This window comes from Apium graveolens, chromosome 5, assembly GCF_009905375.1.
Source record: "Apium graveolens cultivar Ventura chromosome 5, ASM990537v1, whole genome shotgun sequence".
Taxonomy (NCBI): Eukaryota; Viridiplantae; Streptophyta; class Magnoliopsida; order Apiales; family Apiaceae; genus Apium; species Apium graveolens.
This window is the reverse complement of record NC_133651.1, coordinates 169052859-169124947: the sequence shown is the minus strand read 5'-3', so window position 1 is coordinate 169124947 and position 72089 is coordinate 169052859.

The window sequence follows — 72089 nt, the reverse complement described above, 5'->3', positions numbered from 1 at the left end:
TCATTACACTTATGCAAATTGGTGAGTGGAGTGTGCTTTTACCACTATCTCCCTTCTCTTATTGAAAGTAAAAATGCATGCAAGGGTGTTTTGGTAAAGTGGCCTTGGTAGAAGTGGTTAGTGGGGTGTTTATTGACTCCAGTGCCCTTGAGTTGAATTAGAAGTGATTTGCATGCATGGGCAAAAGAGTAAAATGCAAATTAAATAAACAATTAGTTGCAAAGAATAATTTTTATAAATAAAATTAATAATTCGAAAATTATAAAAGTTGTACCATAAAATAACTTGGATTTTTAGAAATTTTATGAGATCACTTTTGAAATTTGTGAATGAAATAATTTTTAAAAGAAAATTTTCCAAGGTATAGAATATTCCTTATAAATCAAAAATAAAGGCAAATAATAAAACTCTTGCTTTAAAAAATTTTTAATCTACCTAAAGCAACTTATAATGCAACAAATTTCATTCACACAAACGTACAATCACTATATATATTTATAATTAGCTCTAATATTATACAAAGTTCGCAAATAATATTACACAAAATGTCGGTCGTAACATTAATTGTCGCTTCAATAGAGATTAACAAGCTATCTTATATGTTAGCTACACACATAAGATGAATAAGCACAACCAATACTAGAATATCAATCAATCACCACACACTAAGATATTGAAACAAATTAACTATAGAAATCCATAAGTAAATCTGTTCGGACCCCACGATAACGATTAGTTCATAATCGAACTCACCGTCACCATGGGTTCTAATGAAAGCATGATAATAACAATATAAGAGTCCTAGGGTTTAAAGACAAATCGAAAACAAGCATCCGATGTACAACTATATTAAAGAATATAAAAGTCTTCTTCTCCGTAGTCATCTTGTAGTCTCTAGGTATTCTTATTGCTCTCCCTGGTCTCCTTGTCGCAAAAAAATGTCTTTTTTATTGGTATATATAAGACCCTAGTGGACCTGGACCCTCAAAATCATCAAATTTTACTAAATTCAAGATTCTTGGGCAAAAAGGGCGGGGAGGTCGCGCTAAAATCAGCGCGGGTGCGCTGGTTTTTAGGCAGAAAGGCGGGGCGACCACGCCGGTTTTGGGGGCGGCCGGGCCTGGTTTCTGGATTTTTCAGCTAATTCTTCTTTTAGCCGTACCTTGAGTTCTGCTCGTCAGAATTAGGCGATTCAACTGCCCACACGAAGCTAACGAGATTCTCTAAAACTTGAGAATGGCCTAGGCTTCCAATTTTAACTCTTTTCAGCATATTTCCTTAAAAATCTCCTTTCTTCATTTAACTGATGCTTAAAATGCAATAACACAAATACATATAAAAAATACCAAAAACTTGAGTCGAAAACACCAACTTAAACTTGTAATGAAGCATTCCAAGTAGATATAAAATCCACTTATCACACCCCCAAACTTGAATTGATGTTTGTCCTCAAGCATAAACATACTCAAATCTATAAAATAAACCTAATGCATGAATGCAACTACGTGAATGCAACTAAATGATAATGTAATCAATCCCCTCAGAATAACCTTAACCAAATGAATAAGCCGATGCCTCTAAGAATGCAATGACTCAAAATAGAGCTCGAATAAATCCCACAAACCAACTCACAAACCAAAAACGTGCGATGTGTGGAATGCTTAACAGAAATACTCTCGATACTAGATTAATAATCATAACTTATCTATCATCAAAACAATCACAAGTTTATAACTAGAATAGACGTTAAACGTATAATGACTCACAACACCTTCATTTTACTAGAGTTATACAAGGATTCATGTTATTATTGAACACATAACACATAATAGAAATGCTTAGTTGATCGTTCAATGAATGAGGTCCCAAAAGACTTGTACAATTATACCCATGTAGCGAGCATTAGGTTAGTGGATCCCACACTATAAAATCCTTAGGTCACTAGGCACAAAGTCCCCTAGAACTTAATAACTCGAGTATTAAAGAGCTCACTCTTGATCAATTATGCATAAACACATACATTTTTTTTCTTTTTTTTCTTTTTTTCTTTTGCTTTTTTTCATTTTCTGAATGAGTGTGTTTCGCTCTATCTCATTCGACCCTAGACTACTCATAAAATATGAGCCCGCTACTAGCCATTTGACGTCTAGCCTTATTCACAACTTGTAATGAAATCTTGCTTATCTCCAGTTTTAAAAATCAGTGTTTTCACGTAATTACGAGAATAGAAAAAATTCTAAGTATAACAAAGTGATTAAATCTCAACAAATAAACAAGTATGATCATGATCTAGATCAAAAGAAATCCAATAAGACTTGGGAATTTTTTTCTGGGCATGCAAATCAATTCATTAAGTCTTAAACAACCCTCTATTCATCATCTCCACACTCAAATTAACATCAACTTATCAATCAAAAATAGCTCAACCTAAGGGATCATGTTATATGCATGCAAATGCAACTATATGAACTTCACAGAATAACACGAACAAAAATGCAAACAAATATGACCTAAATGAACAATCATGCAAAAATACGAGAAGGAAATACACTAAACATGCTACTTGAATCTATATGGACACAACATAAACTAATCCTTACATTATTACCCCTAAACTTAAAATTTTTAATGTCCTCATTGAAGGTAATAATAAGGATTCAAGGCATATCTAGTCATTGGGAGGATTACCCTCTTCGGGTGGAGGATCAGGTGGCCAATCAACCTCGACACCAGTGTCTCGGAAAAAAGTATCGAGAGCGTGTGTCAAATCTTTAACAAAACGTCAGTGGATTTAATGCATGGCCTTAATACGCCGAATCAACCTTCTATACTACGCATCACCAAGACCAAACCTATCAACTGTGTCTTGTGCACGAGAGGGACCCTCTGAAAGCACGGAAGGAACCGGCTAGTGACCCTTTAGATTATCATAGATATATTCCAGCCCCTTGTCATGGGTTGCACCTAAAAATGCATAACACAAATGATCTGGCAGTGGGTTGAGATCAAATGTGGGAGCTTCTTCAATAGATGGCTCGAGACGCTCCTGAGAAATTTTCAACTCTGCTAACCCAAGAGAATCGAATGGCATATCCAACTTCCTCTTCCACGGAGGTGCATTCAAAACCCGCAGTTGCTTAGCTCCTTCTTCATCTTCAATAAATGATTCCCCTATTAAAGCTCTCTCTAAGGTATTTGTCTTTGGCAATTGCTCAAGCTCTGAATTCACGACAGAGTCGACCCGCTCTACTTTAAAGCACCACTCTTTATCTGTGGGTAACTTTATTTCCTTGAACAAATTAAAAGTGACCTTCTAATCTTGAACCTTCATCGTAAGCTATCCTATTTGCACATCGATCATAGTATAGCCTGTAGCCAAGAATGGTCTTCCCAAGATGATGGGAATCTTCTCATCTTCCTCAAAGTCCATAATTACAAAATTAGCAGGGAAGATGAGTTTATCCACCTTAACCAAGACATCCTCCACTATACCTCATGGATAAGCGATGGAACGATCAGCTAGTTGCAATGACATGTATTTCAATTTCGGATCAGGTAGACCAAGCTTCTTGATGATAGACAAGGGCATCAGATTGATGCTAGCTCCGAAATCACACAAGCATTTATCGAAAGACAAATTTTCGATGGTGCAAGGAATAGTGAAGCTTCCAAGATATTTAAGCTTCGGAGGCAACTTCTATTGCAGAACAACACTGTATTCCACCTAAGAGCAACGGTCTCTAAGTCATCGAGCTTCACTTTCCGATAGAGAATTCTTTTAATAAACTTCCCATAGTTAGGCATCTATTCAAGAGCTTCAGTGAAATGTATCTTGATGTAAATTTCTTGAAAACTTCTAAGAACTCAGCAAATTGCTTGTCGAACTTTTACTTCTGAAGTCTTTTAGGATATGGCGGAGGTGGATAGACTTGTTTATCCCCTGTATTACCCTCGGGAGAATTATTTGCAACAACTCTCTTCTTCGGTTCCACCTCGGCATCCTTCTGCATAACTTTTTTAACTGCAATCTCATTTTATGGAATTGGCAAGGGTGTAGACGCCCCTGCATTCTGGATAGAATTTTCAGACTCTTCGTCTTGCTGAAATTGGGGGCTTGCGACCTTTCCAGACCTCAAGGTGATGGCTTTCACCTATGCTGTAACTTCCCTCTTGCCTGGATTGGGTTCTGTATCACTAGGAAGCGTTCTTGGTAGTCAATTCAATAAGACATTAGCAATTTGCCCTATTTGATTCTCTAGAGTCTTGATAGAAACAACCTGGCTTTGGAATATAAGAGCCTGGTTTTTGCACTTAAGCCTCAACTCCTCAAATTCAGATTTTTCATTCGAAGATTGACCTGCACCTCCATGAGTTTGTTGTTGAAGTTGGAGTTGTTGTCTTGGTGCAAATTATCGCTGAAAACCAGGAGGATTTATAACGACTCGTATATTTTTGTATTATTTTAAGATATAATTGTGGAATAATTAAATAAATAAAATATGTATATCGATTCTGTTAGCTATGTGTTGCTTTATTATTAATTATATGTGGTCTAGTGGTATTCGAGAATTATTCGTATAATTAATTACTGAGCTGTAATGTTTTGTTTTCACTATTAAAAGTGATTTATTGAGATTTATTTTCATAAATGTTTAAATTGTCTCTAAAATTATTTATATGGTTTTATAATTTCAATAATTATTTTTGGGAATTTATAAAATTTAGAAATCAATATTTCATCAATTTTTTAGCCCTAAATGATTTTCTGATTGTATTAAAGTGTAAATCCACTATTAATTCCAGAATTCTTCAAAAATTACGAAACTCGTATTTTATGAAGTTTATAATATTCTGAGAATTTTAAAATTATTCTTGAAATTTCTGGGTTAATTTCACCCGCGCGTTGATTGGTTTAATCGTAAATTGCGGGTATAAAGTGCAATTCAAAAATGAGTTGAAAATTATGAAAAATTTAGTTTAATAACTTTGAATTATTTATGATATTTTAAAACTATTTTGGTAATTTTCGGGTAAATTTTCACCCGCGAGTTATTCGTTTCAGTCGCAATGTTCGGGATAAAATCGGCTTGCACGGATGTTCGTATTAATCCAGTTGATACGTGTCGAATTTTCACAATTAGTTAGACACGTGTTGCACAGAGTTTGGCTGGAAAGAAAAAAATATATAAAATAAAAAAAACCCCACCCCCTTCCATGTTACCTCTCGATCTCTCCTCCCCTATGCTCTCATACTTCCTTAATCTTCCCCTTTTATTTCATGGATTCTCTGTTCTTTCTGTTTCCTTTTTAATCACCTTTCCCTCACGTGTTGTTTGTGATTCATTGCAGTACCTGTTTTGCGGTAATTTCCGGATATTGTCCTTGGTAGTTCCGATATATGCATATACATATATGTATGTATATGTGCATGCATGTTGTTTGGGTGTAAGTTTGTGTGTCTGTTGCGCCTGTTCTTTATATCTTCTATTTATTTCCGGCCGATTTCCTATTCTTTCCGTCCACACCCGCGCGTGTGTGCATGTGGTGATGGTTCCGTAATTTCTAATTTTTGTTGCAGTTTTCTAATGAAATTAATTGATATTGCGAAAGTAAATTTTATTTTTCGGTAAAATTCGATTTTGGAAACCCGAATTATTCGGGAACCGACAAATTTTGTCGCCGTCAACAATGACTTTCGATGAGTTGACGGTGGACCGTGATGATTATTTTGAGTCCTATAATTATAAAATAATATTTAATATTTAATTCGTATAATTATTTTAAAAACATAAATAGTCAGGTATAATTGTTAATGTTAAAAATTGGAAGTGCGAATTTCCGTAGTCGGATTGTGATTGATTGATTGTGATTGTTGGATTGTGAGACGTCGATTATGTTTTGACGGTAGTCCGATAAACAAAGGAGACGCTGCCCGATTTTCGGGACATAAATTCCAAAAATTCGGGAACGTATCATGTAAAATATCGGGAATATCAATCGAATGTATATAGCTATATAATTATAAATAAATATTGTACAAACCTACTTGCATATCATGATAAATAGTTAACAACCCTATTTTACGAAGCGTAACTGCGTCTTGTAATAAATTATTTTGTAAAATATAACTGACAACCTTGTTTTCTAAAGTAGCGAGTATATGTGTTTCCCGAAAATGATTATCAAGCCAAGTTTTGAGTACGTTACCCCTGATTGTTACGTGTATTTCAATAATAAGTACACTTACGAGTCGTATTATGATATTGTTTGGGTGAAATTGGTAGCGAGGATTTGTCAAGCGTACCTAGTCGTCTAACATAGAGTATTTCGACTCCCGTAGGTTCTAGTCGGAAAACCGAAAGTTGGCGTTGGACTAAGGATAACCTGGTGATCAGTCGACAAGCTTGATAAAGTTTCCATCGAATGACCTGAGTGTTGAGGTAGGATCCAGGGTAGTCTAATAGTAAGGCAATAAAGCCCAAGCGTCCAAGTCGGTCCAAGGTCAATCAGTAATAGTTGTAAAGCTCTGCAAGAAAAGTACCCCTGACCATACTTTTATGGTTCAGTATATATGAATAGCTGTTGTTTTATTCTCGTAATGGAACAAAACGTTTTAAGTTATGTATCCCCTGTATTTGGAAATGTTGTTTAAAAATATGTTTTGGGGAAAAGTAACTTCTAAAAGCACCTATCTCTAAAATATGATTAAAATAAAAGGAAGTTTTGAATAGTGTGTTGTGACCGAACGATTTTAAAAATGAGATAGGTAAAAGTGTTTTGAAAACTGGATAAGGGAATGTTTTGATCCACCTATGTCGTGGAATGTTTTGATCCACCTATGTCGTGGAATGTTTTGACCCACCTATGTCGTGGAATTCAGAAAGAGGTAAAAAGGGAATTCAGTTAATCTAGTGGAGATGAGTAGGCGTAAGAGGCTAATTCGGTTGGGCGTTCTAGTTTAACCGATTATTCCAGCGTGAGGGAAAGACGTAGCTAGTCTTCCCAGTTCCGGAACACATTCTTTATTCTGGACGGCCGTTTGTCGCTGTCCGGTGAGGATAGACTGATCAGCTATATTCACCTGTTGAACGTCTAATAGATTTGATTGATTAAATTTTGAAACTGTTTAACAAATCAACTCGTACGGATCAGATAATTTAAAAGTGAGATAACATGCTAAAATTGAACTCTGGTATTTATATGCAGCACACGATTGATGTTATGATTTTTACAGAGCATGTTAGTTTTGAATATCCAGTTTATGAATGTTTATCTAGCTTTTGTAAACGAGTTATGATGTTTGTTCCCTGTTTTATCATAGAATGCCTTACTTGTTATTAATCTAGTGGTAATGCTGAGCAATTGATTGCTCACCCTTGCAGAATGTTTTGTATATATGTATTGGAAATGTATAGGAGATCTCTCCGTGTAGTTAGAGCAGAGTTCAAGTTCTTTCCGTTCCAGGATCCTCTGAGATATTTGTGTGTGTCAGACCAGATATGGTCTATGTTAGGGCGAAAAAATGCACTAAATAAATCACGCAAGTATACGCATTCGCAAGTAGTATAGAATGATTTCTAGTTCGTTCCCACAGAGACTCTGATTAATTATATTTAATTAACACTTACTCACCAATGTATGATTACTCTTCAATGTCAAGACAATAACAATTTAGGTTGATTACCTAATATTAACTACAAGAATTAAACACTTAAATTATCAATATTAACACACATGAGATAATAACTTCATTACTACTTCATTCAATAGTTATTGTTATTACCCTTAGCATATAATGGTGATGATATTAATCAAACAACACGAAACTGATAAACGCCAACTTTCGGTGTACGAATACCATTCTACCAAGCATCCACAATTAAGATAGATTTTGAATAGGCATCAATTATGTTGAAACCCTAAATGTCTACAGAATTTGATAACATAACGATTTAAGCGCATGTTATTCATTATGATTACACAGGGAAAGTAAAACGGTTAGAGTTACCCACTAATCATGCATACAATACATGAACCTATGCTTACATGGCAAGTTCTAAATCTCAAGATTCACTATCGCTTCATAAGAGATTAACACGCTATCTTATATGTTCGCGACGCACATAAGACGAATAAGCACAACATATGCTAGATATCATACAATCACCACACACCAAGGTATTAAACAGTTAACTAAAGAAATCCATAATAAATTTGCTATGATTCCATGATCACGATTAGCCCATGATAGAACTCATCTTCACCATGGGTTCATATGAAAACATGATAATAACACAACGATATAAACTAATAAAAATACTTAATAAAAACAGAGTACGTCACAAGAGTATTAAGGTTCAAAGATTAAAGATAACTAGCATCCACTGTTACAATGAATTAAAAGAATCACAAGATAAATATATGCTTCCTCTTCTTTGTTATTGCGTGCTAAGACGGTCTTCTTAATCTTCTCTCCTTGTTACTTTTTCTTCAAAACATCTCCCAAGATTACTTATACAGGAGTCCACAAGAAACAGCAGTCACAGAAGCCCAATAAAACTTGAATTATAAAAATTCGATTCTAAATTTACGAACCCAGGCGGCCGCCTCCTCTTTCCAGGCGGGCGCCTGCTACCAGGCGGTCGCCTGCTCCTTCCAGGCGGGCGCCTGCAAGCTTACTGGAAAATTCCAATTTCTGCTTCTGTTTTTGTTGAATTCTTCGCACAACTCCCCGCAACTGATCCCAAGTACTTCCCTTAACTTATTTTAATGACATCTTCCTATCTAAGCAAGTTATACCCTGAAATGCAAAAACACTCGAAAATGCGTTAAATACACCAAATACTTGAGTTTAAGACACCAATTCAAGCCGTTATGAGATGCTCTAAGTGGTATAAAATGCCACTTATCACACCCCCAAACTTAAATCGATGCTTATCCTCAAGCAGCACAGACTCAAACTCAGAATAAAAACATGCATGAATGCAAACTATATGAAATGCAGTGATCCCCATCGCGATGACTAAACCAACCAACACAACATATCAACAAATGCAATTAGGCGACTAGAGATCAATCAAATCACGCAAGCTAACATACAACTACAAATGTGGTGTGTGCGAATACTTAACAAATATGCTTCGAAACTAGACCAATCATCATAACTTAATTATCCTCAAAGCAATCACAAGATTATACGAAGAATATATTCTAGACACAAAATGACTTATAACACTTCAAGATCATTGGAGTTTATTATGAAATCATGCTTTTATTTAACACAATAAATAAATGCTTATTTGATCGTGCAATGAGTGAGGTCCACAAAAGACTTATGCAATGGCATCCATTTAGCGAGCGTTAGGTTAGCGGATCCCAGACTATAAAAGCCTTAGGTCACTAGGCACAAAGTCCCCTAAGAACTTAATAACTCGAATACCAAAGAGCTCACTCGTGACCAATTATGCATTAAACCATATTTTTTTTCTATTTTTTTTCTTCTATTTTTTTTCAATTTCTGAGCAAGTGCGTTTCGCTCCATCTTGCTCAACCCTAGACTACTCGCACACAATACGAGCCGGCTACTAGCCATTTGACGTCTAGCCACACTAGAAATGAATTCCAATTTTTACTCCAATTTTATCTTTTCATGCCTTTTATCATTAAGAGCCCTTCATACATTCTAAGCATAAGCAATAGATTAACCTCGAAAACCATCAAATTATGACAACTATCTAGTCCCTAAGCATACTCTAAGACTTAGTGAAATTACAAGTGTTTCTAGCATGCATGCCAACCTAACAAAATTCAACATTACTCTAACGTTATCACTACACTCGCATCAATATCACATATCAATCAATAAAGTAACACAAAAGGGATCATGGTATATGCATGAGCTATATGACATGATAAATAAAGCTATAATATAAAATAAAATAAAACTATATAAGAAAAACTATATGGCAAAATATGCAACTATATGACCTAAACTAACATGAAATTGCAACTATATGACACACACAAATATGTTCCTTAACTACCACCCCCAAACTTAAAATCTTCACTGTCCCCAGTGAAGGTAATAGAAAGGAACACAGGGTATACCTACTCAGAAGAATCATCATCACCATCACCCTCAGAGGGTGGAGTGTCAGGAGGTGGATAAGCAGAATCCACACAAAAAATGGGCCACTGGATGTCAGCTCCAAGGCCTCTGAATGTAGTCCCAAGTGCTAGGGTGAGCTCCTGCGCAAACCTACTATGCGACTCATACATCGCATCCATCCTCCTGGAAAGCCTCATGTACTAGACATCATCCAATCCCGAACCATCTCCTCCCTGAGCTCTCGAAGAACCTGCCTCTCCCTGAGCCTGGCTAGACCTAGCCATGGTAGCCCCAACTGCTGGACGTCCTCCTGGGAGGTGATATCCCAAACCATGTGACTCGGGCTCTCTACCTGACCACTCCTGCATCGCATTTAGTGTCGATGAATCAATAAGAGCGGCCGACATCTGCAATTGCTCATAAGAAGGCCAATGGACTCCAACTGCCTTGCACATCTTTGTGATAATAGAGGCATACGGGATATTGTATTGCGACTTCCCCTCAAAAACTTAAAAATTCCTTGGTAGATGAACTCACCAAGGTCCACATAATACTGCTCATTCAGATTCCCCCATAATAACCTGGTTCTCTCAACTGTAACCTCATGTGCATGCGAAGAAGGAAGAATATTAGCACAAATAAATGCATTCGAAGCACGAGCATACCTGTTCATGGCGACAGCAGGGAAAGAACGATAATCGTTAGACCCCCTCTTAAACTTCCACACCGTGCCCGGCTGACAGAGAGTAGTAATAATCAAATCAGAGTCAAAATCCTCAGGGGCCTTTTTTATTTCAATTCTCCTCCCGGGGTTTCCTTTGTCGCTGCCCAATTACCAGGCGAATCGCCTCGGGCTGATATTCAACAGTAAGCCCACGAACAACAGAAAATCCACTCTTGTCGGCCTTGGCGTTCGCATAGAACTCACGAATAACACTCATCGGTACAGCCTTAGGTGACTCGCAGAAAGTAATCCATCCCTTCTCTGCAATCATCGATAACAACTCACCATCCCTCCCCGATGGAAAGAACCCCCTCTCCTTCATAATCGACTTCGTTAACAGCTTAGCATACTCTTCTTCATCAGACATGTTCAACAATCGGGGCCTCGCAGCAGTGCTCCTCGACGAATCAGTAGCAGTCGGATTGGTGCTGCTGCTACCCATAGTTCTCGATATCTTTGGTTCCATGAAAACTGAAAATAAGGGCTTAAGAGTTTGTGTTTGGTGTGTAGAAGAGAGTTTGAGAGTTGAAAGTATATGAGATGTGTAATATGAGGTTGTATGTATATATAGGGTAGACTTAGGTTTAGAAATTGATTAGGAGTGGGATTGTGGCTGATTTGTAGGAAGAAAATCTTGGGTAATGGGGATTGTGGTCTGTGGTTTTGTGTGTTTGTTGTTTTTCTATTTTTTTTAAAAGCTGAAACCCGATTTTTCAAAGTTGAGGTCCGCAGGCGGTCGCCTGGTACCAGCAGGCGGGCGCCTGCTAGCACGCGGCCTCCTGCTAGGTCTCTAGAAAAAAAAAATCTGCAACGTTTTTCTGATTTTTTTGGGTTTTTTTGGATAAAGTACTAATTTCTAAGGGTTCCTATGGTCTCATATCTTGGGTTGCCTCCCAAGAAGCGCTTCTTTTACGTCATTAGCTTGATGTAGAGTAATGCGATCAAGCTGACAATAAAACGGCACTAACCACTTCCCGGTTTGTCGTATCCCCATAATAATGCTTCAATCTCTGACCATTTACTTTGAATGCTTGGCCCAGATCGTTCTCAAAAATCTCCACCGCTCCATGTGGAAAGACAGTTTTGACGATAAATGGTCCAGACCACCTTGATTTCAACTTTCCAGGAAAAAGTCGGAGATGAGAGTTGAATAGAAGAACTTGTTTCCCCGGCACAAATGACTTAGGAGATAGCTTCCTGTCATGCCACTTTTTACTTTTTCCTTGTACATTTTGTTGTTTTCGTACGCTTGAAGTCGAAATTCATCAAGTTCATTTAACTGAAGCATTCGCTTCTTCCCAGCTGCATCTAGATCAAGGTTTAACTTCTTCAATGCCCAATAAGCCTTATGCTCAAGCTCCGCAGGTAAATGACATCCCTTACCATAGAAAAGTTGAAATGGGGACATCCCAAGTGGAGTCTTGTATGCTGTTCTATAAGCCCAAACAACTTCATCGAGCTTCAATGACCAATCTTTCCTTGATGGACAAATGACTTTCTCTAGAATGCACTTGATCTCTCTATTAGACACTTCAGCTTGACCATTACTTTGCGTATGATAGGCAGTAGCGATGCGATGATTCACATTGTAGCGTTGCATCATAGAAGTGAACTTACGATTGCAGAAATACGACCCTTCATCACTTATGATAACTCATGGTGTTCCAAACCTTGTGAATATCTGCTTATGAAGAAAACATAACACTACCTTTGCATCATTAGTCGGCAGAGCCTTGACTTCTACCCATTTCGAGACATAATCGACTACCAGCAGGATGTACTGATTATTGCAGGATGAGATAAATGGTCCCATAAAATTGATTCCCCAAACATCGAAGACCTCAACTTCAAGCATCACATTTAAAGGCATCTCATCCTTTCTGGTAAGATTCCCAACTCATTGGCAACGATCACACCTTAAAATGAACTAACGTGCATCCTTAAACGACGTAGGCCAGAAAAAACCTGCTTGAAGAATACGAGCTTCTATCTTTTCACCACCATAATGTCCACCATTAACTGTGGAATGACAGTCTCGTAATATCCCCTCCGTCTCAAAGAATGGGATACATCTACTGATGATCTGTTCAGCTCCTTGTCTAAACAAATATGGTTCATCCCACATGTACAACTTCACCTCATGCAGAAACTTCTTCTTTTGAGCCGTATTCATATTAGGAGGCATTATATTGCTAACAAGATAGTTCAAAATGTCTGCAAACCATGGCTCTTCCTCTTGAATTGCGAACAACTGCTCATCCGGAAAAGATTCGTTGATTAATGTCTTATCATGTGAAGTAGAATCATGATTCTCCAATCTAGAGAGATGGTCAGCTACTTGATTTTTAGTACCTTTTCGATCCTTGATCTCTAACTCAAATTCTTGTAGCAAGAGCACCCAACGAATAAGTGTAGGCTTCAAATCCTTCTTTGAGACCAAATAGCGGATAAAAGCGTGATCAGTGAATACTATCACCTTTGTCCCAAGTAGATAAGATCGAAATTTCTCAAAACCAAAAACTATAGCCAAGAGCTTCTTCTCAGTAGTGGTGTAGTTCAGTTGAGCTCCATTTACTGTCTTACTAGCATAGTAGACCACATGAAAGATATTAGACTTTCGCTGCCCCGGAACTGCTCCTACTGCATAATCACTTGCATCATATATCATCTCAAAAGGTCCTCTCCAATCAGGTGTCGTAATAACTGGTGCAGAGATCAAACTTTTCTTGAGAGTCTCGAATGCTTCCAAGAATTCATCATCAAATTTGAACGGCACATCTTTCTCGAGCAAGTTCCACAATGGCTTAAAAATCTTATAGAAGTCCTTGATGAAACACCGATAAAAACCCGCATGATCAAGAAAACTACAGATTCCTTTCACAGAAATAGGTGGCGGAAGATTTTCAATGACTCCCACCTTGGCTTTATCCACCTCAAGACCCTTACTAGAGACCTTATGCCCAAGAATGATGACTTGTTGCACCATAAAGTGACATTTTTCCCAATTGAGTACTAGATTGGTTTTCACACACCTTTTGAGCACCAAACGAAGGTTATTCAAACATTCATCATATGAATGTCCAAAGACGGAGAAGTCGTCCATAAACACTTCGACATTATTTCCAATCATATCAGAGAATATAGCCATCATGCATCTCTGAAAAGTGGAAGGTGCACCACATAAGCCAAAAGAAACTCTACGGAAAGCAAACCTGTCAAATGGACAAGTGAAAGTAGTCTTCTCTTGATCTTCTGGTGCAATACAAATCTGTTGTAGCCCGAATAGCCATCCAGAAGACAATAATACTCATGACCAACCAACCAATCAAGCATCTGATCAATAAATGAAAGAGGGGAGTGATCCTTTCTTGTGGGTTTATCCAACTTTCTGTAATCCATGCATACCCTCCAGCCTCTGACTGTTCGAGTGGGGATGAGCTCGTTCTTCTCATTTACTACCACAGTAATACCTCCTTTCTTAGGTACACATTGCACGGGGCTCACCCAATAACTGTCAGAAATAGGATATATAATTCCTGCATCTAGCCACTTTAGAATTTCTTTCTTCACCACTTCTTTCATAATAGGATTAAGCCTTCGTTGTTGCTCAACAGTCGGCTTGCTACCTTCTTCTAGCAGAATTTTATGCATGTAGTACGAAGGGCTGATCCCTTTTATATCTACTATAGTCCATCCGATGGCCGATTTGAATTCTCTCAAAATCTTTAAGAGCTTGTATGCAATAATAACAGGTAAAGTAGATGCATCACCTAAAAAAGCATACCTCAAGTGTTTAGGCAATGGTTTAAGCTCCAATGTAGGTGCTTCCTCAATAGATGGTTTGAGCTTTCCCTTAGCATTCTTGAGATCAGTATTAGCAAGAGTTTCAAATGGCAAGTCTAGCTTTCATTCCCAAGGAGAAGAATTTAGATATTGTAACTACTCATTGCCTTCCTCATCATCACTGTCAAATTCCCCCAATAAGGCTTTTTCTAAGGCATCAAACCTTAGCACATGATCAAGTTCTGAAATAACTGCAGAATCGACCAAATCCACCTTGAAGCACTCCTCATCTTCCGTAGGGAATTTCATTGCATTGAACACATTGAATGTCACATCCTGATCTTGCACCCTCATAGTAAGTTCACCCTTTTGCACATCTATCAATGTATGGCCTGTAGCTAAGAAAGGTCTTCCCAAGATTATGGGAATCTTCTTATCTTCCTCGAAATCCAGAATGACAAAGTTTGCAGGAAAGATGAGCTTGTCCACCTTAACTAGCACGTTCTCCACGATGCCTCATGGGTATGTAATAGAACGATCAGCCAATTGTAGAGACATGTAGGTGGGCTTCAGATCAGGCAAATTCAGCTTTTTGAAGATAGATAACGGCATCAGATTGATGCTTGCTCCCAAATCGCAAAGGCACTTGTCGAATGACAATTTGCCAATGGTGCAAGGAATGGTGAAGCTACCAGGATCCTTAAGCTTTGGAGGTAACTTTTGTTGTAACACGACACTGCACTCTTCCGTCAGAGCAACGGTATCAAGATCATCCAGTTTCACCTTCCTTGAAAGAATACCTTTCATAAATTTTTCATAACTAGGCATTTGCTCCAGAGCTTCCGCGAAAGGTATGTTGATGTGACATTTCTTGAACACCTCCAGAAACTTACCGAATTGCTTATCCAGCTTTTGTTTTTGAAAACTCTTAGGAGAAGGTGGTGGAGGATAGAGTTGTTTCTCCTCTATATTACCCCTAGGCAGAGTGTGTTCAACAGTAGTCTTCCTTGGTTCCCCCGCTTTCTCATTTTGCTTTTCTTCTTCATCTACAACTTCAGCTTCTCCATCTTATGCTTTTTCAGCATCATCAACTTTTCTAGACCTTAAGGTGACAACTTTGACTTGCTCATTAGCTTCCTTCCTGCCTGGCACTTTAGTATCGCTGTGAAGTGTGCCTGGTTGACGATTGAGCAAGGCATTGGCTATTTGTCTAATTTGATTTTCCAAGGTCTTGATAGAAACATCCTGACTTTTGCACAACAGCTTTAACTCTTCAAAATCAGCACTAGAAGGTGGAGCAGCACCTCCTTGTTGAGGATATGATTTCCTTTGAGCGTATTGCTGAGGTTGCTGGAATCCAGGTGGATTAAACTGTTTACTTGTAGCTTGCTGATATGGTTGCTGAACAACATTCTGATTATTGCTCCAGCTGAAATTGGGATGATTTGTTTTATTAGGATGATAGGTAGCTGGCACAGGCTGCTGCGGTCACTGATAATTGTTCACATACCGACATATTCATTAACAAGAGAACTTATTTTGATGACATCTTCCTATCTAAGCAAGTTATACCCTGAAATGCAAAAACACTCGAAAACACGTTAAATACACCAAATACTCGAGTTTAAGACACTAATTTAAGCCGTTATGAGATGCTTTAAGTGGTATAAAATGCCACTTATCAATCTATTGAGTTATTGTATTAAGTTAGTTATGTCAGGATTGTTTGTGATAAATTGGTTTTGTAATAGATGTAACCTAAGTGTTAGAAATATGTTGTGAACTTGATGATAAGTTAAACAAAACATCTTAGTAGATTTGACTTGGTGAATTTTGTAGCTCTCGACGGATGATCTAATATAGTCCCGATGGATGAACTTTATAGTCCCGACGGATGACAATTTGACATCCATCGAGAGTGTAGCTTATGTAACAAATAAGTACTGTAGCACATTTCTGCAAACAACATGTTTTATTCTAGTAGATTGTGTAGGGTTCTCTAAGTCATGTTGACTACTATATTGATATGCATAATAGGTTGACTAATTGTAACTATGAGATGTCTTGTAATTCTGTATAAGTGAAATAGATTCAAGTGACAGATAGACTCCCGACGGATGATCTACAAGGCTCCCGACGGATGATCAATATATTCCCGATGGATGGTCATATTCAAAATAGTTTTTGATAGTGACAACACAGTCACATGCATCGGGTGTTTGCAAAATGAATGTGGCAGCCTATTAAGAAGGATTTTGAGAACAAAAAAGCATTATCATTTTCATGCAAATGTGAAGATTCTCAAAGATGTTGGAATAGAGTAGTGAAACAGCATGAAGTTAGACTAGATACATTTTGTTTTATTATATTTTCTTACTATCATGTAACTTTGTGATATATAAACCAAGAGTAGCCAGTAGAACAATCAACTAAGCAAGCTTATTTTTTAGAGAAACATATCAAGCTGTATTCGGTAAAAATTTCCCTGTAGTTTTGTTTGTTCAACTTGTAAAGCAGCTGTGAGCTATTCAAAGCTTCACAGAGTTCTCAATCTTGTATACATATATCTCTGGTGGATACTTTCAAATCCACCAGAAAGGTTTAAAGCTTGTGTTTTATTACTTAATGTTTTGATTTCTATTATTCTTTCATTTTGCACTATTGTAAATTAAAAATTGTTATATATATTAAGTTAGAACAATTTTAAAATCTCAAAAAGTAGCCAGAATTACATTCAACCCCCCTTCTATAATTCTTGTTATATTTTTAGGGAATAACAATTAGTATCAGAGCAACCTCTTGAAGTACAAAGAGTGTAAAGATCACAACAATCAATAAGATGAACAAAAAGGATGTTGGAGTTAAAATTCCATTTCTGAACAAAGACAACTATCACCATTGGAAGGTGAAGATGCACCTACATCTTCTTTCTCAAGACGAAGCTTATGTGGATTGCATTGAAAGAGGTCCTCATGTCCCGATGAGAGCTGCTACAGGGAATGGACCATCAGTTCCAAAACCTAGGCATATATGGTCTGATCCAGACATTGAACAAGTCAGGAAAGATAAGAAGGCCATGAACATACTGTTCGATGGTGTTGATGGTGATATGTTTGATAACATCATTAACTGTAAAACAGCCAAAGAGGTTTGTGACACAATACAAATTATTTATGATGGTACTGAGCAAGTAAGGGAAAATAAGATGTAACTCTTGATTCAGTAATGTGAGCACTTTCACTGTGAAGAAAGTGAGTCACTTACTGATATTTTTAGTAGTATTCAGAAACTACTGAATGCTCTAAAACTGCATGGAAGAGTCTATCAGACAAAAGACTCTAACCTCAAGTTCCTTAGATCTCTCCCAAAGGAGTGGAAGCCAATGACAGTCTCATTGAGAAACTCACAAGATTACAAGGAGTTCACCTTGGAGAGACTATATGGCATCTTGAAAACCTATGAGCTTGAAATAGAGCAAGAGGTGAAGGTAGAAGTTGTTGAATCTACTTTAAAGGTCTGTGAAAGCAAGGGTAAAGGGATGGTAGCTGAAAATGAACATCAGTTGAGCCAAGATGGCATGTATGATATTGATGAGCATCTAGCATTTTTATCCAGGAGATTTTCCAAGCTCAAATTCAAGAAGAATTTTGGAGCAGCCAAGCCAAATAGATACATGCTTGATAAGTCAAAATTCAAGTGCTTCAAATGTGGCTTGACAGGTCATTTTGCTAGTGAGTGTAGAAAGTCTGATTCCAGCAAAAAGAAGTTTGAGCCTGTTGATTATAAGCAGAAATACTTTGAGTTACTCAAGCAAAAGGGAAGGGCTTTCATTACACAAAAAAATGACTGGGCTATGGTTTGGATGAAGATGAAGAAACAAGCTATGTCAATCTAGCCCTAATGGCCAAATCAGATAAAGCACAGACCAGTTCTTCAAGCAATCAGGTAAGCACCACTAACTTAGCACATTTATCTAAAGCTGAGTGTAATGATGCAATTAATGACATGTCTACAAAATTATATCACCTGCGTGTTACACTTAAGTCTCTCACTAAGAAAAATGCTAAAATTAAAGAAAACAATTTGTTTTTAAGTGAGAGGAATAATGTGCTAGAGTCTCAATTTATTGAATTTGAAAAATTGAGAATTTAGTGTAAAATTCCTAAGGATGAATTAACCGAGTCCTTGAAGAAAGAGGAGATTTTAAGAAAGCAACTTGAACGAGAACATGAAGTAATTAAAACATGGAAATCATCCAGAGATGTTCATGCTCAAATTACTAAAGTTCAAGGTATAGAATCCTTTTCTGATGTAGCCTGGAAAAAGAGCAAAGAGAAGCTTGACTCTAATCTGGTTGAAGGACTCTTTACAAATGTGGACTCAACGGATGATGAAAATCATCCATCGGATAATCAAAAGGATTATCCGTCGAGAGACAAGGAGCCACATATGTTGGCTGTGAGTAAACCAATTGGCAAAGCTAAGTTAGTTAAATTAAATGAGAAATATGGATTAGCCTCTAAAAACTTTGTTCCAGGAGAATCAAGTCAAGTTACAAAAGAAAAGAAAGTCAATGTTGGTCATATGTCTGTCAAGCAATTGAATGACAGGCTGGAAAAGATTGAGGTTAAAACAGAAGCTAAAAAGAAAAACAATAGAAATGGGAAGGTAGGGATTAACAAACTTAACAACTACATACTTGATAAATATGCACCAAGAAAAATCTGTGTTAAGTGTGGTAGTGTTAATCACTTGTCTGTTAATTGCAAGATTGCTATGTGTTAGTCCCTACCAATGCAACAAGAATTACAGAAGGGGGGTTAAATGGAATTCTTGAACCTTTTTAACAAATTATAAAAGGTTCTATCTTAATAATATATAAGTGTTTGATTTGCAAAGTGTGGAATGAGAAGTTAGTGAAATAAAAACACAAGTAATTAAAAACACAAGTCTTTACAAACTTTCTGGTGGATTTGAATGTATCCACCAGAGACATATATTATATCAAGAGAACTCTATGTAGCAAGATTAGCTCACAGCTGCTTACAAATATGAACAACTAAGTTTACAGGGAAATGCTAAGAATATAGCATACAATATTTCTCTGAGAATTTTCTTGCTTAGTGTTCTTGTAGTTCTATTTGCTACTTCTTGGTTTATATATCACCAAGATTAGAAAGTAATAAGACAAGATAATAAAACAAAAACCTATCAAGTCTAATAATATGCTGCTTCATTATTCTGTTCTAGCATCTTTGAATATCTTCATAATAGCATGGAAATGGAAATGCTTCTTTGTTCTCTAAAACCCAGTTGAATAGGCTTCCACATTCCTTTTGCATACACTCGACGCATGTGACTGTGTTGTCATTGTCAACTGATGTTTGAATTATTTATCCGTCGGGTACATGATCATCCGTCAGGTTGCCTTGTTGATCATCCGTCGAGTGGCATTGTTATTTATCCATCGGGTAGCTATCTGAAACTTGACTTCATTTCATTTATGCAGAATTACAAGACATCATCTATGTACAATTAATCAACCTGTTATGCATATCTAATTAAAGTCAACATGACTTGAGTGCTACTACATAAACTAAATAAGGTGTATGCAGAAATGTGCTACAGACTCATTATTACACAAGCTACTCACTCGATGGATAATTTATCATAATCCGTCGGGACTATATTGAGTCATTCGTCGGGACTATATTCCTTATCCGTCGAGTGCTACATTTTTCACTAAGTAAAATCTAGTAAGGCATTTTGTTAATAATATCATCAAGTTCACAACATATTCACAACAATCTCCCCCAATTTATGTCTACTGGAATTGTCGCCATAAATTAAGAGAAACTTGATGATAACAAAATACCCTAAAAATACAACTTTAAAAGTAAGTAGATAAAACTGTAAAGTGCTTCAAATAACAAAATGCACAAAGATTAGCTCACAGTCATTTTCAAGGTGCTCCACTAGCCTGAGCAGATTAATCTAATTCCTTGAAGGTCTGGATATCTTTCCAAGCTTTCTGTTATTTTCTTCTATCTGATTTTGGAGCTGTCTATGGAATTCCAGTTCATCAGATTCTGAGAGATTTAGCTTTTCTTGCATCTCCAAAAGAGTCTCATTGCTAGAGATGCTCAATTGGTCTTCTAATCTGAAAAATCTTGTAACTCCTTTGTCATCCATGAACTCCATCAGCCAGTAGGGCCTTAGATGCACTCTACTTCCTGTGTAAGGAATAGTTAGAGTCTTTCGGAGTGCATCTTTAGCTCTAATACTCCTCAGTTTTTCAATCTTCTTTAGAACCATTCTTCTTGCAGTTACATTGAAGCCAAAGTTCTTCTTGAAAGATGAATAAACTTTTATCAGCACAAATTGGCTTTCTTGAAGGATCTTGTGAAGTGGCCATTGAATCTTCTTTCCTCCCTTGTACTTGAAAACTCACCTTTCAAGTAAATTCCTATAGGCATCAATCCCTCTAACTTCTTCCAGTTCATCTAGATAGAGGTTTTGGTCAGAGAATTCCTTGATGTCACATAAGTACGAGTAATCTCCCTTGTTAACTTTAGATTGAGCTTTGACTAGAGATTTGGATTTGAGAGGTGACAGCTTCACTTTCTTGACTGCTCTTGAATTTGTTCTCTTTGGCTTGTTAAGGATTGGCAAATTGAATTCAGGAATTGGTAGACTCTCCCAGTCTATTGGTTCATCCTTAGGCACAATAGGTTCACCATGAATGTTCCTGTAAGGATCCACCACCTTAATGTCTTCAAATACCACTGAGGGTTTTGGTGCTTGAGTTATAGTTGGAGTGGATTCCATGAGAAACTGATCCTCCAATTCCTTACCAATAAAGTTCAATTTCCTTTTGGTTCTTTTGGCCAATTCCTTGTATCTTTGAGATTTCTTCTGTTGTGGTTCAACTTTCTTCTTTGGATCTTGAGATTCAGTGATTTCAGATGGTTGAGCAGGAATTTGTTGTGTTGGTTTCACAGCTTGTAGCTTGGCCAAGATAGAAGCTTGCTCTTTCTTTTGTTTAGCCTTTTTAGCATCTAGAGTAATTCTCTTTTTTAAAGCTGAATCTGCTGGATCCTTGTAAAAGGAAATGGATTTTGATAATAGTTTCTTCTCATGAGGTTTTGGTGTATCATATACCGTATCCAAAGGGTTCTTTAGAGATGATTTTGGATAGTTCACCCTTGGCTTTAAAAGTACTTCAGCCTTTGGAGATTTGATGCAGGATGGCTGTCCTCTTTCCGGATAGTTCATGCTCATTTCATTCAGAGAGATTTTCCTGACTTGAGAGTGATGAATGGTTGACTTTTCTGGCTTCTTTGCTAGCCCAAACTTCTTCTGAATGTCCTCATCAATCTTTTCCCAGTTGATTAGCTTCAACTGCTCATTTTCAGCTGCTCTTAAATTGGTTGCTGCTTCATTTATCAGATCAATGCTATCTTTGGCTGGTGGCTTGGTATAAGTAATTGAAGGCACAATTACTTTGCTAACTTCAATGTTGAGCACTTTTTGCTCCCCCTCACTCCTAAAATTCTCTTTCTCCCCCTTTCTGTTATCAGCAAGTTGAGTAGAGGAGGTTTGTGCAGCCACCAGTTTCTGAAGCAAGTCTGTCTATTGAGCTTGGTATAGATGAATTACTGTAAGAGATGATTCCATTTCTATCATTCTTGTATCTAACGCATCTATCTTTGTGGTAAGATCAAAATTTTTCCTGAGTTGTCTCTTAATGTCAAGCATTGTAGCTTCTGGAACTTTAGAGTCCATCTTGTCAGAAATGGCCTTTTTTATCTCATCAATATCACCTTTGATAGTGTTGACATCTTGAGCATGTTGAAAACCTTGAATTTGTTGTAGTTGTAGAGAAGCAAGATGTGCTTGAAGGAGCTTTTTGGTGTTTGCATTTGTGGTGGTTTGAAGAGCAGAATTTGTCTGATTGATAAGTTGGATCAGGGTTGTCTTGAAGTAGTGTTCATCATAGTGCTTTGAAAATGCCCAAGATGGTATGCCTGATCTTGAACTAGAGCCTACTTCTCCCCCTATGTCCAATGGCTCTTCTTAACTATCTCCACCTTCACCTCCAAATAATTCTTCTGAACCACCAGTCTCATAATCAACATTACCAGCTGTAGAGGGCAAAGCTGTGATGGCATCCTTAGCTCTTAGCATTGACTGTGTGGTGTGCACCAAGTTGAGCATCCTTTCTACATTGTCATTACCCTGTTCAGCTAGAAGTTGATATGCTGGAACAGGGTGAGTAAATGTCTCAGCATCAAGGGAGGTAGAATCTATAACAGCTTGAGGTTGCTGAGATAGTCCCTCCCTGTCTACATCCTGGACATTCATTAACTCACTTGCAATTGCATCCACCCTTATAGCTCCTGTACATGCATTTCTCTCATAATCTCTCTTCTGTTGCATCAAGGTCTCACCTTGGCTCCCCACCCTCACACCCTCACCTTCACCATCTAAGGTGGGACTCCACACACTCTCTTTTGCCAATCCTGAAGAACTGGATTACATATTTTCACTATTTTCCTCTCCTTTTTCCTGGGAGCAACCCAGACTCTCACTCATAACACTCTCTTCCCTCAATCCTAGGAGTGATTGTACTAATACTAAGTCTTCTGCACTTGAAATAATTGATGAAATTTGAAGCTGTGCAGAGACACTCGGTGAATAAGGGATATCCGTCGGGTTAGCAGTTTGACTATCCGACGGATAACTATTGTTAAGCTTATCCGTCGGGATACAATCACTACTCGACGGATGAACAATATCCATCGAGAGAGTAGGAATAAATGAGTTAGGAGTGGAAACTATTGTGGACTCTGTGCAGATTAATGAAAATTTTGGCACATATGTCTCAACAGTTCCTGAAAGAATTGGCAAGTGAGCCAACAAATCATCCAAAAGATGATGCTCACTTGCACTAGATTTTGGTTTCCCCAACAGAGTTAAAGAAGGGGAATCGGGAATTGATGTGTTGATCATATCCACATCCAGAGAGTTTATGGGAGAATTTGGTGTTTGGGGTGCTTCTATAACTAAATATTTTGGCAGTGACTCCACATTTATTGGAGCGACATCAAGCTGACTTTGAGAAGGTGCAGTGACTGTGTCTTTAGCACCAGTTTGCACAGTGTGTAAACCCTGTGCATCCCCAAGGGTTTTTGGTTTCTTCTTTCTGGTATAGGTTTGGGGTGAGCTTGTGTCCCTTACCCTTTTGGCATGTGCTCTTGGCTGAGAGCTTTGTTCAATAGTCACATCCTTTTGAGAGGATGCAACTAGCAATGAACTTATGTCCTTATTAAAATAGAATTCCTTACCTTTAATAGTGAGTGTGATGGTCTTATCAGTTGAGTTGTACACAGTAGTTGACCACATTTCTTCAACAACCTCATAGAAGATGGTGGGTGATTCTAGCATGGCATAGTTGAGTTTGCAATTCTTCACAAAATCCATTATTTTGTGGTAATCACCAGACTGTTGAATCCCCTTGTTCACTAGAGCCGTGAAGTTGTTCTTCTCATAAATGAATCCAGTTTGTGACATGATCTTGACGACTGGTGCCATTGTTAAAGAGTGGAAATTGCAGAGATAGAGATGATAATTGCTTTTGAGAAAGAGAGAATTTAGAGTAGATGATTTGAGAATGATAAAAGAAAATTAATAGAAATGAGTTAAGCTTTTATACTATCTCAAAAATAACTGTAAAAAAAAATAAAGTAAAATAAAGTAACCAATAAGAATTGCCCAAAATAGTCGTTTAAAAATAAACTATAAAAATTCCTTCAATTATCCGTCATGTTATATTTATAAACTATAAGTATACTTGATGGAGAATGTTCAGAGAATTAACGACTAAGATTCAGACAATTCGACGGATGAGAATAAATCAGTTATCCGTCGAGTCATAAAATATTCCAGAAAAGTAATTGATATTATTAATAAAATGTATACTGACGGATGATCAAACTCGATGGATACTGAACATCCGTCGAGATGTAAATTTTGACTTAACCAAAATTTCATCCAAGATTGTAAAACCAATTAAATTTCTGGCTGCAATTCAACTTACAAATTATCTGAAAAGATTTAAGAGTAATTTAGCATACTTAACTCACTTACCAACCTTGAAAAGGTGGATTCATCCAGTGGCTTGGTAAATATATCTGCAAGCTGCTTTTCACTTGGAACAAAATGTAGTTCCACAGTACCATTCATTACATGTTCCCTTATGCAGTGGTACTTGATGTCTATGTGCTTTGTTCTTGAATGTTGCACTGGATTTTCAGTGATGGCCATTACACTTGTGTTATCACAGAAAATGGGAATTCTTTCCACTTGCAGACCATAGTCTAGCAATTGGTTTTTCATCCACAAAATCTGTGCACAGCAACTTCCAGCAGCAATATATTCAGCTTCAGCTGTAGAGGTAGAAACTGAATTTTGCTTTTTACTGAACAAGGACACAAGCTTGTTTCCTAGAAATTGACAGGTTCCTGTTGTACTTTTTCTATCAATTCAACAACCTGCATAATCTTCATCTGAATAACCAGTTAGATCAAAACCAGAATCTCTAGGGTACCAAATGCCAAGTTTTGGTGTTCCCTTGAGATATCTGAAAATTCTCTTAATAGCTACTAAGTTAGATTCTCTAGGATCAGCCTGAAATCTAGCACACAAATATGTAGCAAACATTATATCTGGTCTACTAGTTGTTAAGTACAGAAGTGAACCAACCATGCCCCTATAACTTGAAATATCCACAGACTTTTCAGTAGTGTTTAATTCAAGCTTAGTTGCAGTGGCCATGTGAGTTTTTCCAGATGTACAATCCATTAGATCAAACTTCTTTAAAAGATCATAAATGTATTTAGTTTGACTAATGAATATTCCATCACTAACTTGCTTAACTTGTAGACCAAGAAAGTAAGTTAGTTCCCCATAATACTCATTTCATACTTACTTTGCATCAATTTGGCAAACTTTTTGCAAAGGTTATCATCTGTAGAGCCAAAAATAATGTCATCTACATAAATTTGAACAAGTATACTAGAGCCATTAACATTTCTAAAGAAAAGAGTTTTGTCTACAATACCTCTAGTGAAGTGATTCTCTAAAAGAAACTTTGACAAAGTGTCATATCAGGCTCTAGGTGCTTGCTTCAGTCCATAGAGTGCTTTCAAAAGATAGTAAACATATTCTGGAAAATTTGGATCTTCAAAACCAGGAGGCTGACTGACATAGAATTCCTCCTCCAAATCTTCATTCAAAAAGGCACTTTTGACATCCATTTGATAGACTTTGAAATTGGCATTGGCTGCATAGGCTAAGAAGATTCTGATGGCTTCAAGTCTTTCAACAGGAGCAAATGTTTCATCAAAATCTATTCCTTTTTGTTGACAATAGCCCTTAGCAACCAATCTAGCTTTATTCCTAACTACTATGCCATTTTCATCCATCTTGTTTCTGAATACCCATTTGGTGTCTATTGGATTCTTTCCGTTAGGCTTGGGCACCAGCTTCCATACCTTATTCCTCTCAAATTGGTTTAGCTCCTCCTGCATAGCTAAAATCCAATCAGGATCCAATAAAGCTTCTTCTACCTTCTTTGGTTCTTCCTAGGAAAGAAAGCTGCTATATAGACATTCTTCTTGAGCTGCTCTCCTTGTTTGAACTCTAGAAGATACATCACCAATGATGAGGTCAAAGGGGTGATCCTTTGTCCATTTCCTTTGTTGAGGTAGTTTAGCTCTAGATGAAGAGGCCTCATTGTTGTCTTGATGTGTGATTGAGTTTTGATTTTTAGAAACTCACCCTGAGTTAATAGATCTTTGATTTGAGAAAGGGGAGCTTTCTGTAAGTGATATATTCTGACTTCCAGCTTCTTTTGATGACCCGATGGATGGTGAATTTTGAGTACCGACGGATGAGGCTGGTTGTCTCCCGACGGATAAAGCAGATTATCTCCCGACGGATGAAGCATTTTGCAACTTGAAAGATGTTGAATTTTGTGCTTCATTAGTAGTGGATTTTTCTACATTATCCTTTGATACCATTTCTTGATCACTTTCATCATCACTGTCATCACTAACCATCTCCACATTGTCAAATTTGAGGCTCTCATGGTAATCTCCATCTTGCAGTCCTTCAATCTTTTTATCATCAAATACAACATGTATTGATTCCACAACAATATTGGTTCTTAGATTGTAGACTCTATATGCTTTACCAACAGCATAGCCAACAAAAATTCCTTCATCTGCTTTAGCATCAAACGTCCCATTCTGATCAGTTTGATTTCTCAAGATATAACATTTGCAGCAAAAGACATGAAGAAAATTTAGATTTGGCTTCTTGTTCTTGAAGAAATAATAGGGAGTCATGCATTTTGCTTGATTAACCAGAGAAATATTCTGAGTGTAGCATGCAGTATTTAAAGCTTCAGCCCAGAAATATGTTGGTAACTTAGACTCTTCAAGCATTGTCCTTGCAGTTTTAATAAGTGATATGTTCTTCCTTTCTACTACTCCATTTTGTTGTGGAGTTTTTGCTGCTGAAAACTCATGCAAAATCCCATTTTCTTCACAAAATGCTCTCATGACATAATTCTTGAACTCAGTTCCATTGTCACTCCTGATTCTTCTAACTTTGAAATCAGGATGATTATTGACTTGCCTTATGTGATTGATGATGATTTCACTAGCCTCATCTTTAGACTTTAGGAAATATGTCCAAGAGAACTTTGAGAAATCATCTACAATTACTAGGCAAATCTTTTTCTTGAGATGGACAACACATTGACTAGTCCAAACAAATCCATATTTAGCAGTTGCAAAGGTTCTTCAATTGTTGAATCAAGCTTCTTCCCGAATGATGCTTTGATCAGCTTTCCTTTTTGGAAGGCATCACACAATCCATCCTTAGAAAACTCCACTTGAGGAATGCCTCTAACCAGTTCTTTCTTTACAAGTTCATTCATGGTCTTGAAGTTTAATGGGATAGCTTCTTGTGCCATAGCCAACTTTCATCTTGACTTGCTTTACTGAGAAGACAAGTAACAGATTCTACATTTGATGAGTTGAAGTCAGCTAGGTACATATTTCCTTTTCTCACACCAGTGAGAACCACTTTGTTGCTTCTCTTGTTTATCACAACACAGGATTCTGAGTTGAAGGTTACTGAGTTGCCTTTATCACAAAGCTGGCTGATACTCAACAAATTGTTCTTGAGACCATCCACTAAGGCAACCTCCTCAATGATGACATTGTCTTTTGAAATCTAGCCATATCCCATAGTATAACCCTTGATGTCATCTCCAAAAGTAATATTTGGGCCAGCTCTCTCATTAAACTCTGTGAGCAGGGTAGAATCACCAGTCATGTGTCTTGAACAACCACTATCCAAGTACTATAGATTCTTTCTGTTTCCCTGTACACATCAAAATCAAATCAAGTTGATTTTGGTACCCAAGTTTCCTTGGGTCTTTCCTTGTTAGCTTTCTTTTTCTGTTTCTTAGGCTTTATCTCATTTGACTTGGGGATATCAGATTCATCCTTAGTCATTTAAGTTGAACCTTTGAAACCATTCATTATAACAGAATTTTCGTGCATATTTTGACTAACAGGAAATGGCATGCTATTAGTAAACATGTTATTCCAGCAAGGCATGCTAAATGGCATTTGTGGCATACTAAATGCAACATAATAAGGATTAGGTGCAAATGGCATATTAGCAAACTGTGCATTCATATTCTGTGTAGACATAACATTCATAGGCATAGAAGGCATGGTATTTATGTTGGGAAAATAAGGTGGCACATATATGGAAGTAGGCATGACAGTTTTGCAATTAACAGACCAATGATTTACACTACCACACTTGACACAGATTTTTCTAGGAGCATATATATCAGGTGTGTAGTTGTTATGCTTGTTAATTCCTACTTTACCATTTCTATTGTTTTTCTTTTTAGCCTCTGTTTTAACCTCAATCTTTTCCATTCTATCACTCAATTGCTTGACAGTCATATAACCAACATTAGCCTTTTTCTCCTTCTTCACTTGACTGGATTCTCCTGGAACAAAATTCTTGGAAACTGATCCATATTTCTCATTTAACTTGACAAGTTTGGCTTTACTCACAGGTTTGCTTTCAGTCAAGGGATGAGGATTTATATCACTCAACGGATAACCCTTTTTGTTATCCGACGGATGACGCACATCATCCGTCGAGTCTACATATGTTAGCTATCCTTCAACCAAATTGGATTCCAGCTTCTCCTTATTCTTCTTCCAGGCTGCATCATAAAAGGACTCAATACCTTGAACTTTGGTGATTTGTGCATGAACATCTCTAGATGTTTTCCATGCCTTAATCACCTCATGTTCTCGTTCAAGCTACTTCTTCAAGATATCTTCTTTCTTCAAGGACTCAGTTAAATCATCCTTAGCAATTTTACACTCAATTCTCAATTTTTTAAATTCAATGAACTGTGACTCTAGCACATTATTCCTCTCATTTAAAAACAAATTATTTTCTTTGATTTTAGCATTTTCCTTAGTAAGAGACTTAAGTGTAACACGCAAATGATATAATTCTGTAGACATGTCATTTATTGCATCATTACACTCAGCTTTAGATAAATGTGCTAGGTTAGTGGTGATTACCTGATTACTTGAAGAACTTGTCTCTGTTTCATCAGAATTGGCCATTAGGGCTAGATTGACATAGCTGACATCCTCATCCTCATCCAGACCATCTGCTGCCCCGTCATTTTCTTATGTAATGAAAGCCCTTTCCTTTTGTTTGATCAACTCAAAGTATTTCTGTTTATAATCCACAGGCTCAAACTTTTTCTTGCTGGAATCTGACTTTCTACATTCACTGGAAAGGTGCCCTGCCAAGCCACATTTAAAACATTTGAATTTTGATTTATCGACCATGTTTCCATTTGGCTTAGCTGCTCCAAAGTTCTTCTTGAACTTGAGCTTGGAAAATCTTCTGAAAGAAATGCTAGATGTTCATCAATATCTTCCATGTCATCTTGGCTCAAAGAATCTTCATTTTCTGCTACCAGCCCCTTGCCCTTATTTTCACAGACCTTTGAAGTTGATTCAACAGCTACCATCTTCATCTCTTTCTCTTTCTCTAACTCAGCAACTAGTGCAATGGATCCTCCTTTCTTCTTTCCTCTCTCCATCCTCTCATCTTGCTCTATTTCAAGCTCATAAGTTTTCAGGATGCCATACAGTCTCTCCAAAGTAAACTCCTTGTAATCTTGAGAGCTTCTCAATGAGACTGTCATAGGTTTTCACTCATTTGGAAGAGATCTAAGGAACTTAAGATTGGAGTCTTTTGTCTGATAGACTCTTCCATGCAACTTCAGAGCATTTAGTAGTTTTTGAAATCTACTAAAAATGTCAATGAGAGACTCACTAACTTCACTATGAAAGTGCTCATATTGCTGAATTAGCAGCTGCATCTTATTTTCCCGGACTTGTTCAGTGCCATCATAGATAATCTGTATTGTATCCCAAACTTCCTTGGCAGTTTTGCAGTTGATGATATTGTCAAACATATCACCATCAACTCTATTGAACAGGATATTCATGGCCTTCTTCTTTTTCCTGACTTGTTCAATATCAGGATCAGACCATTCATGCCTTGGCTTGGGGACATATGGCTCATTTCCAGTTGCAGCTCTTATTGGTACATGAGGGCCTCTTTCTATGCAATCTACATAGGCCTCATCTTGAGAAAGTAAATGAAGATGCATCTTTACCTTCCAATTATGGTAATTGTCTTTGTTCAGAAAAGGAATCTTGACTCCAACATCCTTCTTGTTCATCTTGCTATTTTGTTGTGATCTTTAAACTCTTTGTTTATCAAGAACTTGCTCTGATACCAATTGTTAGTCCCTACCAATGCAACAAGAATTACAAAAGGGGGGTTGAATGGAATTCGTGAACCTTTTTAACAAATTATAAAATGTTCTATCTTAATAATATATAAGTGTTTGATTTGCAAAGTGCGGAATGAGAAGTTAGTGAAATCAAAACACAAGTAATTAAAAACACAAGTCTTTTAAAACTTTCTAGTGGATTTGAATGTATCCACCAGAGATATATATTATATCAAGAGAACTCTGTGTAGCAAGATTAACTCACAGCTGCTTACAAATATGAACAACTAAGTTTACAGAAAAATGCTAAAAATATAGCTTACAAATGTTTCTCTAAGAATTTTCTTGCTTAGTGTTCTTGTAGTTCTATTTGCTACTTCTTGGTTTATATATCACCAAGATTACAAAGTAATAAGACAAGATAATAAAACAAAACCTATCAAGTCTAATACTATCCTGCTTCATTACTCTGTTCCAGCATCTTTGAATATCTTCATAATAGCATGGAAATGGCAATGCTTCTTTGTTCTCTAAAACCCAGTTGAATAGGCTTCCACATTCCTTTTGCATACACTCAACGCATGTGACTATGTTATCACTGTCAACTGATGTTTGAATTGATTATCCGTCGGGTACATGATCATCCGTCAAGTGGCATTGTTGTTTATCTGTCGGGTAGCTATCTGGCACTTGACTTCATTTCATTTATGCAGAATTACAAGACATCATCTATGTACAATTAATCAACCTATTCAGCATATCTAATTAAAGTCAACATGACTTGAGTGCTACTACAGAAACTAAACAAGGTGTATGCAGAAATGCGCTACAGACTCATTATTACACAAGCTACTCACTCGATGGATAATTGATCATCATTCTTCGGGACTATATTGAGTCATCCGTCGGGACTATATTCCTTATCCGTCGAGTGCTACATTTTTCACTAAGTAAAATCTACAAAGGCATTTTTTTAATGAAATCATCAAGTTCACAACATATTCACAACACTATGCCTACTCCCATTACTCCACCTTTTCCTTTTTCCAACATGATTGCCATGTCTGCAATGCCTATGAATGTTATGCCTGCTCAGAATATGAATGCACAATTTGCTAATATGCCATTTGCACCTAATCCTTATTATAGTGCATTTAGCATGCCACAAATGCCATTTATCATGCCTTACTGGAATAACATGTTTGCAAATAGCATGCCTTTTCATGTAAACGAAAATGTGCATTATAATTCTGTTTCAATGACTGGTTTCAAAAGTCCAACTCAAATGACTAAGGATGAATCTGAGATCCCCAAGTCAAATGAGGTCAAACCTAAGAAACTAAAGAAAAAGGCTAACAAGGCAGGACCCAAGGAAACTTGGGTACCAAAATCAACTTGATTTGGTTTTGATGTGTGCAGGGAAACAAAAAGAATCTTTGATATCTAGACAGTCGTTGCTCAAGGCATATGACTGAAGATTCTACCCTGCTCACGGAGTTCAAGGAATGAGTTGGCCCAAGTATTACTTTTGGAGATGACAGCAAGGGTTATACTGTGGGATATGGCTTGATTTCAAAGGATAATGTCATCATTGAAGAGGTTGCCTTAGTGGATAGACTCGAGCACAATTTGTTGGGTATCAGCCAGCTTTGTGATAAGGGCAATTCAGTTACCTTCAATTCAGAAGCCTGCGTTGTGACAAATAAAAAGAGCAACAAAGTGGTTCTCACTGAAGTGAGAAAAGGTAATGTGTACCTAGCTGATTTCAACTCATTAAATGCATAATTAGTAACTTGTCTTCTCAGTAAAGCAAGTCAAGATGAATGTTCGCTATAGAATAAAAAACTGTCCCATCTAAACTTCAAGACCATGAATGAGCTAGTCAAGAAAGAGTTAGTCAGAGGTATCCATCAAGTGGAGTTTTCTAAGGATGGATTGTGTGATGCCTGCCAGAAAGGAAAGCAGATTAAAGCATCATTCAAAAATAAGCTTGATTCAACAATTAAAGAACCTTTGCAACTGTTGCACATAGATTTGTTTGGACCATTCAATATGTTGTCCATCTCAAGGAAAAGATATTGCCTAGTAATTTTAGATGATTTCTCGAATTTCTCTTGGACATATTTTCTAAAGTCAAAAGATAAAGCTAGTGAAATCATCATCAATCACGTAAGGCAAGTCAACAATCATCCTGACTTCAAAGTAAGAAGAATTAGGATTGACAATGGAACTGAGTTCAAGAATTCTGTGATGAGATCATTTTATGAAGAGAATGGGATTATGCATGAGTTTTTTGCAGCTAGAACTCCACAACAAAATGGAGTGGTGGAAAGGAAAAATAGATCTCTTATTGAAGCTGCAAGAACAATGTTAGAAGAATCAAAGTTACCAACATACTTTTGGGCTGAAGCTGTGAATAATGCATGCTACACTCAGAAAATTTCTTTGGTTAATCAAGCAAAATGCATGACACCCTACCAATTGTTCAAGAATAGGAAGCCAACTCTAAATTTCTTACATGTCTTTAGCTGTAAATGCTATATCTTAAGGAATCAAACTGATTAACATGGAAAGTTTGATGTTAAAGAAGATGAAGGAATTTTTGTTGGATATGCTGTGGGAAAAGCATATAGAGTCTACAATCTGATAACCAATATTGTTATGGAATCTGTACATGTTGTGTTTCATGATAAAAAGATTGAAGGAATGCAAGATGGAGATATCCATGAGAGCCTCAAATTCAACAATGTTGAGATGGTTAATGATGACAGTTTTGATAAAAGTGATTAAGAAATATTGGCTAAGGACAATATAAAAAAATCTACAACTAATGAAGCACATAACTCAACATCTGTCGAGTTACATAATGCTTTATCCATCGGTAGAAAATCAGCTTCATCCGTCGAGATACAAAGTGCATCATCCGTCGGAATAATAAGAGAAGCTGAGAGTCGAAACAAATCACTTACAAAAGAACCCCATCTTTAAGTCAAAAGATCCACAAACTCAGGGGGAGTTTCTTATAATCAAAACTCAGTCACACATCAAGACAACAATGAGGCCTCTTCATCAAGAGCTAATCTACCACAACAGAGAAAATAGACTAGAGATCACCCTTTTGAGCTCATTATTGGTGATTCATCTTCTAGAGTTCAAAGAAGGAAAGCAACTCAAGAAGAATGTTTGTATAGCAGCTTTCTCTCTAAGGAAGAACCAAAGAAGATAGAAGAAGCTATGTTGGATCCTAACTGGTTTTTAGCTATGCAGGAAGAGCTTAACCAATTTGAAAGGAAGAAAGTATGGAAGCTGGTACCCAATCCTAACGGAAAGAATCGAATTAAAACCAAGTGGGTATTCAGAACAAGATGGATGAAAATGGCATTGTTGTCAGGAACATAGCTAGATTGGTTGCTAAGGGCTACTGTCAACAAGAAGGAATAGATTTTGATGAAACTTTTGCTCCTGATGCAAGACTTGAATCCATCATAATATTCTTTACCTATGCAGCCCATGCCAATTTCAAAGACTATCAAATGGATGTCAAAAGTGCCTTTCTGAATGGAGATTTGGAGGAGGAAGTCTATGTCAATCAGCCTCCTGGTTTTGGAGATCCAAATTTTCCAGAATATGTCTATTATCTTTTGAAAGCACTTTATGGATTGAAGCAAGCTCCTAGAGCCCGGTATGATACCTTGTCTAAGTTTCTCTTGGAAAATCACTTCACAAGCTTTATTCTTTAGAAATGTTAATGGCTCTAGTATACTTGCTTAAATTTAAGTAGATGATATTATATTTGGCTCTATAGATGAAAAACTTTGTAAAAAGTTTGCGAAATTGATGCAAAGTAAGTATGAAATGAACATGATGGGAGAACTAACTTACTTTCTTGGTTTACAAGTTAAGCAAGTTAGTGATGGAATATTCATTAGTCAAACCAAATACATTTTTGATCTTTTTAAAAAAGTTTGATCTAATGGATTGCACATTCTGCAAAAACTCCCATGGCCACTGCAACTAAGCTTGAATTAAACACTACTGAAAAGTCTGTGGATATTTCAAGCTATAGAGGCATGGTTGGATCACTTCTGTACTTAATATCTAGTAGGCCAGATATAATGTTTGCTACTTGTCTTTGTGCTATATTTCAGGCTGATCCTAGAGAATCTCATTTAATAGCTATTAAGAGAATTTTTAGATATCTCGAGGGAACACCAAAACTTGGCATTTGGTACCCTAGAGTTCTGGTTTTGATCTAACTGGTTATTCAGATGCAGATTATGCAGGTTGTAAAATTGATAGAAAAAGTACCACAGGAATCTGTCAATTTCTAGGAAATAAGCTTGTGTCCTGGTTCAGTAAAAAGAAAAATTCAGTTTCTGCTTCTACAGTTGAAGCTGAATATATTGCTGCTAGCAGTTGTTGTGCACAGATTTTATGGATGAAAAATTAATTTTTGGACTATGGTCTACAAGTGGATACAAATCTCATTTTCTGTGATAACACAAGTGCAATTTCCATCACTGAAAATCCAGTACAACATTCAAGAACAAAGCACATAGACATCAAGTACCACTTCATTAGGGAACATGTGATGAATGGTACTATGGAACTTCATTTTGTTTCAAGTGAAAAGCAGCTTGCAGATATATTTACCAAGACACTTGATGAATCCACCTTTACTAGGTTGGTAAGTGAGTTCGGTATGCTTAATTATTCTTAAATATTTTCAGATATTTTTGCAAGTTGATATGCAGCCAGAAATTTAAGTGATTTTTCTGTTTTAGATGAAATTTTGACTAAGTCAAAATTTACATCTCGACGGATGCTCATTATCCATCGAGTTTGATCATCCGTCGGGATATAATAGCTTAGTAAAAATCAATTATTTTTCTGGATTATTTTATACCCGAAGGATAACTGTTTTATCCTCATTCATCGAATTACATACATCCTAGCCCTTAAAAGTACTGAACATTATCCATCGGATATACTTACAGTCTGTAAGTATGTCACGACGGATAATTGACAAAATTTTCACGGTTTTTTTATTATAAACGGCTATTTTAGGCAATTTTGATTGGTTACTTTATTTTACTTTATTACTTTTGACAGTTTATTTCTGAGATAGTATAAAAGCTAAATTCATTTTCACTCTTTTCTTTTATCTTCCTCTACTGTAATTAACCACTCTCTTCTTCTTCAAAGCAAAATCCTCTATTGTTCTGCAAGTTATCTTACTCTAACAATGGCACCAGTAGTTAAAATCATGTCTCAGTCATGATTTATCTATGAGAAGAACAATTTTGTGGCACTTGTGAACAAAGGGATTCTAGCATCTGAAGATTATCACAAAATGATGGATTTTGTGAAGGGATGCAAGCTTAATTATGCCATGCTGGAATCACCCATAATCTTCTGTGAAGTTGTGGATGAGATGTGGACAACTGTTGTTTATCAGGCTAGTGACAAAACCATCACGCTCTCCATCAAAGGTAATGAACACTACATTAACTGTGACATTATCAAAGCATGCTTTAAGATTCCAGATAACACCACTACTAATCCACACACAGATGCTGATATAGTTAATTTTCTTAACTCCATGGGCTATGCACTTCCTACTACTAAATTAAGTGAGATTAGGAGGCTAGGTCTTAGGAAAGAGTGGACTTTCTTGTGTGATGTAGTTACCAAAGTATTTTTTGGTAAGATAAGTAACTTTGATTCTGTCAATACTATTATGCTTAAAATGCTTTACATGCTTCTTACTGATATGTTTGAGTTAGGATATAAGTTAGGAGAAGTTAATAAGAGATCTAAACATATCCATTATGATAGATTCCTTATGATTAGTGCTAACCATATCTGTGAAGATCTTGTAATTGAGAACTCAACCAACAAATTAGATTATTGGGTTCAAGAAAGAAGGGTAATGGAAGATTTGAATAGAGCTGATCACCACAAGGAGGTGCCCTTGATTTATTTTCCAATCCTGGAGGGCCCTCAGGTAAGTGAGGTAAGCACCACTATACCTACTATTCCAACCTCTCAAATTTCTTTGTCCTTGAGTGTGGCCATGGCATCTGTGTTAATGACCAAATAGATGCCTATCCAAGTCACCAAAACAACAATTTCAAAAACCAAATCAAAGAAAACCCCCTCTGGTTTCTATCAAAAGAAACCAGTTGCAAAATCTACCAAACACCAAGAGGGGAGTTTGAAGGCGAGCGAGTTAGGTGAGGGACAGGGTGAACATCAAAAAAGCCCTAAGGATAAGGTTAGAGAGGTGAGTGTTTCCCAGCCTAGCCACACTGTAGTTTCCCAACAAACTAAAGTGTTTAAAAAGGACTTAAGCTCATTACTAGCTACATCCTCCCAAAAGGATTCATCTATTGAACCTCAACCAAGAGTGTAACACCCCCAAATCCGGGGTCGTGGATTCGGGTTGTCACGAGTTCTATTTCCCTTATCAATACTTAATCTTAACAGTCAACCAACTACTGCGTACTGTGACCCCACAATATACACACACACACACCACAAGTTATAGTCTCAGAGATGAATGCCAAAAATCACACAAGTCATTATATTCCATAATTATAAACCGTTACACCTTAAAAGGGTTTCTGAATAATTTACATATTCCTTGCCATTATTACAATTCATATTATACATAAGTCTGGTTCATCAATACTTGAAAACCTAGCCTATTGGTAGCTCCTACCTCAGCTACGGCGGCATCAACGCTTCCAGAAAACTGCGGAACATTTCTTAACCGCTTGCGAATTGGAAGCTTGGTCTTGTTCATCTTTTCTATCTGTTGTTGTGTGATGAAAGAAGAAAGCAAGGGTGAGCAACAAGCCCACCAAAATAATATGTATAATGATTAACAATATATGAGCATTCTCATAGTACTCATGAAAGTCTTGGTCAAAAGAAATGAACCAAGCTGATATCTTAATGCGACGAAGTCGCAAAATATTCAGTATATATATATACATATATACTTTTCAAAATCTTTGAAATTCTCTGCCATGTATAATATACCCAGAGTTCCAGTTTATAACTGTATAAAAATATCGTTGCAAGGTGATCTCATATATCTAACCTTGTCTCAACGTTTTTCCTGAAAATCTTTGTCATGTATAAGATAATCATTAACCAGATATAAGTTGAACAGATGAAGTTACAAGATACCCCAATATACTTATATCTTTTCCGAATACTACTTGAACTACCACCGTTCAAGGTATAATCAGTTTCAAAAGTTCATCACATAGATGAGACTACAAGATAAGATTTGAATAGATTCAATCTTTGAAATATCATTCAAAAGAAATGAAGTTACGAGATACTTCATTAAGTCCTGATATATATATATATCCATATATATCTCTCATACATTTCCTGAAAACCTCTGTCATGTAAAGTATGAACAGAGTTGCAATATCCAATGAATTTGGAAAGAAAAGAATTTTGGCATAAACCCGATATCTTGCTGATCAGGCAAAGATACCAATAGGTAACCTTTTCTACTGTAGATGGATAAATTGTTAGGTCCCAATATGTTTGTAGAAGGGGGGGTTGAATACAAACAGTACCGAATAATCGAATTAAATGCGGAATAAAAAATATGAAACAAAATTCAAGTTAAATAAGAATATTATTAAACTTGAAAGGTGTTACAACAACTGTATCGATTACAAGGAATTAATCTCAAATTAATTATCACAAATTTAGAATAAATTCGACATGAACTTTTTCTATTTTTGCAATAATTAGAATCAAATGCTAAACGCGATTTGAGATTAAGTTCTAGGGATTTTGATCCGCTAGATTGTTACACAAGAGCAAGATAAAGATTTCTAGTGGATTTGATTTAACTTTACAATCTAGAAATTTAATCTTGAAGTATGCAGATGAAAAGATGAAATATTTCTTCTTGTTTTTCTTTTCTGCTTTGTTCTTGACTTCTGTGTTCTGTATCTGATTGTTGAATGGCTGCTTCTGTCTTTTTAATCAATCAACAGAATGAAATGAACTGGAATGACAATCCCATAGCTGGTAGGACTTTCAGTGAGACTATCCTTTGAACTAGCAAGGCAATCTCAACAGCTAGCAAGACTTTCGGTATGACAATCAAATGAACTAGCAAGACTATCAGAATGAACTAGCAAGACAATCCTCCTCCCAGTGTAACTTTCAGTGAGACTATTGAAAATGGCCTGGCATGACAATCAGTATGACAATCCTGATTGTCATGCTAGTTCATTTTCAATTGTCTTGTTGATTTAATGCAGATTTTAATCCAATTAAAATTCTGAAAAACCTTAATATTAATTCAGAATTAATTAATCAATTAATTCAATTAATCAATAAATTAATCTTTGCAGATATAATTTATTTTCTTAATTAAATTATATGACTTAATTAATTAATAGAGAATTAATACTAATCTTGAGCAGCAACCATTCTTCTAAAAATCTTCTGAAAATCACTGTCAATTATGAATCAATTCCACCACTTCAATGTTGACACTCGATGTACTGTCTGGTTCATGAGTGACTAACTTCCGTGACGTTTCTTCAAGCCTTGACCTTGATACTCTTCATTTTCTTCAGACTAAATCCTTGTAATTAATGATACTCTGACGAGATCTCTGTCACTTGATTAAATCCACGATCTTGATTTATATCACTGAGGCTTGATCAATTTCTTGAACTTCTTCCAGTGAATTAACTCCTCAAGTCTGTAGATGAACCTTGTTTCTGAATCCTCTGACAGATGTTACTTTGCGAGATCTCTCTGACGGTAGATCCACTATTTACTTATCACATTCTTATTTGAGTTGAGTTGAATCCTCGAATATACAAATAGGCTATGACATATGACTTACATGAATTCCTCGCCGGTCATCACCCTGGCCGCATTAGGACCTCGCGCTAGACCGTTACCCGGCCACTCACACGTGGATGGACTGTCACCCAGCCTCTTACACCTTCATAGACCGTACCTCGGCCTGTCGCTTATGCCGACTCAATTAGATGGGCTTACTTCCCGAACATTGGGCAAGTAATCAAACTGTTTTCTCAAAACAGCAACCTCGTTGCGAATATAAAATATACCACAGAGCCGGATCCCTAAGATTTTTGAGCGAATATTCAAGTCTCCTTCGAACGGAAGATCTTAAATCTGGAAACGAGTTTTTTTTGGTATTCGCTCTAACTTTTAAAATCATTTTAAAGACTCGAAAACATTTTTAAGAATGTTTGGAGTAATGCTGATTTAATGAAATAAATCAGTCCCGATATATTAGAAAATATCTGAATATTATTATTTAAATAATATACTTATAAAAATAATTGAAGTAAAAGTTTTAAAACTCATACTTGAAATGAATATTAATAACCAAAGATATACTTATACGAAAGTATGATCTTTATTTGAATAATCGAAAATAAGTTTGATTATCGAAACATTATTCTTTAATAAAATAAAGAATGTTATTCAATAAATAAGTGGAGTCATAAGTCCTCAAATGAATATTCAAAATAATATTCATTAAATAAAATAAATGGAGTCTTAAGTCCTCGAATGAATATTCAAAATAATATTCATTAAATAAACTAAACGGAGTTATAAGTCCTCGAATGAATATTCAAAATAATATTTATTAAATAAAATAAAGTTATGGAATAAACCTTATTCGATTAATAGTTTTGAAAACTATATCTATTATATATATAAATATATATATATTTATATATTATACTCGGGAACATCGACTTCCGGTTTAGAAATATGTTCACCTTTGGGTCCCCTATACTAAGGGTATACGCAACTACTGCTTATCTCTAGTATAGGTATTATGCAACTTATAAGCAATTGAATCAACCATTAGATATCAAGATTACGAAACAGACATGCATATATACCATATCAGCATGCTCCAATATATCGCAAGATTTGATAATAACATTCATGCACTTATCACAAGATAATGCATATACATATATACATCACAACAACAGTATAACGGGTAGAAAACTTGCCTGCGTGTTCCGGAGTAGACTTAAGCTTAGAGTGGGTCCGGTAACCTATGAACAACAACATAATCCGGAATTAAACCACGGTCGCTTAAGAAACTAGACTTTAACCATTTAGAGCCCTAATGCTCGCTTTCGCGCTTAACGATTCACTTAATTCACTCGAGTACCCTTGGCTCCACCATTTTTAATAAATTAACCATTAAGAGTTTTAAGGCGATTCTTTCACGAGTACCTAACCAACTGCCTAATACACTTTACATAAATGTTTCATACTCCAATTATTCATTTAAGGTCTTTAACCAATGTTTCAAAGTAAGGCGAGGGGTAATGGTTCGTTCGCGAAACGCCGTTACTTAAAACGATTGTTTCTCCTAAACCGTACATCGGATTCAAACAAACCACATATCAAAACGAAGCTCGTAACATGAACTATCTAATCATGGCAGTGGTCAAAATCTAAAAGTGAGTTCTCGGGTCCTGATGTTAAGAACAAAACAGTCTAAAGTAAATCGGACATTACGACGACTATGTTTACGCGATTACCAATTTTTATCCTACTCCAAATCAACCACCAATCAACCACAATTCAACCATACAACCAAACTCCATACATAAAATGCCACAACAGCCCCAAAAACTCAATATTTCCAAATTTATACTACTTCCCAATATGAACTAAAAGCTTTACTTAAGTTCTTTAACTAATCAACAAGATTTACAACTCCAAACACATCACAAAACCAATACATCTCTAAATAATCAATAATCAATCTTCTCATGAACCATACTAAACACAAAAGCTCTAAATATACAAAAGTAGGGCTAGGGTTTGAGATTATACCTTCCTTGGTGAGTAAAAGTAACTAAGGAGCTTGGAATCACCCTTGAAAGTCCTTACCAAAGCTTAATCTAAACAAAAACTCAAGAACAAAATTTTTAGTTCATGAAAAACACTATTCACCCTCTTCTTCCATGAGTTTTAGGAAGAGATTGTGAAGGAATTTGATGCTCAAACTTATAGGATAGCTATATATATGCATAAGTAATCTTAGATAATTACCTCACTAATTAATGAAGCTTGGAACTTGGATTTTGGTTTTTTTCTTCTTGAAATGGAAAAGAGGCCGAGAGCTTTTAGCTTGAAATGGGAAGTCAACTTGTGTTTTTGGTGAAATGATTTGGTGGTTGGTTGTTTTTGCTTTTGTTTTAATTATTTACCTTTTAACCATGGTGATTTTTGTGTGGCTTGAAATCAACCACATCTCCTTCCCTTTTGGTCATGCTTAGGTCATCAATCCTATATCATCTGCCCATCCTTGTCCTCTACTTATTGGTTTGATGACATCATCCTCACTAACCTCTTTGATTAGCTTCTAATTACTTGGCTAATGATCGCTGATCTGTTATACGGTTCGCTTAACTTTCATTTTTGTTTATCATTTGAGGGATCACACCCGGGATCTTATTACTTGGGTTTCCTTAACCTTTCTCAATACATTATATTCCTTTTATGATCCTCTCTTATAATCCTTGAATTTAAATCCTTTTTATCCTGTTACCTTATACTCAATTCTTTCGGTATCTGGTGGATTTTTGGGAAAAATCAAAGTGTTTGAATTTGGATTCTGACGATCTTTACATACACTTATATATCAAATAGAGTACTAATAAGATCTCAGAATAACAATAAAAGAACCCCTACATAGTGTGACATGAAAAGTTTTCTTATTCCGCATAATCAGCAAAAACACTATTCATAAGGGTTACAAAAAGGTTCAAAATTTTGGGGCTATTACAGTCTCCCCTCCTTCAAAGGATTCCGTCCCGGAATCAAAATAGAAAACAAATAGGGACTCTCTTAGCATCGCACTTTCTAACTCTCACGTAATTTTCCCACATTGTGGTTCTACCATCAAACTCTGACTAGTTTGATAACCCTTCTCCTAAGCACTTGTCCATTTTTGATCTATAACCCTTCCTGGTTGCTCCATATAGGTTACGTCTGGTTGCATGCCTATGCGCTCATATGCCCTTATTTGTCTGGCATCCGGATTACACTTTCTTAACATTGATACGTGGAACACGTTATGAACTTGCTACATGTTCGGGGGTAGGGCTAGCTCATATGCTAACTTCCCAATACGTTTTAATACCTCAAAGGGTCCAACAATTCATGGGCTTAGCTTTCCTTTCTTTCCGAACCTCATCCATCCTTTCCAAAGGATACCTTTAACATTACTAGGTCCCCTATTTCCTATTCCTTGTCCTTTCGTGTCAAATAAACATACTTTTTATGTCCACCTTGGGCTACTACCAGTCGTCCTCTGATTAGATCTATTATATCCTTGGTTCTTTGGACCACTACTGGTCTGAGCATCTTGCGCTCTGTAACATCATCCTATCATAAGGGAGATCGACATTGTCTTCCCTCAAGGATCTCATAAGGCGATATCTCAATACTGACATATGATCTATTGTCGTAAGAAAACTCAATCCGTGTTAAGTGACCATTTCAAATTCTTTCAAGTCTATTGCACATACTCTCATCATAGCTTCTATCATTATAGCTTTTGCTTCTCAATACCCATTCTTTTCCAGTTCGTAGTCCTTACTATCTTCCGTACATAATACTATACCGGTTACACTTTTGCTCGTTACCATTCTATAACCTTTTAATAATTACGTCACCCTTAGTATCACGAACGCGTTAGATTCGGAATACTACCGCACTGATACTACTCCTTTCTAGCTGCTTCTATCTTTGAAATCTTGATCCATCGTATAGAAGTAAAAGAATTTATTGAGAGATCACTATGATCATGAACACTTGTTATATCGCATAGTTAGTACAGAAGGTGGCCGACTTTTAGTACTTGACAAGCAATTAAACAACATGTGGTATCCTACTAGGCTTCTATCACACAGATAGATAGTCATTCGGCAATACCTCCCCTTCTGGAAGGGTTGTTCTTCTCAGCTTACATGAAATGAAAAGAAGAGAAAAGAGCGAACTGAAGAGAATTGTATATACGTAAAAACTTTATTGCCATAAATATCTGGCTTGGAATCTACCTCTGAACTATAGAGGTTTATCATAGGAGAACAAAACATATACATATATATATCAACATCAGGTATTATAACATCGTATTTCACATGCCTAAATATTTTTGATATTATGTCCATCATTCTATGGACCCATGCTCTTGCTCGAGCTTATACACAATCACCTTTGAAACTCCCTCGACATCGAAAATCGAATCTGGGATTTCATTCTAGACATCATCGTTACTAGAATTCTATGCTTGCACTGCAACCTTCCTCATATAGTAATACGACTCTCTTTTCATAAGAGGGAATAAATATTCAATAGGTAGATACTCTACTTAACTAGTCTATCAATGATAACTTATACACTACCATGACCCGATTATTGGTACTCAATCTCAACATCCATTCCAATACAACTCTCACGGTTGTAAGTAATCGGCTCATTACTCGTAGAATCATTCCTGCATTACTGTGGTCCACCGTTGACCTACTGTAGTCATTCGTTTTCCATGAAGTCTTAATAGCTAATCATACGGAGTCCATACATATCGTATCGAATTTTTCTAAGGAGGTAACATGATCACCTTTCATGATTCATGAAGAACACTCCTGAACTTGACGTACATATAACATGAAGCAGATAAAATTGCAGAAGAGTTTCAATGAAAGTGACGATAGCAGGTTAATACCATTATTAACCATATGTCTTTATTAGGAGACATGAAGCTCAAAGGTTCATTTAGTCCTTTCGTAACATGGTCCTGGCTTATCTTAAGATATGACCCTCTAAGATAGATAGCCCGCTCACGGTGATTACAAAAATTAATCTTTACCCAACTACTATCACGGTTGAGTATCACACAATCATCAGAAGGAATGTCAATCTTCCACACCATAATACAACCTTCACGACTTTAACCATTATCACTATATTCCTCTGGCACGAGCGCCTATAATTGTCCTCTTACACTTAAAGTGTCGGCCACCTCTTTGGACTTTCTTGATAGTAATATTTCCTTACAATCAATGTCATTTTAACCACTTTCACTAAATTTTCTACCTCATTTCCAATCACTTCTTGTGTGAAGATGTTTTTCTTAAAATCTGATGAGTAAAAAAAAATATCACCATTTTTCCATAAGTTATTGCCTCAGTCTTTAGTGGTTAATCATTGTCACGACTGACTCTCGATCAAACTTAGGACATCTTTTAGCTTAGGTCCTAATTACCCTGAACCATTTCGACCTTTACTGGTTCGATCCATACTTTCTCGTGGTTTAACACGTGCCCCACTTGGCATTATTATAATTACGTCACATTTCCTTTATCAAAATTTCTATTCTTGAGAACTTTGAATATTACCTTTCTCCTGGTAAAACCTCTAAGGTTATCCTTAAATCCTTCATCATGTACACCCTAGGTACAGGGCATATCAAAATACCATTTACTAATACTAGAACCATTGTCTATGTACTTCTGAAAATTTCTTTACTGATCTTTAAAGGTTGTTGCTACTTTGATCCTTTCCAATTCATACTGTCAAAACTCATGTTGTCCCTATTAAGAGTGGAATGCCAACCTTTATGCATTCCCCTAGGATTCATCTCAAGTTATCGAAGTTATATCCTTAATTCCACCTTTAAAAAGGTACTTGCATCCTTCCATGGATAAATCAAGTCATATATCCTTGATAGATTATCTTATTCATCATTCCCACCTCGATAGTCTATACCTAATTTCATAATAACATCCTTATTCAAATTCAGGTCAATCCATATGGCCTCCAAAAGATAACAATGGTTATCCGCTTTTCTTTCCTGATTTGGTAATGATAACATGGATGTTCTGGAAGATATTGGTCGTGAACATCTTCTTAATAAATCCTCATTTTATTTTGTTGTTTATCTCAACAGTCATCTCAATGTTGGGATGTCTTTCATACCTGGTGTCTCCCTTTCTGGGTATCCTGCCACCGATCTTACACTTCACATTCTTGAAGGTCACTTCCTTCATCCAATTTTCCTAATTTCCTACTTTCTTGTCTCTTTAGTCTATCCGCGTCTCATTATTTATCCTTCGAACTATCTCAAGGTTTCCTCGAATTCTCCCAACTTAAAGGGGGTACAATATGTACATCTCTTATGCCTGCAACCATCAACTTTAACTCATAGTGAATCATCCTCATCCTGACGATCACATACTTTTCTATTACTATGATTCTTTAGGATTTCCTCATACCCAACTCCCTTATCATTCCTCAAACTCTATCGCCATTATATTCCTTTCCACTTCAGTTTCTTTTTATTTTCCTTTCTCTTACAATCATTTCATGAACCCACTAATTATTTACTTCAAACATCATGTCATTCTGGGATTCTTGTCCTCAGAACGAATCTTTACAACTTTTACAACTTAGATTCATAATTCATCATACTCGTTCGCTTTTGTTCTGGCTCTAAAGCTTTTACACTACCTCCATAACCTTGGGAAGTCCTTTCCCGAAAACAATTGTCTGAACTTTAATCAGTTTATTATAACTTCTGGCTCTGTGCCTTTCTTGGTCTTTCACCAGCGGGTGGTCTCTCCGTAGGGAGGTAAGTGACAAAAACAGTCTTTTGTGCTTCATCACTCATTTAGAATCTCAAATGATTCCTATATTTCCTTTAGCCAGGCTCTCGCCTCTACTGGGTTTGCTTGTTCCTGGGAATTCTGAGAGCTTAGCGACTTAAAGGTCCTGAAAGAATTTCCCACCGCACTGTCTCCTCAGGGTGGTGGTTGGGGATAATAGTCTAAGTTCTTTTTACACAGGTCCATAAATTGCCATATAGGAGTACCGTCTCGGGTCTCCTTTCCTTACTCGACCTTCTGTTTCCTTAGTATGAAATGTTTCATCCTTCTCCCATACTTGGAGTTATCTTATACGTTAAAATCCTTGTTTTCCACTTCATTATGTTCTGGGCTCCTTATATCTTAATTGCGACCTCCCTGATTATCACATTCAAGGTTTGCCCCTAATCTTATTCCTCGTGGGGGCATAATGCTTGGAAATTTTTTGAGAATCTCTGGATATTTGTTTTACTTACTTTGCTTAAGTCTTTCCCTCGTTCAGTCCTTGCATGATTGCAAATTATGAATTCTCAAGTTCTATAAACGTCATGACACTCTCTTAAGTGTTAATAGTGCAATTAACAATATGAACTTATCACAAACAAACTGATCTGGACTGAAATTAATGAATATATACATAACCATTTGTTCGAGGGTACAACAACTGAACACATTAAAGAGAATTACATCATTTGATCTGATCGCTTATACCCCAAAAGTACTACCATAGATAATCATCTAGTCATTAAAACTAATCATTCATAACTTAGGCTAATCCTCCAAAAGCAGTGCTACATGAAACCCTTGTCTGATTTCCCAGACCCTGCACACTATTATAGATCAAGAAATGCGGGCACGCACGACATCCCTAACCTGCTCCATTAAGGCGGTGATGAGGTCTAAGATAGTCGCAAGTAGAGCTGGATCAATCTGACCCTCAAGATGGCCTCTAGCTGTAATTCGGGTGGTAGCCTCAATCTTTTCCATGCTATAAGCTAATCCTGCCGGAAGTACCCCGCCCTCAATTCTTGGTGCAGTAAGTCGGTCCAACAGATCACTTCTAACATTACGGGCCTCAGACAGGCCACCCAAAGTCATATAATAATCGGCGATAAGAGAAGCTTGAGTGGTAGCATCTAGCAGTCCATAGGGTGCAGGTGGTGCAGACCCAGGAGATCCAAATGGATAACCAACCACGGTATCAGGTGACAATGGTGCAGGAGATAAAGGTGGCATTTCCTCAGTAGGTGCTGGGCTCTGTACAGGGGAGGGAACAGCAATTGGTGGAGCCTCATGGATGTCTTCAAGAACCTCTGGAAAAGGGTCTGATACTAGTATAATTGATGCCGTGGAAGGCCCTACTCCTTCTGCTTTCATTAACCTTTGAGCCCTTGGTAACTCTTCATCCTCTAGTGCCACCCTCGCGGCCATTCTTGCTCTGGTAGTCGCCCTGACTACGGTCATCAATTCCTCAGTGGTCCTCTCTTCATTTTTGTCAGGATCCTCTACGAGATCCTCCTCAGCAACAATCCCTTCTGGGATAACATCCTCAACCACAACATTCTCGATATGAATCTCATATGGTCCCTCGTTAGGGTACTCTATCGGATTCACAATTTAATCTCCAACATGTAATAAAACATCCTCATGCTGATGCTCCTGAACATCAGGGTTCAGTGCCCCGCTGCCCTATACAAGAACGAACTATGCTACTATCATAATATTTATAAGGGTTCCCATAAGGGTTTTAACTGTCAGTACTACGTTAGGTAGCCCGACTATGAACTTGGCAAGAGTTCTTATTATCTTAGTGAACTTATTATCTTAACGTCACATCATCTCTGAGGTTTATAACGCTTGGCTCTGATACCATTTCTGTAACACCCCCAAATCCGGGGTCGTGGATTCGGGTTGTCACGAGTTCCATTTTCCTTATCAATACTTAATCTTAACAGTCAACCAACTACTGCGTACTGTGACCCCACAATATACACACACACACCACAAGTTATAGTCTCAGAGATGAATGCCAAAAATAACACAAGTCATTATATTCCACAATTATAAACCGTTACACCTTAAAAGGGTTTCTGAATAATTTACATATTCCTTTCCATTATTACAATTCATATTATACATAAGTCTGGTTCATCAATAGTTGAAAACCTAGCCTATTGGTAGCTCCTACCTCAGCTACGGCGGCATCAACGCTTCCAGAAAACTGCGGAACATTTCCTAACCGCTTGCGAATTGGAAGCTTAGTCTTGTTCATCTTTTCTATCTGTTGTTGTGTGATGAAAGAAGAAAGCAAGGGTGAGCAACAAGCCCACCAAAATAATATGTATAATGATTAACAATATATGAGCATTCTCATAGTACTCATGAAAGTCTTGGTCAAAAGAAATGAACCAAGCTGATATCTTAATGTGACGAAGTCGTAAAATATTCAGTATATATATATACTTATATACTTTTCAAAATCTTTGAAATTCTCTGCCATGTATAATATACCCAGAGTTCCAATTTATAACTGTATAAAAATATCGTTGCAAGGTGATCTCATATATCTAACCTTGTCTCAACGTTTTTCCTGAAAATCTTTGTCATGTATAAGATAATCATTAACCAGATATAAGTTGAACAGATGAAGTTACAAGATACCCCAATATACTTATATCTTTTCCGAATACTACTTGAACTACCACCGTTCAAGGTATAATCAGTTTCAAAAGTTCATCACATAGATGAGACTACAAGATAAGATTTGAATAGATTCAATCTTTGAAATATCATTCAAAAGAAATGAAGTTACGAGATACTTCATTAAGTCCCGATATATATATCCATATATATCTCTCATACATTTCCTGAAAACCTCTGTGATGTAAAGTATGAACAGAGTTGCAATATCCAATGAATTTGGAAAGAAAAGAATTTTGGCATAAACCCGATATCTTGCTGATCAGGCAAAGATACCAATAGGTAACCTTTTCTAATGTAGATGGATGAATTCCTCGCCGGTCATCACCCTTGCCGCATTAGGACCTCGTGCTAAACCGTTACCCGACCACTCACACGTGGATGGACTGTCACCCAACCTCTTACACCTTCATAGACCGTACCCCGGCCTATCGCTTATGCCGACTCAATTATATGGACTTACTTCCCGAACATTGGGCAAGTAATCAAATTGTTTTCTCAAAACAGCAACCTCGTTGCGAATATAAAATATACCACAGAGCCGAATCCCTAAGATTTTTGAGCGAATATTCAAGTCTCCTTCGAAAGGAAGATCTTAAATCTGGAAACGAGTTTTTTTGGGATCCGCTCTAACTTTTAAAATCATTTTGAAGACTCGAAAACATTTTTAAGAATGTTTGGAGTAATGCTGATTTAATGAAATAAATCAGTCCCGATATATTGGAAAATATCTGAATATTATTATTTAAATAATATTCCCATAAGGATAATCCTTATAAAAATAATTGAAGTAAAAGTTTTAAAACTCATACTTGAAATGAATATTAATAACCAAAGATATACTTATACGAAAGTATGATCTTTATTTGAATAATCGAAAATAAGTTTGATTATCAAAACATTATTCTTTAATAAAATAAAGAATATTATTCAATAAATAAGCGGAGTCATAAGTCCTCAAATGAATATTCAAAATAATATTCATTAAATAAAATAAATGGAGTCTTAAGTCCTCGAATGAATATTCAAAATAATATTCGTTAAATAAACTAAACGGAGTCATAAGTCCTCGAATGAATATTCAAAATAATATTCATTAAATAAAATAAAGTTATCGAATAAACCTTATTCGATTAATAGTTTTGAAAACTATATCTATATATATATAAATATATATATACATATATATATATATTATACTCGGGAACATCGACACCCGGTTTAGAAATATGTTCACCTTTGGGTCCCCTATACTAAGGGTATACGCAACTACTGCTTATCTCTAGCATAGGTATTACGCAACTTATAAGCAATTGAATAAACCATTAGATATCAAGATTACGAAACAGACATGCATATATACCATATTAGCATGCTCCAATATATCGCAAGATTTGCTAATAACATTCATGCACTTATCACAAGATAATGCATATATATATATATACATCACAACAACAGTATAACGGGTAGAAAATTTTCCTGAGTGTTCCGGGGTAGACTTAAGCTTAGAGTAGGTCTGGTAACCTATGAACAACAACATAATCCGGAATTAAACCACGGTCACTTAAAAAACTAGATTTAACCATTTAGAGCCCTAACGCTCGCTTTCACGCTTAATGATTCACTTAAGTCGCTCGAGTACCCTCAGCTCCACCATTTTTAATAAATTAACCATTAAAAGTTTTAAGGCAATTCTTTCGCGAGTACCTTACCAACTGCCTAATACACTTTACATAAATGTTTCATACTCCAATAAGTCATTTAAGGTCTTTAACCAATGTTTCAAAGTAAGGCGAGGGGTAATGGTTCGTTCGCGAAATGTCGTTACTTAAAACGGTCGTTTCTTCTAAACTGTACATCGGATTCAAATGAACCACATATCAAAACGAAGCTCGTAACATGAACTATCTAATCATGGCAGTGGTCAAAACCTAACAGTGAGTTCTCGGGTCCTGATGTCAAGAACAAAACAGTGTAAAGTAAATCGTACATTACGATGACTATATTTACGCGATTACCAATTTTTATCCTACTCCAAATCAACCACCAATCAACCACAATTTAACCATACAACCAAACTCCATACATACAATGCTACAACCGCCCCAACAACTCAATATTTCAAAATTTATACTACTTCCCAACATGAACTAAAAGCTTTACTTAAGTTCTTTAACTAATCAACAAGATTTACAACTCCAAACACATCACAAAACCAACACATCTCTAAATACTCAATAATCAATCTTCTCATGAACCATACTAAACACAAAAGCTCTAAATATACAAAAGTAGGGCTAGGGTTTGAGATTATACCTTCCTTGGTGAGTAAAAGTAACTAAGGAGCTTGGAATTACCCTTGAAAGTCCTTACCAAAGCTTAATCTAAACAAAAACTCAAGAACAAATTTTTTAGTTCTTGAAAAACACTATTCACCCTCTTCTTCCATGAATTTTAGGAAGAGATTGTGAAGGAATTTGAAGCTCAAACTTATAGGATAGCTATATCTATGCATAAGGAATCTTAGATAATTACCTCACTAATTAATGAAGCTTGGAACTTGGATTTTGGTTTTTTTTCTTCTTGAAATGGAAAAGTGGCCGAGAGCTTTTAGCTTGAAATGGGAAGTCAACTTGTGTTTTTGGTGAAATGATTTGTGGGTTGGTTGTTTTTGCTTTTGTTTTAATTATTTACCTTTTAACCATGGTGATTTTTGTGTGGCTTGAAATCAACCACATCTCCTTCCCTTTTGGTCATGCTTAGGTCATCAATCCTATGTCATCTTCCCATGCTTGTCCTCTTCTTATTGGTTTGATGACATCATCCTCACTAACCTCTTTGATTAGCTTCTAATTACTTGGTTAATGGCCGCTGATCTATTATACGATTCGCTTAATTTTCATTTTCGTTTATCATTTGAGGGATCATACCCGGGTCTTATTACTTGGGTTTCCTTAACCTTTATCAATACATTATATTCCTTTTATGATCCTCTCTTATAATCCTTGAATTTAAATCCTTTTTATCCTGTTACCTTATACTCAATTCTTTCGGTATCTGGTGGATTTTCGGGAAAAATCAAAGTGTTTGAATTTGGATTCTGACGATCTTTACACACACTTATATATCATATAGAGTACTAATAAGATCTCAGAATAACAATAAAAGAACCCCTACATAATGTGGCATGAAAAGTTTTCTTATTCCGCATAATCAGCAAAAACACTATTCATAAGGGTTACAAAAAGGTTCAAAATTTTGGGGCTATTACAAAGAGCACAGGCCAAGAGGGCAAGGGATAGTAGCTCACCTCAAACATATGCCAGAAAGAAGAAATCCAAACCAAATGGGGATACATAGAGTGCACACACAGTGCCTACTGTAGTCAAAGACTTAGTACATGCACCATCACAAATTCAGTTTGATGTGGCTCCAATAAATGTGGAGTCACAGCCAAAATCCTTAATTATAGAAGCACCACAAACACCAAAGTCCCCCACAAATTCTCTGGATGTGGATATGATCAACACATCAACTCCTGATTCCCCTTCTTTTACTCTGTTGGGGAAGCCAAAATCTAGTGCAAGTGAGCATCATCTCTTGGATGATTTGTTAGCTCACTTGGCAACTATTTCAGGAACTATTGAGACATCTGTGCCCAAATTTTCATCAATCTGCATAGAGTCTACAATAGTCTCCACTCCAAAACCATTCATTTCTTCTATTCCGGTGGGTATTGTTCATCCGTCGGTTAGTGATTGTATCCCAACGGATGTGCCTAACAGCAGTCATCCGTCAACTATCCTAACTACTGCCCCGATGGATGTTTCTCATTCGTCGGTACTCACTACACACACTGAAATTTCAATAATTGTTACAAGTGTAGATGACTTATTAGTTGTACAATCACTCTTAGGACTGAGGGAATGGAGTGAAATGAGTGAGAGGCTGGGTTGCTCCTAGGCAAAAGGAGAGGAAAGGAGTGAATTCATGCAGGCTATTTCTTCTAGCCTGGAAAAAGAGAGTGAAAGGAGTTCCACCTTAGAAGGTGAAGGTGAGGGTGTGAGGGTGGTGAGCCAAGGGGAGCCCTTGATGCAACAAAAGAGAGAAATTAATAGAAATGCAGGTACAAGAGAAATAAGCATGGAATCCATTGCTAGTGAGTCAATGAATGTTAGTGATGCAGACATAGAGAAACTATTTCAACAAGATTATCAAGCTGTAATTAATTCTATCTCTTTGGATGATGAGACATTTACTCATCCTGTCACATCATATGAAATTTTAGCTGGACAGTGTAATGAGGAGGCTGAGAAGCTACTCAACTTGGTGCACACTACAACTTCAATGCAAAGGGCCAAGGATGCCATCACAACCATGCCACCTAAAGCTGGTGATGAGGTTGACTATGGAACAGGTGAGTCTAAAGAGTTCTTTGGAGGTGAACATGGTGATGAAGAAGAGTTCATGGACATAGGGGGAGAAGCAGGCCCTAGCTCTAGATCAAACATTCCACCTTGGGTGTTTTCTAAAGAGTGTGATGAGCAACATTTCAAGACAACTCTTTTTCACATCATTCAACAGACACACACTACCCTTCAAGCCCCTAACAAGGCTAACACCAAGAAGCTTCTACAAGCACACCTCAACTCTCTACAACTACATCAAATACAGGCTCTTCAACACAATCAAGATGTCACTTCAATCAAAATAGAGATTGACCAAGTCAAGAAGGATGTCTTTGATAGATTGGATGCTAAATTTCCAGATACAACAATGCTTGACATCAACATACAGTTGAGGTAGAATTCTAATTTTACAACTAAAGTGGATTCATTGGAAACAAGATTGAGAGCAGTAGAAGCCTCTCTCACAGCTATTCATCTGCATCAAGCACAACAAATTCAATTGCTCCAAAAGCTGGTGGCTACACAAACTTCCACCTCCACTCTACTTGATGATAACAAAAAGGGGGAGAAAGATCCAAACATCCCAGTTAGTCAAGGAGAGCCAATCAGTAAGGGGGAGAATGTGATAAATGTTCAAATCAGTCAAGTAATAGTTCCAGAAATTACTTTTCCAAAGCCACCAGTACCGGACAACAATGATTTGATCCAAATAGCAGCAGCTAAGCTTGATTCAAAGACAAATCTCAAGATGCTTGATGTTGCAGATTTTGAGAAGGAACTGTATGACAAGTGGAAGAAGATAGATGAAAAAATTTAGAAGAAATTTGGTCAACTACAGAAACCAAACAAGATTTTTCATCACCACTCTAAAGTCAAGCAAATCTCAGTGAATGAAATGAGTCTAGGTAGCTTGGAAAAAGGCCAAACTTCATGCATCAAATCTCCAAAAGCCAATCTAATTCTAAAGCCTTAAAAGAATTATCCTAAGACATCAGACAAGAATCCCTTGGATCTCATGTTTGAGACTCCAAAACCAGATGAAAAGAAACTTTTGGCAAGGTCCATATCATTTTACAAAGATCCATCTGATTCAGCACAAAAGAAGAGAATTACCAAAATTTACAGGAATGGAAAAGAGATCTGTGTGGTGGCTGGACCCCACAGTTTGCAGCAATAAAAAGGGAAGAAAAAGAAAGAATTAAGCAAGAAAAGAGCCAAGCTGCTTTAGATGCTAAGATGCTCAAATAGAAGAAAAAACAAGCTGTTATAGTAGCCAAGCTTCAAGCTGTGAAAGCTGCAACTGAAATATCTGAAAAACCACCTGTGATTACTGAAGCTCGGGATCAGCAAATACAAAATGAACCTCCATAGAAAAAAAAATCATATACAAACTTCTTCCAAAAGGAAATTGGACTTCAGTGATGAGGAAATGGAACACTACATTCCCAAACAGTCTACAACTTCAACTCAAACATCCAAGCCCTCAGTGGCACATGAGGAATTCATGGTAGATCCAATAAATAATTTTCATGGTGAACCTATAATTTCCCTAGGATGAGCCAATAGACTGGGAAAGTTTGCCAATTACTCAGTTTAATTTACCTATCTTCAACAAGCCAAAGAAAACAAAGATAAGAGCAACCAAGAAGGTCAAGCCTGTGACTCTCAGAACCAAGACCCTAATCAAATCTCAACCTACAGTCAACAAGGGAGATCTTTTATATATCTGTGACATCAAGGAGTTTTCAGATTTAAACCTCTATTTGGATGAATTGGAAGAAGTAAAAAGGATTGATGTTCACATACATCTTTCTGTAAGACTAGTGTTTAAGTACAAGGGAGGGAAAGAGATCACATGGCCTCCTCATAGGATTCTTCAAGAAAGCCAATCTGTACTGATAAAGGTCTTCTCATCCTTCAAGAAAAAGTTTGGTTTTAATGTAACTGCAAGGAAATTGGTCCTAAAGAAGATAGAAGATCTAAGGAGCAATAAAGCCAAAAATGCACTCCCAAAAACTCTATCAATTCCCTTCAGAGGAAATACAGTGCATTTGAGGCCTTATTGGCTGATGGAATTCATGGACAATAAGGGTATTAGAAGATTCTTCAGACAGGATGACCAATTTAGTACCTCTAGCAAAGAGACTCTATTGGAAATGGAAAAAAAGCTGGATCTATCTAAAGCTGATGAACTTGAATTCCACAGAAAACTCCAAAATCAAATAGAAGAGAATAACAGGAAGCTTGGGAAGAAATCCAGACAATCAAGGAAATAGAAGGCATCTGCTCATATAGAGGAGCACCTTGATAATGATTGTGAGAACTCATTGTACACTTTGCTTTGTTCAATTTTCAATAAACTTGTAGCATTTGTCAGTTTTATCTACTATCTTTTAATCAGTATATTTAGGGTGTTTTGTTTTCATCAAGTTTCTCTTAATTTATGGCTATAATTCCAATAGACATAAATTGGGGGAGATTGTTAGAAATATGTTGTGAACTTGATGATAAATTAAACAAAACATCTTAGTAGATTTTACTTAGTGAATTTTATAGCTCTCAACAGATCATCTAATATAGTCCCGACGGATGAACTTTATAGTCCCGACGGATGATAATTTGACATCCATCGAGAGTGTAGCTTATGTAACAAATAAGTATCGTAACACATTTCTGCAAACAACATATTTTAGTCTAGTAGATTGTGTAGGGTTCTCTAAGTCATGTTGACTACTAGATTGATATGCAGAATAGGTTGATTAATTGTAAATATGAGATGTTTTATAATTCTGTATAAGTGAAATAGAGTCAAGTGATAGATAGACTCCCGGCGGATGATCTACAAGGCTCCCGACGGATGATCAACATATTCCCGGCGGATGATCATATTCAAAATAGCTGTTGATAGTGATAATACAGTCACATGCATCGGGTGTTTGTAAAAGGAATGTGGCAGCCTGTTAAGAAGGATTTTGAGAATAAAGAAGCATTACCATTTCCATGCAAATATGAAGATTTTCTAAGATGCTAGAATAGAGTAGTGAAGCAGCATGGAGTTAGACTAGATACATTTTGTTTTATTATCTTGTCTTACTATCAGGTAACTTGGTGATATATAAACCAAGAGTAGCGAGTACAATAATCAACTAAGCAAGCTTATTTTTCAGAGAAACACATCAAGCTATATTTTGGTAAGAATTTCTCTATAGTTTTGTTTGTTCAACTTGTAAAGCAGCTGTGAGGTATTCAAAGCTTCACAGAGTTCTCAATCTGATATATATATGTATATATATATATATATATATCTGGTGGATACTTTTAAATCCACCAGAAAGTTTTAAAGCTTGTGTTTTATTACTTAGTGTTTTAATTTCTATTACTCTTTCATTCCGCACTATTACAAATCAAACACCATTATATATATTAAGTTAGAACAATTTTAAAATCTCAAAAAGTAGCCAGAATTACATTCAACCCCCCCCCATTCTGTAATTCTTGTGACAGAATGGTTTTAAAAGGAGATAGGTAAAAGTGTTTTGAAAACTGGATAAGGGAATGTTTTGATCCACCTATGTCGTGGAATGTTTTGATCCACCTATGTCATGGAATTCGGAAAGAGGTAAAAAAGGGAATTCAGTTAATCTATTGGAGATGAGTAGGCATAAGAGGCTAATTCGGTTGGGCGTTCTGTTTAACCGATTAGTCCAGCGTGGGGGAAAGACCTAGCTAGTCTTCCCAGTTCCGGAACACATTCTTTATTCTGGACGGCCGTTAGTCGCTGTCCGGTGAGGATAGACTAATCAGCTATCTTCACCCGTTGAACGTCCAATAGATTTGACTAATTAAATTTTGAAACTGATTGCTCACCCTTGCAGAATGTTTTGTATATATGTATTGCAGATGTATAGGAGATCGCTCCGTGTAGTCAGGGCAGAGTTCCAGTTCTTTCCGTTCCAGGCTCCTCTGAGATAGTTGTGTTTGTCAGACCAAAGATGGTCTGTTGAGTTGTTGTATTAAGTTAGTTACGTCAGGATTGTTCGTGATAAATTGGTTTTGTAATAGATGTAACCTAAGTCATACTTAAACCTGGAAAAGATCTTGGTAAAGGGGTCGTGTTTATGTATAAATGTTGAAGTGGATTATATTATGTTTGTTATTGTTGTTGTTGATGACGTCAACTCCTGACCCCGGGTTGAGGCTGTCACATGATTGAGTTGCTTGTTTCCAACTTGTTGGAACAGATGTTAAATCGCATTCTGATTGTTGCTCCAGCTGAAGTTAGGATGATTCTAGTTGTCAGGATGATAAGTGTTTGGAACTGGTTGTTGCGATCTCTGGAAGTTGCTCAAAAACTGAGCTGATTCACTAGATATAGCGCATTGCTCCGTCGTATGCGAACCTGCCCACAGCTCACAAACACTAGTTATATGATTAACACCATAGTTAGCCAGAGAATCGATCTTCATAGACAATGCCTTTAGTTGAGCAGCTATAGCAGTGGCTGTATCCACCTCAAGAATTCCTGCTACCTTGCCATGTGGCAATCTCTGGGTTAGATACTGATATTCATAAGCTTCCTCATAGCTCTTTGCCCATAACGCTCCACCTGATTCTGTATCGAGTATGGGTCTTGACTGTGCTCCCAAACCGTTATAGAAACAAATGATGATAATCTAATTAGGCATTCCAAGATGAGGACACTTCCTAAGCATCTCCTTGTAGCGCTCCCAAGATTTACATAGAGATTCTCCCGAGTGCTGCGCAAATTGAGTAAGAGAATTCCTCATCGCAGCTGTCTTCGCCATAAGGAAGAATTTAGTAAGAAATTTCTGAGCGAGATCCTCCCAAGTAGTGATAGAACCTGCTGGTAGAGAGTATAACCAGCACTTAGCTTTATCCCTCATAGAGAATGGGAAAAACCTCAGCTTCACAACATCTTCAGAAACATTGTTGAACTTGAAGGTGTCACAGATCTCCATGAAATCCATAATATGCATATTACGATCTTCCGTTGGAGAACCCCCAAACTAGATTGAATTTTGTACCATCTGAATGGTGCCAGGATTGATTTCAAAGGTATTAGCTATGATGGCTGGCCTGACAATGCTAGATTGAATGTCATTGATCTTGGGTTGAGAAAAATCCATCAACACTTTCGTTGGTGCTACTGGATTTCCCATTGTAATGAGTACCTGAAACACAAACAACTCAACCGTGAAAGTAAAAGAATCCGAGTCGGTGAACTTTAACGACCATTGATATCAAGCACATAAACTAAATTAAACACCGAGTCTCCGGCAGCGGCGCGAAAAACTTGTTAGGGCGAAAACACGCGCTAAAATTACACGCAATTATACACGTTCGCAAGTAGTATAAGATATAAATAAGATTTGTTCCCGCAGAGACTGAATTAGGTTAAGTTCAGATTATGCACTTATGCAACAATGTATGGTTATCATTCAATGCTAAGACAATAACAAGTTGAGATGTTTATAACTTAGATTAAACTAACATGCAATTAACTAAGAGATTAAAAGTGATTGATTAACTATATAAGACAAACATGGGATTCTAACTTCATTAAATACTTCATTCAAAGTCATTATTCTTAACCTTAGCATGCAATGGTGATGACAACTAATCAGATAACACGAAACTATTAAACGCCAACTTTTGTTGTACGAATACCCTACTACCAGACATCCACAAAAGAGATGGAAGCTGAATATAAAGGAATTTACGGATGAGCGGAAGCGTGAAATAACATTTATTCCGTAAAAACCATATACCGCACATATAGAAAAACGTATAAAAGGGAAAAACTGAGGAATCGAAATCATACCTCGTGAATTGAAGCTTTATAAAATTGGAGTGCTAGCAGTTGCTCCTCAGTGTGTGAAGCACTCTACCGGTATCCACCAAGAACGATCCTCTTCGATGAACCTTTTATAAAAACGAGCTTTTATAAAATGGAGTTTTTGGGGGAGAGAGAGAGAGAGGAAGAAGATGGAGGCTAGGGTTTTCACAAAACCAAAATTGTGTGTCAATTGAATGAGCTATCCATCTCATTCTATTTATAGGGATCTCCTAGGGTTTTATAATATATCTTTATATATATTAACCCCCACATATTATCTTCATAAAATGCTTTAATAATAATTAAAACTATTTTAATCATTATTTCTTTTCTTAACTATTTAGAAAATAATTCTCTCTCTCATTATTTCATCAAAGAAAATATTCTTTTACGGTGTGACCCTGTAGGTTCAATATTATGTCGGTAGTAGAAATAAATAATAATAAACTTTTATTAATTATTTACATGAATATTAAAATTCACTAAATATAATTAACTGATTAATTATATTTATTCTACATCATGAGTGATATGAATTCACTGCTTAGAATATCAAGAACCTGTCAGTGACTAGTTACCGTACAATGAATTCCTTCTACCCTTATAATATCCCGAATAAATACAAGCCATGGATCTCGTGTCAAGCCTATCAAATTTAATCATATGATTTCTTATTCATAATGCAAAGTTCATATTAATGCAAATTAGAAACTCCTTTCTAATTTCATACACTCTGGCCAGAGATTCCAGAACTCGCATACTAAGAATAACATAGGATATTCTCTTCCTATACTGGAAGGGGTAGATCCTCTATTGATGTTAACTATCTCTATACATAAATCCCTATGCCCAGAATAGACCTAATGGATGTCCTTGAGACTAAGGACTAAACCGAAGCACAGTTCATTATATATAAGATACCTTTAACGATCTCAAGTCTAAGGACACTTGTACAACTATCACTCAGTGAATAACTATTGACACGTGAGTAATCTCCATTAGTTGTTCAACTTATCGTGTCATGTTCAGTGAACTTATTCCCTAATAAGCACCTACATACTAGCTATAGTGTCACCACACAAATGCCTATGAGAACAGACATCCTCCTGAAGGGAGCAGGCATAGTATGTACCAATATTTACGGATTATTAATTACCAGTTAGTAATCCTATGACCAGGAACTATTTAAGTTTAGAGTTATCATCTTTTAGGTCTCACTATTATGATCTCATCATAATCCATAAAAAGCTTTACTCTAAACTATGGTATATCTTATTTAAATACTTAAATAGATAGAGCCCGTAATAAAAACAAAACAAGTATTTTATTAATATCAATGAAATCAAAACAGATTACATAAAAGTTATTCCTAAATCCTCATACGTGATTGGACTTAGGACATATCTCTTTCAATCTCCCACTTGTACTAAAGCCAATCACTCTGGTATCTAATAATCATCTTGTCTTTATGACGATCAAAGTGACTTTCAGAAAGTGGCTTTGTGAGTGGGTCTGCTATGTTGTAATGTGTGTCAACTCTCTTTCAATACAATACAAGAAATGTTACTGCGCTCCCACTAACGCTTTTGTAGACACATGGTTCATCTACGTTCATATACATAGATTCCATTTCGGATTTCATGGCACTTTGCCATTTCTCTGAGTCAACACTACTCATAGCCTCATTATAGGTCACAGGGTTGTCATCATCAATGATTGACAACTCATTGTCATTCTCAATGACAAGGCCATAATACCTCTCAGGTTGGCGAGACACTCTCTCTGACCTACAAACGGGCTGTTCCACAGAAGGTTGTTCAGTCTGAACAGCTGTTTCCACTTGATCCGTAGTAGTTTGTGCTTCTTGAACTTTATCGAGTTCAATTTTGCTCCCACTGTTTCCTTCAAGGATAAACTCCTTTTCCAAGAAGGTAGCATGTCTGGAGACAAACACCCTATGATTGGTGTAAAAGTAATACCCTAAAGTCTCTTTAGGATATCCCACAAAACTACATTTTACGGATCGAGATTCCAGCTTATCTGGGTCAACTTTCTTGACATAAGCTGGACATCTCCAAATCTGAACATATTTAAGACTCGGTTTCCTTTCTTTCCATATCTCATATAGAGTTTGAGGAACAGATTTGGAAGGCACCTTATTCAGTAAATATGCTGAGGTTTCCAATGCATAACCCCATAAGAATACTGGAAGATTCGCATAGCTCATCATGGACCGAACCATGTCTAACAAAGTTTGGTTTCTCCTTTCAGATACCCCATTCAACTGTGGAGTATATGGAGGAGTCCACTGGGAGACTATACCATTTTCTTTGAGATAATCTAGAAACTCTCCATTCAAGTATTCACCACCTCGATCTGATCGAAGAGTTATAATACTATGTTTGGTTTGTTTCTCCACTTCATGCTTATATTCTTTGAACTTTTCAAAGGCTTCAGACTTGTGTTTCATCAAATACACAAATCTGAATCTAGATCGATCATCTATGAAAGTAATGAAGTATGAAAATCCACCCATGGCTTGCGTAGACATTGGTCCATATACATCTGTGTGTACCAATCCTAGCAAATCTGCAGCCCTCTCTCCATGTCCACTAAATGGAAATTTGGTCATTTTACCCAATAGACAAGACTCACATGTAGGATATGATTCAAAATCAAAAGGGGTCAAGTAACCCTTCCTTATGCAATGTTCGCAGTCTATTTTCACTAATATGACCAAGTCTGCAGTGCCAAAAGAAAATGAGATTTTCATCATCCCTTTTCTTTTATTAGTTTGTTCAATCTGAAGTAAATTATGTCACATACATACAGACCATTATTTAAAATACCACGTCAATAAAGAATATTATCTCTAAGGATAGAACATTCAGTATTCTTAATAATAAAATGAAAAACCATCCAAATCCAACATAGGAATAGAAACAATATTCCTTACAATCGAGGAAACAAAATAACAATTATTTCAAACAATAGTCTTGCCCGTAGGCATATGTAAATGAAATGATCCTACATCTTCAGCAGCAACTCTTGCTCCATTTCCCATCAGTAGAATCACCTCCTCTTCCTCAAGAGTCCTACTTCTCCTTAGTCCCTGCAACGAATTGCAAATATGAGAACCACAGGCGGTATCTAATACCCAAGTAGAAATTTGACTTAATGACATATTCATTTCTATCATGAAAATACCTGAATCAGAAGCGGTAGTCTCACTCCCCTTCTTCTTCTTCAACTCTGCAAGGTAAACCTTGCAGTTCCTCTTCCAGTGCCCCACTTTGTCACAGTGAAAGCAAACAACTTTGCTCTTGGGGTTTTCAGCTTTTGGTGGAACCGGTTTTTCTTCACCTACTTTCTTCTTCTTGGAAGGGTTCCTCTTCCTTTTCTTAGGATTGGAACCTTCACCAATTAGAAGAACAGAACTCTTCTTAGGAGGAAAATTCGATTCTGCAGTCTTCAACATGTTGTGGAGTTCAGCCAGGCTGACATCCAGCTTATTCATGTGAAAGTTCACAACAAACTGCAAAAACGAACCCGGAAGTGATTACAAGACCAAGTCTTGGCTTAGCTCCCCATCCATGGCAAAACCAAGTTGTCCAAGACATTCAATCAAATTGATCATCTTAAGTACATGGTCATTCACGGATGATCCCTCAGACATCCTACAACCGAACAGCTCCTTCGATATCTCATATCGAGCTGTCCTCCCTGCCACATCATACAACTCTTGTAGATGCATAAGGATAGTGTGAGCATCCATATGCTCATGCTGCTTCTGTAGCTCAATGTTCATGGAAGCTAGCATGATGCATTGAGCAACATTTGCATCATCTATCCACTTACGATACACAACATGTTCATCATTATGTGCATCGTTAGCAGGTTCAGTAGGCTTAGGTGAGTCAAACACATATTCCAGCTTCTCCACCCTGAGAACAATTCTCAAGTTTCGAAGCCAGTCAGCAAAATTAGGACCAGTCAACTTGTGAGCATCTAGTATACTCCAGAGTGATAGTGCAGAAGACATAACGAATATAGTAAATCTGTAAATGATAAACACATAACAACACTTAGCAAATATTCAATTTCATTTCAAAACACTATATGAATCGGGTCTCTATTCATAAGTGGCTCCCACTAGTTTATCTAATTTATACAACCCCCTAAGTGAAAATTAGGCATTCATAATGCTAGTGAGAATAGGGATCCTACATTCCATTACACAACCTCGGCTGTAGCACCAAACGTCATGTGATGTTCAATAGGCAGACAATTCTTGTCAATTACATCTTATGTTATTCCCTAATATAATTTTAGCCTCTTGAATAATTGAGTTACGGCTGTGGCACGACAAACTCAATATTCTAAGTCAAGTCTAACCCAACATTTCGTACAATTGAATCAGTCTCCAACGGCCCACGGCTGTAGCACGTAACGACCTTTAGATTCTAATTCAATGTACACATCTCTATGTAATAGACAAGTATTTCTTATTTCGAAATCAAAACCCTCGGCTGTAGCACGAAACGACAATGATTTAAAAATAAGAACCACTTTCTATCATGTTGGAAGGCTATAACCGACACAAGCCCGTTGTGTCATTGGCCAATTACTACTTGATATTATTTAATTTTAGAGGGATTATATTACGTTACAATCATAATCATATTATAAAGAGATTCTTCCTTTTAAATTAAATATTTCAAATCAATAATCGATAATCAGATGATTCCCAGATCGGGTGGAGCATTGTCAAGAGGCGTCACTAAATAACCCTTTCTTACAGATAGAAATCTGTTATTGACAGAATCATCCTTTCTCTCAAAATTGAAAATTCATATTTAATTACGTGTTTCATAAACACAAGAATCTCATGATTGTATTCATAATATTATTGTCAAGGCAAGAAACGATTCCTATTCTAGATTTTCTAGAGCACGCCATATATTGATTTAAGTTCACCTAAATCTATCATCGCATGGTAAACACAGGCATATATCTCATATATAAAAATAAATATACAAGTAAGCATGCAAGTAATATCATGTCACACATTGATATAATGATGTATGAATTTATTATAGCATTTAAAAGCAATTAAAACAATTAAAACATGCTTTAAAACACTTTCAGGAATGTAAACAGTTCAAAACTTTTATATAAAAAATATTTGACCACTCCATTAGATTCGTCTCGGAAAAACGAATCCAACGATATATTGCATGTCCAAAACGGAGTTACGAAACTCCCAAAAATCAAATTTTAAAAAGACAGATGGGCTGTAACGCATTACAGTAATGCGTTACAAGGTCTATAACGCATTCACGTAATGCGTTACAACACTGTTGAGCCATTTACGTGTGTAACGCATTCCGTAAATGCGCAACAGTGTGTAACGCATTCATAGAATGTGCAACACACACCCCACCCCGCGTGCGCCGCACGCGCCTGCAGCAGCCGTTTCCTTTTACTCCTGTTACAAAAAGGGATGAAACCCATTCACAGAATGCGCAACACATCCCCCACCCCGCGTGCGCCGCACGTGCCTGCAGCACCCAGACAGCAGTTTTCTCCTTTTTTTTCTTGTTATTACTCTTGCCGTTTCCTTTTGCTGCTGTTACAAAAAGGGATGAAACCCCCTTCCCTTTACTCCCTTATTAATAACTCTTTATTAATTTATTATTTTAATTTTATTATTAATAAATTAATTAACATTTAATTAATAAAATAATAAAAATCAAAATAATATGATTTCTTAAATCAGGGAGTAGCAGAAAAATACCAAATCAGCCATGGGTCCTTGAGCAAATTTTAATCATAATTATTCACATGCATAATTATTTTATGAATTTTAATTATAACAATTTTAAAAAATTCATAACAAATAATCTACACATCACAAAATTATGAAAAAAAAACCTAGATGATCTACCACACTTATAGAACCCAGATCAGTAGTCAAAATCTCATGCAAAAATTATTTTGAATTAATTCATAATTAAATCCAAATAAACTTGCAAAAATCATAATAAATCCATACATGCATAAAAAATCTGAAATTTTTTATATGAATCTCTATATGAAGAACCTAGCTCTAATGCCAATGAAGGAATTTACAGATGAGCGGAAGCGTGAAATAACATTTATTCCATAAAAACCATATACCGCACATATAGAAAAACGTATAAAAGGGCAAAACTGAGGAATCGAAATCATACCTCATGAATCGAAGCTTTATAAAATTGGAGTGCTAGCAGTTGCTCCTCAGTGTGTGAAGCACTCTACCAGTATCCACCAAGAACGATCCTCTTCGATGAACCTTTTATAAAACCGAGCTTTTATAAAATGGAGTTTTTGGGAGAGAGAGAGAGAGGAAGAAGATGGAGGCTAGGGTTTTCACAAAACCAAAATTGTGTGTCAATTGAATGAGCCATCCATCTCATTCTATTTATAGGGCTCTCCTAGGGTTTTATAATATATCTTTATATAGCGCATTGCTCCGTCGCATGCGAACCTGCCCACAGCTCACAAACACTAGTTATATGATTAACACCATAGTTAGCCAGAGAATCGATCTTCATAGACAATGCCTTTAGTTGAGCAGCTATAGCAGTGGCTTTATCCACCTCAAGAATTCCTGCTACCTTGCCATGTGGCAATCTCTGGGTTAGATACTGATATTCATAAGCTTCCTCATAGCTCTTTGCCCATAACGCTCCACCTGATTCTGCATCGAGTATGGGTCTTGACTGTGCTCCCAAACTGTTATAGAAATAAATGATGATAATCTAATTAGGCATTCCAAGATGAGGACACTTCCTAAGCATCTCCTTGTAGCACTCCCAAGATTCACATAGAGATTCTCCCGAGTGCTGCGCAAATTTAGTAAGAGAATTCCTCATCGCATCTGTCTTCGCCATAAGGAAGAATTTAGTAAGAAATTTATGAGCAAGATCCTCCCAAGTTGTGATAGAACCTGCTGGTAGAGAGTGTAACCAGCACTTAGCTTTATCCCTCAGAGAGAATGGGAAAAACCTCAGCTTCACAACATCTTCAGAAACATTGTTGAACTTGAAGGTGTCACAGATCTCCATGAAATCCATAATATGCATATTAGGATCTTCCGTTGGAGAACCCCCAAACTAGATTGAATTTTGTACCATCTGAATGGTGCCAGGATTGATTTCAAAGGTATTAGCTGTGATCGCTGGCCTGACAATGCTAGATTGAATGTCATTGATCTTGGGTTGAGAAAAATCCATCAACACTTTCGTTGGTGCTACTGGATCTCCCATTGTAATGAGTACCTGAAACATAAACAAGTCAACCGTGAAAGTAAAAGAATCCGAATCAGTGAACTTTAACGACCATTGATGTCAAGCACATAAACTAAATTAAACACCGAGTCTCCCGCAGCGGCGCGAAAAACTTGTTAGGGAGAAAACACGCGCTAAAATTACATGCAATTATACACGTTCGCAAGTAGTATAAGATATAAATAATATTTGTTCCCGCATAGAGTGAATTAGGTTAAGTTCAGATTATGCACTTATGCAACAATGTATGGTTATCATTCAATGCTAAGACAATAACAAGTTGAGATGTTTATAACTTAGATTAAACTAACATGCAATTAACTAAGAGATTAAAGTGATTGATTAAATATATAAGACTAACATGAGATTCTAACTTCATTAAATACTTCATTCAAAGTCATTATTCTTAACCTTAGCATGCAATGGTGATGACAACTAATCAGATAACACGAAACTATTAAACACCAACTTTTGTTGTACGAATACCCTACTACCAGATATCCACAAAAGAGATGGAAGCTGAATATGAAGGAATTTACGGATGAGCGGAAGCGTGAAATAACATTTATTCCGTAAAAACCATATACCGCACATATAGAAAAACGTATAAAAGGGAAAAACTGAGGAATCGAAATCATACCTCGTGAATCGAAGCTTTATAAAATTGGAGTGCTAGCAGTTGCTCCTCAGTGTGTGAAGCACTCTACCGGTATCCACCAAGAATGATCCTCTTCGATGAACCTTTATAAAACCGAGCTTTTATAAAATGGAGTTTTTGGGAGAGAGAGAGAGAGGAAGAAGATGGAGGCTAGGGTTTTCACAAAACCAAAATTGTGTGTCAATTGAATGAGCCATCCATCTCATTCTATTTATAGGGCTCTCCTAGGGTTTTATAATATATCTTTATATAGCGCATTGCTCCGTCGCATGCGAACCTGCCCACAGCTCACAAACACTAGTTATATGATTAACACCATAGTTAGCCAGAGAATCGATCTTCATAGACAATGCCTTTAGTTGAGCAGCTATAGCAGTGGCTTTATCCACCTCAAGAATTCCTGCTACCTTGCCATGTGGCAATCTCTGGGTTAGATACTGATATTCATAAGCTTCCTCATAGCTCTTTGCCCATAACGCTCCACCTGATTCTGCATCGAGTATGGGTCTTGACTGTGCTCCCAAACTGTTATAGAAACAAATGATGATAATCTAATTAGGCATTCCAAGATGAGGACACTTCCTAAGCATCTCCTTGTAGCGCTCCCAAGATTCACATAGAGATTCTCCCGAGTGCTGCGCAAATTGAGTAAGAGAATTCCTCATCGCAGCTGTCTTCGCCATAAGGAAGAATTTAGTAAGAAATTTCTGAGCAAGATCCTCCCAAGTAGTGATAGAACCTGCTGGTAGAGAGTGTAACCAGCACTTAGCTTTATCCCTCAGAGAGAATGGGAAAAACCTCATCTTCACAACATCTTCAGAAACATTGTTGAACTTGAAGGTGTCACAGATCTCCATGAAATCCATAATATGCATATTAGGATCTTCCGTTGGAGAACCCCCAAACTAGATTGAATTTTGTACCATCTGAATGGTGCCAGGATTAATTTCAAAGGTATTAGCTGTGATCGCTGGCCTGACAATGCTAGATTGAATGTCATTGATCTTGGGTTGAGAAAAATCCATCAACGCTTTCGTTGGTGCTACTGGATCTCCCATTGTAATGAGTACCTGAAACATAAACAAGTCAACCGTGAAAGTAAAAGAATCTGAGTCAGTGAACTTTAACGACCATTGATGTCAAGCACATAAACTAAATTAAACACCGAGTCTCCCGCAGCGGCGCGAAAAACTTGTTAGGGAGAAAACACGCGCTAAAATTACATGCAATTATACACGTTCGCAAGTAGTATAAGATATAAATAATATTTGTTCCCGCATAGAGTGAATTAGGTTAAGTTCAGATTATGCACTTATGCAACAATGTATGGTTATCATTCAATGCTAAGACAATAACAAGTTGAGATGTTTATAACTTAGATTAAACTAACATGCAATTAACTAAGAGATTAAAGTGATTGATTAAATATATAAGACTAACATGAGATTCTAACTTCATTAAATACTTCATTCAAAGTCATTATTCTTAACCTTAGCATGCAATGGTGATGACAACTAATCAGATAACACGAAACTATTAAACACCAACTTTTGTTGTACGAATACCCTACTACCAGATATCCACAAAAGAGATGGAAGCTGAATATGAAGGAATTTACGGATGAGCGGAAGCGTGAAATAACATTTATTCCGTAAAAACCATATACCGCACATATAGAAAAACGTATAAAAGGGAAAAACTAAGGAATCGAAATCATACCTCGTGAATCGAAGCTTTATAAAATTGGAGTGCTAGCAGTTGCTCCTCAGTGTGTGAAGCACTCTACCGGTATCCACCAAGAATGATCCTCTTCGATGAACCTTTATAAAACCGAGCTTTTATAAAATGGAGTTTTTGGGAGAGAGAGAGAGAGGAAGAAGATGGAGGCTAGGGTTTTCACAAAACCAAAATTGTGTGTCAATTGAATGAGCCATCCATCTCATTCTATTTATAGGGCTCTCCTAGGGTTTTATAATATATCTTTATATAGCGCATTGCTCCGTCGCATGCGAACCTGCCCACAGCTCACAAACACTAGTTATATGATTAACACCATAGTTAGCCAGAGAATCGATCTTCATAGACAATGCCTTTAGTTGAGCAGCTATAGCAGTGGCTTTATCCACCTCAAGAATTCCTGCTACCTTGCCATGTGGCAATCTCTGGGTTAGATACTGATATTCATAAGCTTCCTCATAGCTCTTTGCCCATAACGCTCCACCTGATTCTGCATCGAGTATGGGTCTTGACTGTGCTCCCAAATTGTTATAGAAACAAATGATGATAATCTAATTAGGCATTCCAAGATGAGGACACTTCCTAAGCATCTCCTTGTAGCGCTCCCAAGATTCACATAGAGATTCTCCCGAGTGCTGCGCAAATTGAGTAAGAGAATTCCTCATCGCAGCTGTCTTCGCCATAAGGAAGAATTTAGTAAGAAATTTCTGAGCAAGATCCTCCCAAGTAGTGATAGAACCTGCTGGTAGAGAGTGTAACCAGCACTTAGCTTTATCCCTCAGAGAGAATGAGAAAAACCTCAGCTTCACAACATCTTCAGAAACATTGTTGAACTTGAAGGTGTCACAGATCTCCATGAAATCCATAATATGCATATTAGGATCTTCCGTTGGAGAACCCCCAAACTAGATTGAATTTTGTACCATCTGAATGGTGCCAGGATTAATTTCAAAGGTATTAGCTGTGATCGCTGGCCTGACAATGCTAGATTGAATGTCATTGATCTTGGGTTGAGAAAAATCCATCAACGCTTTCGTTGGTGCTACTGGATCTCCCATTGTAATGAGTACCTGAAACATAAACAAGTCAACCGTGAAAGTAAAAGAATCCGAGTCAGTGAACTTTAACGACCATTGATGTCAAGCACATAAACTAAATTAAACACCGAGTCTCCCGCAGCGGCGCGAAAAACTTGTTAGGGAGAAAACACGCGCTAAAATTACATGCAATTATACACGTTCGCAAGTAGTATAAGATATAAATAATATTTGTTCCCGCATAGAGTGAATTAGGTTAAGTTCAGATTATGCACTTATGCAACAATGTATGGTTATCATTCAATGCTAAGACAATAACAAGTTGAGATGTTTATAACTTAGATTAAACTAACATGCAATTAACTAAGAGATTAAAGTGATTGATTAAATATATAAGACTAACATGAGATTCTAACTTCATTAAATACTTCATTCAAAGTCATTATTCTTAACCTTAGCATGCAATGGTGATGACAACTAATCAGATAACACGAAACTATTAAACACCAACTTTTGTTGTACGAATACCCTACTACCAGATATCCACAAAAGAGATGGAAGCTGAATATGAAGGAATTTACGGATGAGCGGAAGCGTGAAATAACATTTATTCCGTAAAAACCATATACCGCACATATAGAAAAACGTATAAAAGGGAAAAACTGAGAAATCGAAATCATACCTCGTGAATCGAAGCTTTATAAAATTGGAGTGCTAGCAGTTGCTCCTCAGTGTGTGAAGCACTCTACCGGTATCCACCAAGAATGATCCTCTTCGATGAACCTTTATAAAACCGAGCTTTTATAAAATGGAGTTTTTGGGAGAAAGAGAGAGAGGAAGAAGATGGAGGCTAGGGTTTTCACAAAACCAAAATTGTGTGTCAATTGAATGAGCCATCCATCTCATTCTATTTATAGGGCTCTCCTAGGGTTTTATAATATATCTTTATATATATTAACCCCCACATTTTATCTTCATAAAATGCTTTAATAATAATTAAAACTATTTTAATCATTATTTCTTTTCTTAACTATTTACAAAATAATTCTCTCTCTCATTATTTCATCAAAGAAAATATTCTTTTATGGTGTGACGCTGTAGGTTCAATTTTATGTCGGTAGTAGAAATGAATAATAATAAACTTTTATTATTTATTTACATGAATACTAAAATTCACTAAATATAATTAACTGATTAATTATATTTATTCTACATCATGAGTGATGCTTCTCAACATATCGCGACTATCCGGATAATATGAATTCACTGCTTAGAATATCAAGAACCTGTTAGTGACTAGTTACCGTACAATGAATTCCTTCTACCCTTATAATATCCCGAATAAATACAAGCCATGGATCTCGTGTCAAGCCTATCAAATTTAATCATATGATTTCTTATTCATAATGCAAAGTTCATATTAATGCAAATTAGAAACTCCTTTCTAATTTCATACACTCTGGCCAGAGATTCCAGAACTCGCATACTAAGAATAACATAGGATATTCTCTTCCTATACTGGAAGGGGTAGATCCTCTATTGACGTTAACTATCTCTATACACAAATCCCTATGCCCAGAATAGACCTAATGGATGTCCTTGAGACTAAGGACTAAACCAAAGCACAGTTCATTATATATAAGATACCTTTAACGATCTCAAGTCTAAGGACACTTGTACAACTATCACCCAGTGAATAACTATTGACACGTGAGTAATCTCCATTAGTTGTTCAACTTATCGAGTCATGTTCAGTGAACTTATTCCCTAATAAGCACCTACATGCTAGCTATAGTGTCACCACATAAATGCCTATGAGAACAGACATCCTCCTGAAGGGAGCAAGCATAGTATGTACCAATCTTTGCGGATTATTAATTACCAGTTAGTAATCCTATGACCAGGAACTATTTAAGTTTAGAGTTATCATCTTTTAGGTCTCACTATTATGATCTCATCATAATACATAAAAAGCTTTACTCTAAACTATGGTATATCTTATTTAAACACTTAAATAGATAGAGCCCGTAATAAAAACAGAACAAGTCTTTTATTAATATCAATGAAATCAAAACAGATTACATAAAAGTTATTCCTAAATCCTCAT